General features: G+C 34.2%; 11 protein-coding genes and 1 long non-coding RNA gene across 13 annotated transcripts; 1 reads left to right on the forward strand and 11 right to left on the reverse strand.

Annotated features, from left to right (window-relative positions):
- Positions 1-1,258: 1,258 nt before the first annotated feature.
- LOC110715772 (germin-like protein subfamily 3 member 3) lies at positions 1,259-2,328 on the reverse strand. Its single transcript, XM_021894384.1, has one exon. The coding sequence runs from the start codon at positions 2,247-2,249 to the stop codon at positions 1,623-1,625; it is 627 nt and encodes a 208-aa protein (XP_021750076.1). The 5' UTR covers positions 2,250-2,328; the 3' UTR covers positions 1,259-1,622.
- Positions 2,329-9,792: 7,464 nt separating this feature from the next.
- LOC110715955 (germin-like protein subfamily 3 member 3) lies at positions 9,793-10,779 on the reverse strand. The gene has a single exon (XM_021894568.1). It carries the CDS (start codon positions 10,624-10,626, stop codon positions 10,000-10,002), a length of 627 nt encoding a protein of 208 aa, XP_021750260.1. The 5' UTR covers positions 10,627-10,779; the 3' UTR covers positions 9,793-9,999.
- Positions 10,780-14,683: 3,904 nt separating this feature from the next.
- On the reverse strand, positions 14,684-15,536 carry LOC110715773 (germin-like protein subfamily 3 member 3). The gene has a single exon (XM_021894385.1). It carries the CDS (start codon positions 15,455-15,457, stop codon positions 14,831-14,833), a length of 627 nt encoding a protein of 208 aa, XP_021750077.1. The 5' UTR covers positions 15,458-15,536; the 3' UTR covers positions 14,684-14,830.
- Positions 15,537-18,403: 2,867 nt separating this feature from the next.
- LOC110715750 (auxin-binding protein ABP19a-like) lies at positions 18,404-19,311 on the reverse strand. Its single transcript, XM_021894358.1, has one exon. It carries the CDS (start codon positions 19,178-19,180, stop codon positions 18,554-18,556), a length of 627 nt encoding a protein of 208 aa, XP_021750050.1. The 5' UTR covers positions 19,181-19,311; the 3' UTR covers positions 18,404-18,553.
- Positions 19,312-20,435: 1,124 nt separating this feature from the next.
- LOC110715880 lies at positions 20,436-21,713 on the reverse strand. The gene is made up of 3 exons (XM_021894500.1): positions 21,669-21,713; positions 20,770-20,926; positions 20,436-20,722 (listed from the first exon to the last, which is right to left on the reverse strand). The coding sequence occupies exons 1-3, from the start codon at positions 21,711-21,713 to the stop codon at positions 20,436-20,438; spliced, it is 489 nt and encodes a 162-aa protein (XP_021750192.1).
- Positions 21,714-38,153: 16,440 nt separating this feature from the next.
- LOC110715820 (auxin-binding protein ABP19a-like) lies at positions 38,154-39,037 on the reverse strand. Its single transcript, XM_021894434.1, has one exon. It carries the CDS (start codon positions 38,936-38,938, stop codon positions 38,312-38,314), a length of 627 nt encoding a protein of 208 aa, XP_021750126.1. The 5' UTR covers positions 38,939-39,037; the 3' UTR covers positions 38,154-38,311.
- Positions 39,038-40,832: 1,795 nt separating this feature from the next.
- LOC110715951 lies at positions 40,833-41,765 on the reverse strand. The gene is made up of 2 exons (XR_002510355.1): positions 41,393-41,765; positions 40,833-41,012 (listed from the first exon to the last, which is right to left on the reverse strand). It is a non-coding gene; the product is annotated as an uncharacterized LOC110715951 (long non-coding RNA).
- Positions 41,766-43,576: 1,811 nt separating this feature from the next.
- Positions 43,577-44,513, reverse strand: LOC110715759 (auxin-binding protein ABP19a-like). The gene has a single exon (XM_021894368.1). It carries the CDS (start codon positions 44,388-44,390, stop codon positions 43,764-43,766), a length of 627 nt encoding a protein of 208 aa, XP_021750060.1. The 5' UTR covers positions 44,391-44,513; the 3' UTR covers positions 43,577-43,763.
- Positions 44,514-48,192: 3,679 nt separating this feature from the next.
- Positions 48,193-49,935, reverse strand: LOC110715774 (auxin-binding protein ABP19a-like). Its single transcript, XM_021894386.1, has one exon. It carries the CDS (start codon positions 49,601-49,603, stop codon positions 48,977-48,979), a length of 627 nt encoding a protein of 208 aa, XP_021750078.1. The 5' UTR covers positions 49,604-49,935; the 3' UTR covers positions 48,193-48,976.
- Positions 49,936-52,500: 2,565 nt separating this feature from the next.
- LOC110715801 lies at positions 52,501-57,363 on the forward strand. 2 transcript variants are annotated; one of them, XM_021894416.1, is made up of 4 exons: positions 52,501-52,689; positions 52,790-52,854; positions 53,636-54,726; positions 56,607-57,363. In XM_021894416.1, the coding sequence occupies exons 3-4, from the start codon at positions 53,797-53,799 to the stop codon at positions 57,063-57,065; spliced, it is 1,389 nt and encodes a 462-aa protein (XP_021750108.1). In that variant the 5' UTR covers positions 52,501-52,689; positions 52,790-52,854; positions 53,636-53,796; the 3' UTR covers positions 57,066-57,363. The 2 variants fall into 2 exon arrangements, with proteins under 2 accessions (XP_021750108.1, XP_021750107.1); XM_021894415.1 differs by having other exon boundaries at positions 53,655-54,726.
- A 775-nt stretch (positions 57,364-58,138) lies between these two features.
- Positions 58,139-59,259, reverse strand: LOC110715959 (germin-like protein subfamily 1 member 15). Its single transcript, XM_021894574.1, has 2 exons — positions 58,992-59,259; positions 58,139-58,888 (listed from the first exon to the last, which is right to left on the reverse strand). Exons 1-2 carry the CDS (start codon positions 59,113-59,115, stop codon positions 58,332-58,334), a joined length of 681 nt encoding a protein of 226 aa, XP_021750266.1. The 5' UTR covers positions 59,116-59,259; the 3' UTR covers positions 58,139-58,331.
- A 7,416-nt stretch (positions 59,260-66,675) lies between these two features.
- Positions 66,676-67,308, reverse strand: LOC110715881 (auxin-binding protein ABP19a-like). The gene has a single exon (XM_021894502.1). The coding sequence runs from the start codon at positions 67,306-67,308 to the stop codon at positions 66,676-66,678; it is 633 nt and encodes a 210-aa protein (XP_021750194.1).
- Between the last annotated feature and the right edge of the window lie 3,486 nt (positions 67,309-70,794).

A 70,794-nucleotide genomic window follows, 5' to 3' on the forward strand; every position in this document is an offset into this window, starting at 1 on the left:
TATGATATTAGTATACTTTAGGGAGTCTCGCAATTGAAGAATTAGACTTTACATGAGTTGCTAAATTGAGAAGTGGGTTGGGTATTATCTTTGGAGGAAAAAAAAAAAAAAAAAAAAAAAAAAAAAAAAAAAAAAAAAAAAAACTCATTTTGTATTTCAATACTCAAAGTTGAGTTTGATCATGGAGATGGTCTATCCTCAACAACTATATTATTGTTCCATTTTCATTCAAAAAATAAATAAATAAAAATAGTGTTGTTCTTGCGTAACAAAAGGGCAATGCAATAGGTTTTTAAGATGAAATACTTATATAGTTATATTACAAGAGGCCATAAGCTAGGGTAAATGGTAAGAGGAAAAAGGTATTCTATATTTGTATCCGGAAATTAAACGTTAAGAAAAGGAACTAGTAAAAGACTAAAAGCAAAGGAAATTAAACGATAATTAGGTGAAAACTTCAATTAATCCTTACACACAAAAGAAGAAAAACCGCGATCCATTTACGTTTTGTTTGGATAGCAAAGAAGGAAGGAAAAGAAGGGGAGGGAAAATGGAGGAAGGGAAGGGAAAAGAAAGGGAGGGGGAGGTGAGCTCCATTTTCCCTCCAAATCTCTCCAATTTTGAAGAGATTATGCTTATTAAAGAAAGAAGGAAAATGGATCACTCCCTCTCCTTTCCCTTCCTTCCCCCAATCTTTTACCCAAACAAGAGAATTTGACCCCCCCCCCCCCCCCCAATTTCTCTTCTCTTCTTTTCCTTTCATTTCTTCCTATCCAAACAAAGTGTCAGGATTTTAACTCAAACTTAGACTTCAATAAAGAATAGGGTAACACCTTTGTTACAACTTACAACTATTTTGGTCAATTAAATCCCCCACAACGTAATTTAGTAATTTACTAATCACAATGGTTGTTTGTTTCGTTTATGAAACTGCTTCTTGTTAACCCTTTTCTTTATCTTAGGAACTTTACTAATTAATCTTCCATGATTTGTTTTAAGCTAAGTAATGTAAAACGTTCCCATCGCATCTCAACGCAAAAATTAGTTGATTATCATAACAACACACAATGTTTTAGGGGATAAGTTCTTGAATTGTATCAGCTTATAATCAAAAAAATTTTGTCATCATCATTAGTTTATTGATACAAATCATAATGATACTTCTTACAAATATGATTAAAATAATTCCGTCAGTACATGCATCAAATGTGTATCAAATTTTTAATATACAGTGCAAGTAATAATGTTGATGAGATCCACAAAGCAACAAGCTATAAACGAAGTATATTTGTATGCTATTGGTGTATAGCAAGTTACAAATGACAAATGACAAATGACAAATGGCAGTACACAGCACATTTACATAATGCACCTGGACTTGGGTCTCACATTCATTAATGCAATTTGCAAATCACGTCTAAATATAAATCTTTTGTATATAGACAAAGAGATTTTTATCTAAACAAAAAGATTAATTTCTAAGTATATGTAAGGGTATTTATTAATACAAAAAGATGAAGGAATACAAAGGACATAGATTGAACATACATTTTTATCAAAAAAAAAAAAAAAATCTTAATTTATTACATTTGAATTTGGAATGATTCGGGAACGAAATTTTGTTAAGCTGTGCCGAATATACGCTTCATCCGCATAACTTCACTTCTACTCACAAGTGTAATTTTCTGGGCAATGTCAGCAGGTAAGTTCCCAGCAAATAAGGCAGTAGGAGTAAGTTGCAGTGCAGGATTTGCTCCATTCAAACTAACATACGCAGTAGCCGGAGTTTTGCCAACGTTGATTTGGAAGTGAAGCATGGCTTGTGGAAATACCATGACATCACCAACCTCTAATCTTTTATAGTATGCGGTGTTGTTGGTATCAATAAAACCTGCAATGATTGAACCTTTAACCAAAATAAGAACTTCAGATGTACGATGGGAGTGTACTGGGATTACTCCTCCAACGGCAAAGTCTAACCTGGCCATAGATATGCCTAAACCATTAAATGCTGGGAACACATCTGAAAATGCCAATGTCACATTATTCCCGAAAACATTATTGGGAGTTTTCTCACCACGAAAACCTGTATAAACAAAATCATCAATTGTGACTTTAGTAGGATCTTTGCAAGCATATCCTTGAGGTCCTCTAGGAAGACTGGGATCCCCAACACAGAAGTCGAGCTCTATGGCATAAGACAAAGTAGCGAAGAAACAGAAGACAAAGAAAATTGAAAGATTGCTCATTGTGCAAGCTTGTTTTAGCTAGAAAGGTTGTGTTGGGTCGTTAAATAAAGCTAGTATAAGTGGTTATTGCAGATTGGTTTCTTGCATTTTCTTAGCGGCAATTGGTACCCTTTATATAGAGGAAACATTTTTCGTTTGTATGGCTTGACTTGTTCAATTGTTCAAAAAGGGTATGATATTGTTTTTTTGTATATATGAAAGTCAAAGGAAAAATTTGATATTTTGAGTCATTTAATCCAATAAGTTGATATCACCGTCATTGTTTTATTGACTTGAATATAATTTTAAATTAATGTTTCTCAAAATAAATACGTAGTATCTAAAATTGTTTACGTGGGTTGAATTTATATAGGTTATACTCATTGAAGAATATGATTATATTTTTTTCGTGTGTCTAGAACCATAAAATTCCAAATTCAAGCTTCTGGTGCTCCGAAAATCTTGCCTGCATTTCACGTAATTTTTAATAATATGCTTGGCTAGAAATTATTATTTCTACTTCGTATAAGGCTACTCGAGTAGCCAAACCCTAGACTAACAAGTTGCATGATAACTTGTGGTTTTGCGTATAGAGTCGTGGATTGAATGTGAGAGATATAATACAAAATGTTGTAGTACCTCCGTTAAATATTACTCCGTAGTTATAATTCAAATATTCAATAATTTTTGGGTGTGATTTTATTGACTCGATGATTGAATTTTTAACATTATACAATATTGAATTTATGTATACGAGTATTTATGTATTCTAGAGAGGATATTGAATGTATTTCGTTGAATTTTGAATAAAATTTATTTAATTACTTAAAATATTAAGTTGCAAACTGTGGTTTAATAACATATATATATAAACTTTCAATTTTCGTTGACAATTTTAATGGCCAAAAATTTTCTTTGGCACTATGTTATTTCTTGTATTGTTCGTATGTGCTTAAATTATATATTTGTAGTACAGTTATTGCTTAAAGCTTGGCTTTCCTCGATCTTCAAAACAAAGATATTTTATTTTTTGTATTATGGAAATTTAATATCTCCTCACAACCTTGACTAAATGCATGAGGCTAGACTATTTTTGTGTAGTATTCACGTAGTCGTCAACTTGTCATATAAACTTATAAAGTTCAATATAAACGTATTGGTATCAAGGATAACACATTTGTTGTGTTGTATATGGACGAAAAACTCCTTAGAAATTGACTTATACTTTATACTCCCTCCGTTTCATAATGTTAGTCCCATATACTATTTTGGGCGTTTCAAAATAATCTACCCTTATTGAATCTATTCCTTTTTAAATTTTATTTTATTTTCCTAATTTCGTCTTATAATTTCTAATCCCATTAGTGGATTGATGACATGACAGTAATTAAATATTATGATTGGTCATCAATCCCATTAAACAAGCATTGTAATTGATGCTTTCCAAATAAAAAAATCACAACATTTAATAAGATAGATTTAATTAAGCAATTTTTGTACTAAAATGTAATATTCCAAAGGAAAAATGGAATCTAAAAATCCAACCTTTGCAAGGTCTGACAAAAAAAATCCAACCTTTAATTAATCTCACAAAAATCCAACCTTTGCATCCCACCTTCTTTCACAGATCCATTACCTGTTGATGACCGATTTTTGTAAGTTGTGTGTTATATGTCAGTCATTAATTGGTCAATTATTTTTTTAATTATTAAAAAACAAAAAAAAAAATTAAAGAAAAAAAACAGATAAAAAAAAAAAAACCCAACACCAGCCACCCACCCACCTCCCTCACCCCACCGAAACTTCCCCCCAACCAACACCAGCCACCTCCCCCATCCCTCGCACCACCCCAGCCACCTCCCCCACTCCCCGGAAACTTCCCCCCACCCCCAACCAGCCCCACCATTGGGGTCGTCGGATTCCGACGATCTCCCCCCACCCCCCACCCCTTGCCGCAACCTCCCAACCACCAAAACCCCCTACGATCTAAACCCTAACCACCACACCAAACACCCTATTCGACCCCCCTAACCAGCCCAACCCCTCCCCGAACCTCCCCACCGCCGCCCTGACCCTCCCCGACCCATTTCCACCCCTCCCCACCCTAAACCCGACCCAAATTAGCCCCCTTAGCTTCCACCCAAATCCAACAACCCCCGGTTTTGTGGGTCGAGTTTCGTGGGTGGCTGGGGTTCTGGGGTGGTCGGGGTTTAGCCGTTTAGGGTGGTTAGTGTTAGGGTTGCGTTCTGGGGTGTTCGGCCGTTTAGGGTGGTTGGTGTTAGGGTGGCGAATTGGTGGTGGTGTCTTGGTGGGTTGTTGGAGAGAGGAGAGAGAAAGAGGAGTGAGAAGGGAAATTAAAGAGAATTAAAAAAAAAAAACTTTTTTACCTGTTTAATAGGTTAAAGGTCAAATGGATCTGTAGGAGAAGGTGGGGTGCAAAGGTTGGATTTTTGTGAGATTAATTAAAGGTTGGATTTTTTTTGTCAGACCTCGAAAAGGTTAGATTTTTATATTCCATTTTATCTATTCCAAATATTATTCATTCTCTTAATTTTTTTTTGTGATTAATTCTATATGGGACTAACAAAGTAAAACAAAGGGAGTATATTAGAAATAATATGATTAATATCCAGTCAAAAATAGTTTGTCTAGTCTATAACATTTAATTGCTCGGATCGGGTTGATTATGGATTCATAAACTAAATATGTTTCTCAATAGAAAAATTTGTTAATTAATGCATCTTTTTTTCCATAGTTTATAAATATAATTGCTATTTCAAGTGATTTAGGGCCTATTCTCATTGACTGAACTGAACTGAGCTGAACTGAACTTAACTGAACTGAACTGGATTGAATATTTTATAAGAGAAGGAAATTAGTAGCTAAACTGAACTGAACTGAATATTTTATAAGAGAAGGAAATTAGTAGCTGAACTGAACTGAACTGAACTAAGCTGAATTTCAACGTAAGAGAACAGACCCTTAGCTTGTGATATTATAAGTTTCACCCTTTTATAAACGAAGTTTGTTCATCAAAAACAGAAACAAGGCTCCCTCGACAATTATTCGGTAGTAATCAATTATTGTAATAAAAAAAAAGAGGAAAAAATATGTCAGTCATACGGTGCTCTATCAAAAAAAAATAAATAAATAACTCCCTCCATTTTATATTATAATTTCTATATTTTTTTTTTGAAGCAATTTCTATATTTATTTAAGCAATCTTTAAGATGTAAAAGACAATTCAATGACTCTCAAAAAATTGTTGCTATTCTAATTAATTTCAATCTCAACCTTTTACTTTATGCACCAATCTTGTCCATCCATCTAATAAATTCTAATTGACTTAAAAAAATTTAAATATAAAAAACAGAAAAAAAAAAAAAAAAGTTGAAAAAATTATTTAATAATAACTTTGAATACAAAAATTATTTTTAAAAAATTGAGTTACTAGTTGGGTGGAGGGATGGGTAGCGGTAAGCACCAGCTAGGGAGGTTGTAGGTTCGATCGGCTAAGGTAGGGGCAGGGTGGTGGTTCACCGGCGAGGGGCAAGGTAGGGCTGGTTGGGGTTCGCGAGCAGGGTTGATAGGGTTCGCAAGAGGGTGGGCGTTTGCGAGGGTCTGAGGTGGGACTAGGAGAGGTTGTTGTTAATGTTTGGGTCTGGGTTGGCGAATAGGGTAGGGGCTGGGTTGGTGGATTAGGTGGGGTTTCGTGGGAGAGGCCGCATCAGGTAAGGGGTTTCATGACTCATGAGTAAGGGAGGAGGTGGGGTTTGTTGCCGGTAGGGTTAAGACTAGGAGAGGTTCACAGGGAAAGGGGGGTTGGTGGGGTTTGTCCGACAATTGGAGTTGGCTGTGTTTTCTCTTTATTTTTATTTCTTTTTTAGGAATGTTATTTTATTTTTCTTAATTATTTTTAAGAGTTTTTATTACTCCGTATTATTTTTTTTATTATAAAGTGGTTAGATTAGTTAATTGAGTTTATAAGCTGTTAACAGGGATTTAGTTAAACTTTTTTTAAAAAAAATATTTAAAACAAGTATCAACAATAACGTTTTAACACGTGACACATCAACCGATTATATATAACCCATGCAACAGGTTATGACTTTATTGGAAGAGTGACCATAAAGTTGTGTTATTTTTGAATTGATTAAAGTTAAACTTAATATTGAAAGAGTTCCCAAATTTCAACTTATTGCTGTTATTTTTTCCAAAAATTTAAAATTATTGTTAGATTGTTGAACAATTTAAAAAATTTCTACTTTCACTCACTTTAGCGGAAAAAAGTTGAAGTAAAAAGGTTTTGAAAATTTTGATTATTTCGTTTATTGAATGATATATTAATTGTTTTGATAATATGATTAATTGTTTATTAGATATTATTAATAATCATGGATGATAGTATGTCTATATATATATAGGGCTTGATGATACAACACATTGTTTTAATATCGATGATATGATTAGTTGGTTAGGTGTGATCATTTATTGTTTGGATGATATATAATTAATTGTATGGATGATACCATTCACTGTTTCAATTATATCATCCGATCCATTGGTTAGATGATACTGAAAAGTGACTTTTACATCACTTTTAGGGGATAACTAGGCTCGTTTTTAGGTTTATTAGTTTTTAATAATCTTCCTTATCAAATTCTGACATGGGTTTAGGTACTACCTCATTTTCACTAGTAGTTTTGGTGATTTTGAAATCACCAACTTCAATAACTCTCCAAACTTGGTAGTTGTCAGCTTTGATAAAAATCTTCATCCTGTTCTTCCAATAGGTGTAGAACTTCCCATTGAACATAGGAGGACGCTGCGTAGAGTAACCTTCTTCCAGTTTCTCGTGATTGTTCATCTTGCTTCCAGGAACTTAACTCGTCAGAGTTTTCTGATTTCTTCGAGTAACTAGCTCTGATACCAGTTGTTGACTCGAATGAACAATACAAAAGGGGGGTGAATTGTATTGTAGAGGAAACAGGGTAATTTTGCGGAATTAATAAAGAGACTCAAACAAAAACTGAAAGTGCAAAGAGAGATTTTACGTGGAAACTTCTTGGCCCTAATCAAGAAGAAAAACCACGACCACAAGGGATTTTAAACTCAACTCTTAATAATAATAGGGCAAACAACCTATTACAAATTAAGACTCTAACTTAAGTTACTCAACGAACTCAAGTTCCCCTTCAACTGATCCCTCAACCGGTTGAACGCTCTAACTCTCTCTTTCTCCTTGCTTCACTCAAAACAATAAACACTTTTAGAGTTTCCCCAAACTCTATCCCAAAACAATTCAAGATTAAACTCTAAATGCTAAGTAGTAAGACACTCAAGGACTTAAGTGGATTATGACTCTTTTTAAAAGCTAAAAGATTCTAATGCTCAAGTGTGTTTTTCTCAACAGAAAACCGAGTCTAATTATAGAAGAATTAGGAAGTTAAAATTGTCGTTGCCTTAATCACAACTCCCTTAGAATTAGGAAGTGTAAGGAGTGGGATCTTGGGCAGCAAGTAAAACCGTAACTGAAGGAAGTGGTTTTATTGCTTCCTTAATTTTCTCAAAATACTTTTGACAAAGTAAACGCACGTTGAAATAAAGACTTTCCAAAACTGATTTACCAAAAAGATAGGCATGAATAAAACAGAAAATATTTTCATCAAAAAGATATTTTAACTAAAGAATATTTTCGAAAATAAATAAGTAAAAATATGGAAAATAAAATCTTTATCACATAAAATTAAATCCACTTAAATCCTATCAATTATCATTGTACTTAGCATAAATACAAGAAGCTTAAAATTAAATATAAAATAAAAATAGACTCCTTGAAACTTTGAGAAGCTTTGACTCTGGAGCTTCAGTTCCTCACTTAAGGAACTTGCCTTTGAAGCTTCAACTCTGGAACTTCAGTTCCTCACTAAAGGAACATGACTTCTGATTGTCTTCTATATCCTTCCATAGCAGACCTAGACCTTGTCCCATTCTCCATTCTTACTCCAGAATTTCGTAGCATAAACCTGGCATCAATCATAGCTAAAAACGAAAGTTAAACCAATATGAGCTTGTTTAGGTTCCTTGAGTCATCATCAAAACATAAGGTCAACAAAAGGAGAAGAAAGAGGGAGCCCTAGTTGACCTTGAGGATAAATATGAGGCTTTTATGTTATAGGATTACAGTAAACATATTACACTGGGGATCTTGTTAGAGTAATAAAAAATAGGAAAATTTTTGAGGAAGGTCCTTTTAAGTGGTCAACCTTGTGAGAAAGGTCATTTGATAAAAAGAAAGTGGCACAAAAGATCCTTATATCTCATTTGGATTGTGTGGAGAGTCCGTTGACCAAATCCCGGCGTTGACTAAAATTTTCCTCCTGAATTTTTAGCTCTATTCATTTCCTTTCATTAACAAAATATTGGAAAATAAAAACACCTTCGTTTCGCTTCTTTTCCCTTCCATTTCATTCCTTTCTCTTCTTTTCTTTCACTAATATTCAACCAAACAAACCCTAAGTGTATGACGTATGGACTATTAAGCTGATGTGTCAAACATTCTTTTCATCCGCTTACAATAAATAAAAATGGAGGGAAAAAAAAGAATGATTATACATATATAGTTATTGGATAAAAATACTATTCTGATAATATAGTACCTTCATATGAAAAGGAAATATTATAGTTATTGAGGTTTGATCAAAAGAAAAGTCAAAAAAGAAAGAAAAAAAAAACGGGAAATATTTAATCATGAGGTGGCACGTGTCATTTTAGATTCGCCTTTAGTATATAGTTTTTATAAATTTATTTGTATAAATATATAGCTACAGGTAATATTATTGCAAATGATGAATAATAAAAATTTTCCACAACTTTTAAATTTTCAAAAAAAGAATTTATTGGAGCATGCATAACTAGTTATTGGCTCAGACGACGCCCCAATTACTATAAATTTGTGAGTTTGATAAAAAAAAAATTAAAAGGTTAATGTTCAACAATATTTATAAAAGAATTAAAAAATAATAATAAATTTAAGATTAATGGGTATTAGTTTTTTTCACTTTACTTTATAATAGTACCTTTTTGTCAAAAAATAAAATAAAATAAAATTTATGGAGTAATTTGTATAATTGCTTAATTGATATTGAATCTAGATTATTAGCATCCAAAATATCAACAACCATTAGTGTGTGATTAGTGATTTAATATTTTAATAATATTATAGATAAGAATTCACTAATTTGGTGGAATTATGGGCTTTGCATTAAAGTTCCCCTAGTCTTTTCCTTCTCTTTCTCTTTCTATGTTCTTTCCCTTCGAACAAGCTCAACGTTTAGCTTCATCAATGGAGTTTGGTCATCTTCAACTTCTATTATCAACGCAGGGCCGACCAAAAAAGGGGCCGTGAGCCGTCTCTCAGGCTGCTCCCTCTTATAGTACGCCATGTTATGATACATAATGACTTAATAATATGAAAATGTGGTATTGGAAATTAGTGATTGAATAACATTATGCCAAATACGTAGTGTGTAATTAGAGAGCATTAGTGTTATTATCCAAGGAAATGATGAACATTGAGAGAAAGGGGGAATTTATTGACGAAAAGTATGTATCATTATTCAACTTAAAATAAATAACAAAAATACAAGTATGGAGAATACAAAAAGATGAAAGAATACAAATGAAATAAAACAATTATACATTTTTTTTTATTACAAATTATCATAATTTATTATGTCGAAAAAAAGAATAATTCAGGAAAGGAATTTTGTTAAGCTGTGCCGAATATTCGCTTCATCCGCATAACTTCATTTTTACTCAAAAGTGTAATTTTCTGGGCAATGTCAGCAGGTAAGTTCCCAGCAAATAAGGCAGTAGGAGTGAGCTGTAGTGCAGGGTTTGCTCCGTTCAAACTAACAAACGCGGTAGCCGGAGTTTTGCCAACGTTGATTTGGAAGTGAAGCATGGCTTGTGGAAATACCATGACATCACCAACCTCTAATCTTTTATAGTATGCAGTGTTGGTAGTATCAATAAATCCAGCAATAATTGAACCTTTCACCAAAATAAGAACTTCTGATGTACGATGGGAGTGTACTGGAATTACTCCTCCTACGGCGAAGTCTAACCTAGCCATAGATATGCCTAAACCGTTAAACGCTGGGAAGACATCTGAAAATGCTAATGTCACATTGTTCCCAAAAACATTGTTAGGAGTTTTTTCACCACGGAAACCTGTGTAAACAAAATCATCAGTTGTGACTTTAGCAGGATCTTTACAAGCATACCCTTGAGGTCCTCTAGGAAGACTAGGATCCCCAACACAAAAGTCGAGCTCTATGGCATGAGACAGAGTGGCTAGGAGACAAAAGACGAAGAAAAATGAAAGATTGTTCATCGCGTAAGGTTTGAATAGCTAGAAGGTGTTGTAACTTGTAAGGTGGTGTTTGATCGTAAACTTAATACCAATGTAAGTATTGAAGTCTAGATATAATAATGTTGTAGATTGGTTTGTTGTATATTCTGAGAGGCAATTGGAACCCTTTATATAGAAAACACATTTGGTTAGTATGGCACTTTGCCTTGTTTTGTTCAATTCGTTAAGGGTGTGATATTCTTTATTTGATATGAAAGTCAAAGAAATACTACCAGTTTTGCATTTAATTAAGAAGTGACTCGATGCGGCTGAAAATCTGTTTTTATTTTTTTTAGTTAATTTTTGTCAGCATTGTTGTTTTATTGACTTGAATACTTCTTCAATTCAACTTTCTCCAAATGGTATGTATGAGTTTAATAATATAATATTATTTCCAATTCAATTAATTTTTTCATGGTGTTATTAGGAATTTAGATATTATCTTCAAGTACCACATTATTGAAGCTTCTAGGGCTCCGGAAATCTTGCCTGCATTTCGCATTTTATTTCTTAATAATTACTTGTATATAAGATCAAGTCAAGGTTGACCAGACTACCAAATTGCATGATGACTTATTTTGGGTTATAGAGAGTTAGAAAGGGTGGCCGGCTATGAAACAAAATGTAGAGAGTCTATTATGTATACCTATGTGTATCGTATCCTCGGGATTATTATTTGCCCTTTTAATCAACAAATGTGTAAAAATATTATTTGCACATTTGTTGATTAAATAAGCAAATGACTTCGGGTATACGGTACACCGGAGTATATATATATATATCAAATTCTACAAAATATATAGGATTCCGTATCGATACGTAGGTGTTTTATCTAAATACTTTGTAGTTAAATAATTAAACTATCCTGTATTAAAAAAAAATAATAAACTAGCTAGCAAGTTAACAATAATAGTTTTAGGAGATCTTATTATATTATAACTAGATGAATCCCGTGCGATGCACGGTTAGTTTTTTTTTTTTAAATAACGTTTTTTTTTGTATTTATGAGCCTAAAATTTGTTATATATTTAGATAAAATTCCTAATATTAAAAGATAATATATAATATTTAATTAATTTAAACTTAAAAATCTCATTCGACAATTTTTCTTACATGGCATTTAAATTATTTAATTCTACAAGAAATTAATAATCTCTTATTTAATTGGCTACTACTAAGATTTATAATCCTACATGGCGCGCTGAAAAAATTAGATCCTACGTGGCTCTCTAAAAACTCGGGAAAAAACTCCCCTTTATATATATAATTAGATTATGAATTATTTTTATTGCACAATATTTCGATATATAATTATACTATGGTAAATATCTAACAATTAGAATTGCACTTTATACTTCCTAAGCCATGCTCAGTTTTTAAAATTAATTTTATTTGAAATATAAAAGTTTCTTTTGATATGTAACTCAATAGTCAAGCATAATAGTTTATAAATATACGAATCAAAAAATGCTTAAGCAATTTAATTATTCTTTGGAACAAAAAAAGTATATTGTAGAGTGTAATTTTTTTTTTTTTTTTTTAGTTTTAATAATAATAGTGTACATGATTGGAGCACATTCATCTCACCAATCAATTGGGATCGACAACATAGCCCAATGCCAATTTACCTTTACCAAGCTAAACTTAGGGAACTAATACCTAATCACATTTATCTTTGTTACTTGTATAAGAATAGTGAAGCTGCTAAGAGTTAGCTATTAGCCAAAAAATGGCTACCTCTTCTTCATAAAAAAATTGGCTACCTCTTCTTCATAAAAAAAATGGCTTCCTCTTATATAATTTTTGTTTTCTCAAACCTCTTATAAATATAAATGAAGTAGCTCCAACCAAATTAGAGTGGTTGATGTGGTCTGCTAAATGACAATTGCTACTTTGCTAGCAATTTTTCCTCCTTCTTCAATTCTTTTTATTACAAAAAGGTTTAATAAAATCTACAAATAAAATACTTCCACAAAGTTATTAAGTAATACTCCCTTCGTTTTTGTTATTTGCATCACTTGTAAATGCACGGAGTTTTAAAAGAATTAATTTGGTATAATATAATAATTTGAGTGGATGAATATTTATTATGGTAAGAGTAATATGAAAACCATAAAAGTAAAAGTATGTAAAATAGAGTAGAGGGGACCATGAGAGAAAGAAATGATAAATTAATTTGTGTGGAATTTAAGTAAGAGAGAAAAATAATAAAATATAGTATAAATCACCATATATAAAAGTGATGCAAATTAAAGGGAAAGTGATATGCAATTTTTTTTTTATTTTTTTTTAAAAAAAAAAATGAAGGGAGGTTTTCCTAAGCATAAGACCATCTCCAGTGGTCAGATTTGAAGGGGTTATTTAGGAGAGAGTGTATTTTTTGCAAAAAAATACCAATAATAATACGTAAGTTGGTATTTAAACTTAGAAACTCCAAAAGAAAGTTGCTAAGTTTAGATATTCAACTTAGAGTCTCAATTGACAAAGAATATGGGTCCTTTATCAATATTATACTTTTTTTTTATTTTGAAAAATATGAATCTGATGGGCCATAAATTATATGAATGTGATATGATATTAGTATACTTTAGGGAGTCTCGCAATTGAAGAATTAGACTTTACATGAGTTGCTAAATTGAGAAGTGGGTTGGGTATTATCTTTGGAGGAAAAAAAAAAAAAAAAAAAAAAAAAAAAAAAAAAAAACTCATTTTGTATTTCAATACTCAAAGTTGAGTTTGATCATGGAGATGGTCTATCCTCAACAACTATATTATTGTTCCATTTTCATTCAAAAAATAAATAAATAAAAATAGTGTTGTTCTTGCGTAACAAAAGGGCAATGCAATAGGTTTTTAAGATGAAATACTTATATAGTTATATTACAAGAGGCCATAAGCTAGGGTAAATGGTAAGAGGAAAAAGGTATTCTATATTTGTATCCGGAAATTAAACGTTAAGAAAAGGAACTAGTAAAAGACTAAAAGCAAAGGAAATTAAACGATAATTAGGTGAAAACTTCAATTAATCCTTACACACAAAAGAAGAAAAACCGCGATCCATTTACGTTTTGTTTGGATAGCAAAGAAGGAAGGAAAAGAAGGGGAGGGAAAATGGAGGAAGGGAAGGGAAAAGAAAGGGAGGGGGAGGTGAGCTCCATTTTCCCTCCAAATCTCTCCAATTTTGAAGAGATTATGCTTATTAAAGAAAGAAGGAAAATGGATCACTCCCTCTCCTTTCCCTTCCTTCCCCCAATCTTTTACCCAAACAAGAGAATTTGACCCCCCCCCCCCCCCCCCAATTTCTCTTCTCTTCTTTTCCTTTCATTTCTTCCTATCCAAACAAAGTGTCAGGATTTTAACTCAAACTTAGACTTCAATAAAGAATAGGGTAACACCTTTGTTACAACTTACAACTATTTTGGTCAATTAAATCCCCCACAACGTAATTTAGTAATTTACTAATCACAATGGTTGTTTGTTTCGTTTATGAAACTGCTTCTTGTTAACCCTTTTCTTTATCTTAGGAACTTTACTAATTAATCTTCCATGATTTGTTTTAAGCTAAGTAATGTAAAACGTTCCCATCGCATCTCAACGCAAAAATTAGTTGATTATCATAACAACACACAATGTTTTAGGGGATAAGTTCTTGAATTGTATCAGCTTATAATCAAAAAAATTTTGTCATCATCATTAGTTTATTGATACAAATCATAATGATACTTCTTACAAATATGATTAAAATAATTCCGTCAGTACATGCATCAAATGTGTATCAAATTTTTAATATACAGTGCAAGTAATAATGTTGATGAGATCCACAAAGCAACAAGCTATAAACGAAGTATATTTGTATGCTATTGGTGTATAGCAAGTTACAAATGACAAATGACAAATGACAAATGGCAGTACACAGCACATTTACATAATGCACCTGGACTTGGGTCTCACATTCATTAATGCAATTTGCAAATCACGTCTAAATATAAATCTTTTGTATATAGACAAAGAGATTTTTATCTAAACAAAAAGATTAATTTCTAAGTATATGTAAGGGTATTTATTAATACAAAAAGATGAAGGAATACAAAGGACATAGATTGAACATACATTTTTATCAAAAAAAAAAAAAAAAAATCTTAATTTATTACATTTGAATTTGGAATGATTCGGGAACGAAATTTTGTTAAGCTGTGCCGAATATACGCTTCATCCGCATAACTTCACTTCTACTCACAAGTGTAATTTTCTGGGCAATGTCAGCAGGTAAGTTCCCAGCAAATAAGGCAGTAGGAGTAAGTTGCAGTGCAGGATTTGCTCCATTCAAACTAACATACGCAGTAGCCGGAGTTTTGCCAACGTTGATTTGGAAGTGAAGCATGGCTTGTGGAAATACCATGACATCACCAACCTCTAATCTTTTATAGTATGCGGTGTTGTTGGTATCAATAAAACCTGCAATGATTGAACCTTTAACCAAAATAAGAACTTCAGATGTACGATGGGAGTGTACTGGGATTACTCCTCCAACGGCAAAGTCTAACCTGGCCATAGATATGCCTAAACCATTAAATGCTGGGAACACATCTGAAAATGCCAATGTCACATTATTCCCGAAAACATTATTGGGAGTTTTCTCACCACGAAAACCTGTATAAACAAAATCATCAATTGTGACTTTAGTAGGATCTTTGCAAGCATATCCTTGAGGTCCTCTAGGAAGACTGGGATCCCCAACACAGAAGTCGAGCTCTATGGCATAAGACAAAGTAGCGAAGAAACAGAAGACAAAGAAAATTGAAAGATTGCTCATTGTGCAAGCTTGTTTTAGCTAGAAAGGTTGTGTTGGGTCGTTAAATAAAGCTAGTATAAGTGGTTATTGCAGATTGGTTTCTTGCATTTTCTTAGCGGCAATTGGTACCCTTTATATAGAGGAAACATTTTTCGTTTGTATGGCTTGACTTGTTCAATTGTTCAAAAAGGGTATGATATTGTTTTTTTGTATATATGAAAGTCAAAGGAAAAATTTGATATTTTGAGTCATTTAATCCAATAAGTTGATATCACCGTCATTGTTTTATTGACTTGAATATAATTTTAAATTAATGTTTCTCAAAATAAATACGTAGTATCTAAAATTGTTTACGTGGGTTGAATTTATATAGGTTATACTCATTGAAGAATATGATTATATTTTTTTCGTGTGTCTAGAACCATAAAATTCCAAATTCAAGCTTCTGGTGCTCCGAAAATCTTGCCTGCATTTCACGTAATTTTTAATAATATGCTTGGCTAGAAATTATTATTTCTACTTCGTATAAGGCTACTCGAGTAGCCAAACCCTAGACTAACAAGTTGCATGATAACTTGTGGTTTTGCGTATAGAGTCGTGGATTGAATGTGAGAGATATAATACAAAATGTTGTAGTACCTCCGTTAAATATTACTCCGTAGTTATAATTATAGGGTATTATCTATAAAATATTATTTGTAAAATATAAAATATTGCAAAATTACAATTAATATTTAATGGAGGAAGTATTTAATATTTGAGTTATTCCTCTAAATATTTTAATTTTTAAGCCCGCGCTATAAGCTCTATCACATGGTTGGGGTTTAGGTGGGGGGGGGGAGGTAGGTATGATTTATATCATACCTTTAGGTATGTATCAAAACAAAAATCTATTACTAATAATAACAATTGTTTTAATAAAGGGTATTAAGAATCAAGTTTGCAACTACATCCATATCACTATGTGAACCAAATGTCTCCTAATATTTATTCTATATGTAGTACTGAACTTCATTACTTCTTAGGTGCAACATATGCATTTACCTAAAATGAAAATGTTATAAAAATTTCACCATTATCTTATATACACAATAGAGATTCGACGTTATGAAATACATAAAATATTGAATCAACTAAAATTTTCTTTTATAAAAACTACGATCGTCGAGTAAATATTGGACTATAAAACATCTCCCACTTATATCACTGGAAAATACAGTCTTATTGGAGAGACAATATAGAGATCCTTTGTAGCTAAGAGGATGTTTTTCTTCTAATTCATTAGTCTGTTTTGATAACTTTTTCACCAATGAAATAATTTCACAACAATCCATTAGATCTAATATCATGGATTCAAAACAAAAAAATTTCTCCCTCGAAAAGAGGAGATAAACCTTTTCTTTCAAAAAGGATTAAAAAATCCTTATCTTTCGAAGGAGATCGAAAACCCTTTTTTTCGAGAGAGAAAAGTTTCTCCCAAAAGAAGGAAACATTATTATAAACCTTAAACAACCCAAATTCTCCTTGCCTCCCCGCCTAAAACGCCTCCCCCAATATCCCTTCCACCTTAGCCGAAAAACTCCTTGCCAAAACCCCAATGTGGGCGGCCCAGATCTCCCTCCCTCATGTCGACACCGCCCAATTTAGCTGCAAACACTTTTAATTTTGGGGTTTTGGGGTGGTGGCCTGGTTCATTGGGAGGGGGAGATGGGGGGGGAGTTGGAAAAAGGATAGGTGACATAGGTTCGACAGTGCAAGGGAGGTGGGTTTGATCGCCAACGAGGCAACGAGTGGATTTGGGAGCGTATAGAGGGTTTTTTTAGTTTTAGGGTTGGAGGATGGTGTAAAATTCGTAAATATTTTGTATTCAATGTACAAAGTATATTTTTTAGTTAATCTTTGTTATCCTATACTCCCTCTTATCATTTTTAACTAAATCTTAGATTTTTTTTGTTTCACATTTATGACTATACATTTTAAATAAGGAAAATTTTTAAATTACCACCCAAAAATGTAACCATTTTTAAACTAACCACCCGTTTAATTTTTTATTTTAAATTACCATCCCTTAAATTAAATAAATGCTCATATTACCATCCATTTCAAAAATCCGGTGGATTTTCCGTCTGTGGACCCAATCTAACGTTTATTTGACCCTTTTGACTGATTTTTCCCCCCTAATTTTCTCTTTAAAAACGCTCACTTAGCTTCAATTCACATTTTTCTCTTTGAAATTTGTTAGAATTTGGTGAAAGAAATGTGAATTAAAGTTTAGAGAGCATTTTTAAAGTGAAAAATCGGGGGGGGGGGGATCGAGCAAAAGGGTCAAACTTAGTGTTAGATGGGGCCTACAGATAGAAAATCCACCGGATTTTGTAAATGGGTGGTAATCTGAGCAATTATTTAATTTAAGGGGTGTTAATTTAAAATAAAAAATTAAACGGGTGGTTAGTTCGAAAATGGGTACATTTTTGGGTGATAATTGAAAAATTAACCTTTGAATTATTTATTTCTTTAATTTTGTTAAAGCCTTTCGATCTACATTTCATTTCCCACGTACACTAATTGCAGAGATGTGAGGCACCATCCATTTTGTATAAAGGTTTTCAGCGGGAAGGGCATGTAAAGGTCTAACACCTGAATATTGCCCGATAAATGGGTTGAAGTTGTATTGGGGTGGTGGACTGGTGGTGCCTCGGATCGCATGGTTGTACGTGAACTTAATGTTGCTAAAAAAAAAGCTTATTCTTGCATCAAGTTAATTAATATTGCTTTAAATTATAAAAAAATTTAATTAAAAATACTCATTAGATGTAAGTTTATAAATTTTTTTTTTTGAATTAGTACGTATGAACAAAAACAAAAAAAAGCCACAGAGTTTGTTCAAAGTTTTTTTTTTCTTAAAAGAAAAAAACAAAAAAGCCAGAGAGTATCAAGTAAAGGAATGAAATTTTATTGATCACAAGATTTTAAGTAACTTCTATGTCTCATGGACTCATGGTACATGTTAACATATATAATACATACAACAAGTAATACACTTAGCTTGTTTATTACAATTTTTTAGAATTTATTATAGTAAAATTAAATTTGAAATAATTTGAAAAAGAAATTTTGTTAGGCTGTGCCGAAGATTCTCTTCATTCGCATTACTTCTCCAGGACTCAAGAGTGTAATTTGTTGGGCTATATCAGCAGGTAAGTTCCCCGCAAATAAAGCGGTAGGAGTGAGTTGCAGTGCGGGATTTGCTCCATTCAAACTAACATACGCGGTAGCCGAAGTTTTGCCAACATTGATTTGAAAGTGAAGCATGGCTTGTGGAAATACCATCACATCACCAACCTCTAATCTTTTATAATATGCGGTGTTGTTGGTATCAATAAATCCTGCAATAATTGAACCTTTAACCAAAATAAGAACTTCAGATGTACGATGGGAGTGTACTGGGATTACTCCTCCAACAGCGAAGTCTAACCTGGCCATAGATATGCCTAAACCATTAAATGCTGGGAACACATCTGAAAATGCCAATGTCACATTATTCCCGAAAACATTATTGGGAGTTTTTTCACCACGGAAACCTGTGTAAACAAAATCATCAGTTGTGACTTTAGCAGGATCTTTGCAAGCATATCCTTGAGGTCCTCTAGGAAGACTAGGATCCCCAACACAAAAGTCGAGCTCTATGGCATGAGATAGAGTGGCTAGGAGACAAAAGACGACGATATATGAAAGATTGTTCATCGTGTAAGCTTTTAATAGCTAGAAAGGTGGTGTATGGTGGTGTTAGATCGTTAACTTAATACTAATGTAAGTATTGAATTGTAGATATAACTAATGTTGTAGATGAGTTTGTTGTATGTTCTTAGAGGCAATTGGTACCCTTTATATAGAGGTAACATTTGGTCAATTAGTCACTATGGCTAGTTTTGTTCAATTCGTAAAGGGTGTGATATTCTTTATTTGGTATGAAAGTCAAAGAAATACGTATTTTGCATTTAAGAGGTGATTAGATGCGGTTGAATATCTGTTTTTTTAGTCTAATTTTTAATTTGTCAGCGTTGTTGTTTTATTGACTTGAAAATTTCTTCAATTAAATTTTCTTGAAATGGTATGTATGAGTTGTATAAAATGATATTATCAATTTATTTGTATTGATTTGATTATAAATTTAGGATACTTTGAAGGAAACTACTTTGAATCAAAAAATAAATTTAGGATACTCTTATAAATTAAATTAAATTAAGTATTATCTTCAAATACCAGTTTTATACCACATTCAATGCTCCGGAAATATTGCCTGCATTTCGTATTTTATTAGTTAAATTACATGTAAAAAAGACCAAGTCAAGTTGACAAGACTAACAAATTGCAAGATGATTTATTTTGGGTTTTAGAGAGTTAGATATGGTCCATCTTCTACGACTCTACATATGGTGTAGTAATCTGCATCACATTTGTAAGAATTATTTTCTAAAATCTGCATAGTTAACTATAAAAAAAATTATGATAGCTTGTTACATTATTACTATGAGCCCACTGTGGCGTTATTTTTTTACGGAGTATTTACTAGTAAAATACTTCCTCCGTCCCTAAATTAGAAGCCTATTTCTCTTTATTATGTGAGTAATAAATATTAAAATTAGGCTTCTAATTAAGGGAGGGAGAAAGTAGTAAAATTTGGAATAAATATTCTCTCAAACAAGAGGTATGTAGCTCCAACCAAATTAAAGCGGTTGATGCATGTGGTCTGTTAAATGACAATTGCTTGCAATATTTTCTTGTGAAACTGCATCTTGTTCAACCTTTATTTTTTGTTCAACATTGGAGAGAATGTAATACAACAAAGTTCCTCAACCACACCACATCCAGATGTTTACAACGTTTAACTGTGTTTGGATAAAAAAAAAAGGGGGGGAGGGAGGAGAAGAGGAGGGGAGGGAAAGGGAGGGAAGGGAAGAATGCTGAATTTTTCCAAATCTCTCCAATGTTGGAGGGATCAATTTCTAACAGGGTACCATCCCAGGGTCATGTTCATGGCATACTGTGCCAGCTTGTGAGCCACCTTGTTCCTTTCCCTAGGGATATGGACTACGTAAACTGTCCAGCTCTTCAGGCAAAGCAAATGAGCAACATCTAGCAGAACAGCTGCGGCTTCATGATGAGGATTAGTTGTGGCAGAGAATAGCATGCGAGTTAACACTTCTGCATCAGTTTCGACTTCCATGAACTTTATCTTGAATTCTTTTTCCATCTCCAGACCTTCTCTTATAGCATAGAGCTCAGCTGCCAAAGGAGTAATTGCATTGTATTTGCTCGAAAATCCAATGTACCATCCCCCGAAGGGGTTCTAATGACTCCCCTTCCTGCTGCCTCTGAAGAGCTCTTCCATGCTCCATCCACATTGAGCTTCACAAAACCTGGAGGTGGCCGGATCCATCTTGGAGGCTTATCAACAGCAATTGCTTTTCCCTTCCCTTGGACAACATCCTGCAAAATATGATTAGTAATCTGATGATCAATAATGAAGCCATTAAAAACAGAAATCTTTGAATAAGATGCTTCTTCAAAGATTGTTCTGTTTCTCGCCTTCTAAAGGTGCCAAAGTGCTAGGATGAAAGTTGTCACCCATTTGCTAGACTGAGTTAGGTTCCCAGCAATCCAGCAATTCCAAGATTCTTCAAAAAAGGCACTTATATCAAAGTTCTTGGGTCTTTTAATGTGTTTGAAAAGCACTTGCCAAAATTCAGAAGCTCTAGGGCAATCCCTAAATAAGTGGATAAGACTTTCCTCATCTTGTTTACAACAAGCACAAATGGGATCACTACAAGAATTATGACTTTGGGCAACGACATAGCTATGAATGGGCGACGAGAATTAAACTCGTCGCCCTTATCTTTAAGTTTTGGCAACCAATAAAAAATTGTTTCCCATTATAACAGGTTGGGCAAGAACTAGTTGGTTTCATTGCACAAAGGCTATAATAGGCAACGAGTGTATATTTTGTTGCCCAAAATATTATATATTGTGCGACAAGATTATTAAGTCGTTGCCCGTAACAAAGACAAAGGACAACAAATAACCAAATTTGTTGCCCAAAATACTAAAAATTAAGGAGTAATTTTTTGGTTCTAAAAATTCACATCAAAATTTTGAAATTTGAAAAAACACTGTAAAAACTTAATTGTTAAATTTGACTCAATATATCTCTCATTACTTTCAGATCCCTTACCTTTTCAATTCTTATCAGGTTCTCTCTTCTATCTCCCTCATCCATCTCCAATTCTCCATGTACTTATCAGATTTTATTTACTACGACAAGGAATGGTCGAGTGTTGTTCTTTAATTCGATTCATCTGTTTTCTTTGGTATCTCAAGAGGAGAGACATCAAAATATTGTTCTAGGTCGAGATGATAAGACTGAGGTACTGAGCTTTGCAACACAGTCTTCAAATTCCCCTGCACCCACCACCCCTCGTTTTGCACCAAATCCTAACCAGCCCCTATCCTGTACCCATTGCAATAAACTTGGTCATGACTATGACCACTGCTATCAGCGTCTGGGCTATCCTAATGGGGGTCGGGGTCGTGGTAAAGGTCGTCCAAGCCGTGGTCGAGGAGCTGGAACTCAGGGCCGCGGGCAGTCCACTCCTACACCTACAGCAACTGCAACACAGTCTGCCCTAACAAGTGATGGCTTAGCACAGCAACAACAAGCATCCTCTTCTATTCCAGGTTTAACCACTGAGCAAGTGCAGCGTCTTTTGAGTCTTCTTGACTCTTCTCCGTCATCCGAAAAGTTGTATGGTAAGCATGTGTTTGAGACAAGCGTCTGGTTGCTTGATAGTGGTGCCTCACATCATATGACAGGCACACTTGAGCATTTTTTTTATTGCACTGACCTTTCTCCCAGACCCGCGAGTCTTCCTGATGGTGTACAAACCTCTGCTACAAAGCAGGGCAGTGTTTGTTTGAGTTCTAAATTAACACTTCACAATGTGTTATATGTTCCAAACTTAAAATGCAATCTGATTTCCATTGGTCAGTTGATTTTGGATTCAAATACTATTGTCATGTTTACTGACAAATTACGTATTATACAGGACCGCATGTCAAGGATCCCGATTGGACTGGGTGAGTTTCGGAATGGGGTGTACTTTTTCAAGCCGGTGGCTAAGCAAGTCTTCTCTCATGCTACAACTGTAGACACGACTCTTTTGTTGCATCGATCAGCGTCTTGGACATCCTTCAAGTCAGCATTTGTCTTTTATTTCTAGTGCTAGTAAGAATAGCAAAATAAAGAAATTGTTAGATCGTTGTGATGTTTGTCCCCGAGCTAAACAAACTCGTACTGTTTTTCCAATTAGTGAGAATAAAGCAGAAGATTTGTTTGATTTGATACACTGTGATTTATGGGGTCCCTATACAAAAACCTCTTTTACTGGTGCTCATTATTTTCTTACGATTGTTGATGATTGCTCGCGTAGTGTATGGATGTATTTGTTGAAAGACAAAAGTGAAGTACAGGGTTGTCTTAGAATTTTTTTTGCTGTAGTTAAGAAGCAATTTGGCAGGGATGTGAAGGTTGTTCGTTCTGACAACGGCACTGAGTTCACTACTACACCACTACAACAATTTTTTCATGATATTGGAGTCCTATTTCAATCTTCTTGTGTTGCCACGCCACAACAAAATGGTCATGTTGAGCGAAAATACAGGAATATTTTGGAGGTGGATCGTGCCCTTAGATTTCAAGCTTCTCTTCCGATAAGATTTTGGGGTGAATGTGTCCAAGCAGCAGTTTATCTTCTCAATCGTACTCCTACTAAAATCCTTGATGGTAAGACACCTTATGAGGTATTATTTGGTTCTGCCCCACAATATGCTCTATTGAAGGTGTTTGGTTGTTTATGCTATGCTCACAATAAACCGAGACAAAAAGACAAATTCGCCTCTCGTAGTCGGAAGTGTATATTCCTAGGATACCCATTTGGTCAGAAGGGATGGAAAGTCTACGATCTTGAAACTCAGGAATTATTTGTTTCACGTGATGTTCGGTTCTTAGAAGATGTGTTTCCATTTTCTCATAATTCTGAAGAAACTAGTGCTCCACTATCAGCTCATGATGGTGCTGCATTCTTTGACTTAGATTTCCTTTCCCCAAATCATATGGAGAGGCAAAATAGTGCCAGCAATTCACAAGACAGGGGGAGTGATGCTACTGAGCACCTTGCACCTGATCATGTGCAACCTCTTGATCCTTCACGTCTGCAATCTTCTTCGGCAGCAACTGAGTCCTCCTTGCAAGGTTCGACATCCATGGACTTGTCTCATGACAGACCTACTACTTCTACAGATGAAGCTCCTTTTCTTGAGCGTGGTGATCGATCACGCCGAGCTCCTGCTCATCTTATTGACTATATTTGTCACTCGGCTCGTACATCCCATTCTACTTCATCAACACCCATGTCTTCGGTTTCCTCAGGTATGCGTTTTCCTATAGCCAATTATGTTCAGTATAATAATTTTTCTGATAATCATCGGGAATTTGTTGCTGCTGTTACTGCTAATACTGAACCCAGGTCTTATAAAGCGGTTGTTTATCAATCAAGATGGCGTAAGGCTATGCAGATTGAAATTGATGCTTTAGAAAGAAATTCCACATGGGAGATTACAGATCTTCCTCCAAGGAAGAAACCCATTGGCTGTAAATGGGTATACAAGACTAAGTATCGGTCAGATGGTACTATTGAGAGAGATAAGGCCCGGCTGGTAGTATTTGGGAATCATCAGAAGGAGGGTGAAGATTTCAATGATACTTTTGCCCCCGTGGCAAAAATGGTTAGTGTCAGAACGTTTTTAGCTGTGGCAGTAGCTAAAAATTGGGAGGTTCACCAACTTGATGTAAACAATGCGTTCTTGCACGGAGATCTTCACGAGGAGGTCTACATGAAGCTTCCCCCTGGTTTTTCTCCTTCATCTCCTACTAAGGTGTGTCGTCTGCGGAAATCTCTTTATGGCCTTCGTCAGTCACCAAGAAATTGGTTTTCCAAGCTTTCTTCAGCTCTACGAAAATATGTGTTTCATCAGTCCCATGCTAATCATACACTCTTTATTTTCGGGAAGGCTGGTGACATTCTTTCTATTTTGGTATATGTTGACGATATTTTAGTGGCTGGTAATAATCCTACATTATGTGCATCATTTAAGAAATATTTGGATACATGTTTCCAACTTAAAGATTTGGGACCTCTGAAATATTTTCTTGGCATCGAATGTGCACGTTCTGATGAAGGAACGTTTCTTTGTCAGCGTTAGTATACCCTTGACATTTTACAGGAGGCAGGTTTGTTGGCCTCAAAGCCAGTTGATACACCTTTGCATCAAAATCATAAGCTCGCTTCCGCCACAGGCCCTCTATATGCTGATCCTGCACAATATCGACGTATAGTGGGTCGTTTAATCTATCTCACTATTACACGCCCAGACATATCTTATCCTGTTCATATATTATCCCAGTTTATGCAGGCTCCTCTTCAAGAGCACTTTGATGCAGCTATGCGTATGCTGCGATATATTAAGTCTCATCCTGGACAAGGTATATGTTGTGCGACAGCGGAAGCAAAGGTCGTAAACAAACAAGAAAACAATAAAGAAATTCAATGCAAACAATAAGAACAACACCAAGAATTTACGTGGTTCACTATCGATGTGATAGCTACGTCCACGGGCACCGAGATCGAATGATTTCACTATAAACTGCAAAGATTACAAAGATGATTCTTGTATTTCTCAAGAACGGCTTTCACTCTGTCTCTCTTAACCCTAATACTGATATTAGGGAGGTTTTATATTAATCCCTAATTAAAAGATACTTGGGCAAAAAGATAATAAAATAAGATAACCTAAAACCGCAAAATCCGCGTTCCGTATTTTTCCTTCTCCGCCCGGTCAGACCGGGCAAGGTCTGCCCGATCGGGCGCGAGAAGAAAACTCCATACGAATGCTTCAACGTATCCAACCCCCACCGCCCGGTCAGACCGGGCAAGGTCTGCCCGATCGGGCGAAGGCTCGCCCGGTCGGGCGAAGGCTCGCCCGGTCGGGCGCGAGAGCAGCTTCTTCAACGAATTTGCCAGGCACCTCTTCTTCTTCCGCCCGGTCAGACCGGGCAATGTCCGCCCGATCGGGCGGACAAAGCTACGAAGTACGAGTCACCTAATATACTTATCAACAATCTCCACCTTGACGAGAACTCGTAGTCAGCAAACGACCCCATCAAGACATAGTGAAAAAACATCTCAAGCCAAACCCGATGCAGGACTCATGCATAAGCCATACATCCCGATAAGTCTTCAACCAAGACCCATCACATACTCGTCTCCAAGTATAACAACTCATAATGCTCCACCTGCATCACAAGCCCCGGGCAAGCTCCACCTTAAGGCCAACACACCTACACCAGGAGCTCCCCAACTTCGCCCCTCAGGGCCTACTACATCACGTAGTAATCAATATTTAGCAAGTCTAAGCAATGTTTAAACTTGCTAAACGGAACAGGCTTAGTGAAGAAATCAGCCGGGTTGTCAGCAGTCCCAATCTTCTTCACCTTAATCCTCTTGTCAGTACGTAAGAAATGATACCTGACATCAATGTGCTTCGTCCGATCATGGTGTACTTGATCTTTAGCTAAGCAAATCGCACTTAGACTATCACAATACACTGTAGCAAAATCCTGTGCAATACCCAGTTCACCTACTAGGCCTTTGAGCCAAATAGACTCCTTAGCTGCAGAAGTTAGAGCCATATACTCAGCTTCAGTAGTTGACAACGTAACTGATGACTGCAATGTAGACTTCCAACTAACCACAGAACCACCCAAAGTGAACACATAACCAGTCACAGACCTCCTGGTATCCACATCAGCTGCATAATCAGAATCACTGTACCCAGTGACCAAGCATTCCTTACCATTCCCGTACACAAGACCAATATCAGCTGTCCCTCTCAGGTAGCGAAAAATCCTTTTCACCCCTTGCCAGTGTTCCCTCCCAGGTCGAGCCATAAACCTGCTTACAACACTAACAGCATGCGCAATATCCGGCCTAGTACAGACCATAGCATACATCAAACAACCAACCGCGTTTGCATATGGAACTCTAGACATATAAGACAACTCCTCCTCTGATTGAGGTGACATAGACAAAGACAACTTACAACTAACAGTAGTTGGCGTACTTATAGGCTTCGATTTTTCCATCCCAAAACGAGACAGAATCTTTTCAATGTAGCTTTTCTGAGTCAAGAAAAGCTTACCTCTAGCCCGATCCCTGTAGATCTCCATACCCAAAATCTTCCTAGCTGCACCCAAGTCTTTCATGTCAAACTCCGAGTTAAGCATCTCCTTTAATCTAGCAATATCAGATTTATTCTTTGTGGCAACCAACATGTCATCAACATATAACAAAAGATAAATCATGGAACCATTATCCAGCTTACTATGATACACACAGCAATCATATGAATTCCTGTCAAAACCTTGTGAAACCATAAAAGAATCAAACCTTTTGTACCACTGTCGGGGGGATTGCTTAAGTCCATACAATGACTTTAGCAATCTGCAGGCATAGTGTTCCTTTCCAGGAGCTTCGAATCCTTCGGGCTGCTTCATCAGAATCTCCTCCTCCAAATCGCCATGAAGGAAGGCCGTTTTAACATCCAACTGCTCCAGCTCAAGATCAAAATGTGCTACAATTGACAATAACACACGGATAGAAGTATGTCGAACCACAGGTGAGAATATCTCAACAAAGTCAACCCCTTCTACCTGACTGAACCCCTTAGCAACTAGCCTAGCCTTAAAACGTATTTGCTCAGTTTCCGACAACCCTTCTTTCTTCTTGTAAATCCATTTACAACCCACAAGCTTCCTCCCTTCCGGTACCTTTACCAGTTCCCACACTCTGTTCTTGTAAAGGGACTGCATCTCTTCACCCATTGCGGCAAGCCATTGCGCAGACTCACTACAACTAATTGCTTGTTTATATGTGGCAGGTTCAAATGACTCTACATCATCAGCTACACTCAATGCATAACCTGTCATCGCATCAACACAGCAATTTCTTCCCTCCATCTCTTCAATCAATCTAACAGGCTTCTTGATAACTCGTTTAGGCATCTCAAGAATGGTGTCAGGTTGACTAGATGACCCCTGATTAGATTGCTCCACCTCATCCCCAGAGTTAGAATGAGTAGGAGTAATCTCAGGTTCAGGAGTACCCGGCACTGGAACATCAGCATCATCATCAATATATTGTACCCGAGGTAAATCAGCAATGGTAGACTGATGTACCTCAAGTACCCCATCTGTCTGTAATAAATTGTCTCCTTCCCTTCTCAAATCTGAAATCTCTGCATTTTTAATTGAATACATGGTGTTTTCATCGAAAGTAACATCCCTACTAAGAATGACCCGACCCTCCGAAGGTGAAAAAATTCTAAACCCCTTCACACCATCCCCGTACCCAACAAAACACCCCTTCTTGGCTCGTGGATCCAGCTTACCCTCAATAACATGATAATAAGCAACACAACCAAAAATCTTCAAATTCGAAAAATTAGGCAACTTACCACTCCAGATCTCAAACGGAATCTTGGAATCAATTCCAGAATGAGGACCCCTATTAATGACATAACAAGCTGTTAACACAGCTTCACTCCAGTACCTCCTCCCAAGCCCTGCATTAGAGAGCATGCATCGGACTCTCTCTAGCAGTGTCTGATTTACCCGTTCTGCTACACCGTTCTGCTGTGGTGTCTTCCTGACAGTATGATGCCGACCTATACCCTCATCTGCACAGAACTGATTAAACTCGTCTTTGCAAAACTCTAGCCCATTGTCCGTTCGTAGCTTCTTGATCTTCCTTCCTTGTCGATTTTCCACCAAAGCTTTCCATTGCTTGAAAACTTTGAAGGCCTCATCCTTTGACTTAAGCAACCTAAGCCATGTGTATCGGGACTTGTCATCAACAAATGACACAAAATAGTGGTAACCTCCCATACCTTCAACTCTAGATGGACCCCAGCAATCTGAATGGATGTAATCGAGCACTGCATCAGTAATGTGAGCACTCTTGCTGAACTTTGACCTGTGTTTCTTACCAAACACACAATGCTCACAAAATTCAAGGTTGGCAACCTTGACCCCGGATAGAAGACCCCTCTTGGACAATAGCTGCATCCCCTTCTCCCCCATATGACCAAGCCTCATGTGCCAAATCTTAGTCATCTCCTGGTGAGATACAGATGCGCAAACCGCAGAACTAGGCAGTGTAACACCCTCAAAAACATAGAGGGTGTTCCTTTTGATACCCTTAAGTACCAACTCAGAACCTCTGAAAATACACAACTCCCCATCTGAAAACACACCATTGTACCCCAATTCATCCAGGGTACCCAATGAAATCAGATTCTTTCCTAAAGCAGGAACATGCCGTACATTAGTCAAAGTTAACCTCCGCCCATCAACAGTCCTCAACCTCATGGAACCAATACCTGTGACCTTACATGGAGCATTGTTACCGACTATAACCATACCCCCATTGCGAGGTTCATATGTATCAAACCAATCTCGACGTGGACACATATGGAACGAACACCCCGAATCTAGAACCCAGTTATCAGATAAATCATCAGACCTAGCAGAACTGACTAATGCTAAATCTTCCTCTGAATTATAGCTCTCATTCGGTTTCTCTTCAACTACAGCAGCCTGGGACTTGTTTTTCCTCACCGGACAATTATTCCTAAAGTGACCCGGTTCTTTACAGTAATAACATGTTTTAGTAGTAGTTTTACTAGATCCATCCTTGCCGTTTCCAGCACCCGACCCAGCATTGTTCCCCTTGTTAAACCCCTTATTCTTTTTAGACTTTCCGGACTTAACAAATAACCCACTACCATTATCCCCATTATCACTCGTAGCTTTCATTCTGAGTTCCCTAGTATGAAGTGCTGCCTTCACTTCTTCTAAGGTTATAGAATCCTTACCAACAACAAAAGACTCTACAAAATTCTCAAAGCTAGACGGTAGAGATACAAGTAAAATCAACGCAGCATCCTCATCATCAATTTTAACATCTAAATTACGTAAATCAAGCAAAATAGAGTTAAGTTTTTCTAGATGTTCCCGTAAGGAAGTACCTGACTGCATCCGGAGGCTAAACAACCGCTGTTTCAGTAATAATTTGTTGGTCAACGACTTAGTCATATACAATGACTCCAGCTTCAGCCACAATCCAGCCGCCGTTTCCTGATCAGCAACCTCCGTGATGATTTGATCATCAAGACTAAGTAATATGGTAGAGTGTGCCTTCTCTTCCATAACTTCTAACTGCGAGTCAGTCGGTCCGTCTCCTGACTCCGAAGTAGTACTCTTTGGAGCCAACGGACGCCATATCTGCTGTTGTTTTAACAGAGCCTTCATCTTAATTTGCCATAGCCCGAAACTATTTTTCCCGGTAAACTTCTCAATTCTTATTGTTGAATCTCCTGCCATTGTTATCTTCAAGAAACTCTCCAAGGATTGAACCTGAGCTCTTGATACCAATTGTTGTGCGACAGCGGAAGCAAAGGTCGTAAACAAACAAGAAAACAATAAAGAAATTCAATGCAAACAATAAGAACAACACCAAGAATTTACGTGGTTCACTATCGATGTGATAGCTACGTCCACGGGCACCGAGATCGAATGATTTCACTATAAACTGCAAAGATTACAAAGATGATTCTTGTATTTCTCAAGAACGGCTTTCACTCTGTCTCTCTTAACCCTAATACTGATATTAGGGAGGTTTTATATTAATCCCTAATTAAAAGATACTTGGGCAAAAAGATAATAAAATAAGATAACCTAAAACCGCAAAATCCGCGTTCCGTATTTTTCCTTCTCCGCCCGGTCAGACCGGGCAAGGTCTGCCCGATCGGGCGCGAGAAGAAAACTCCATACGAATGCTTCAACGTATCCATACGAATTCTTCGCTCTGATAGTGATCTGCAACTTTATGCATACTGCGACTCTGATTGGGAAAGCTTCCCTCTAACTCGACGCTCGATATCTGGTTATTTTATTATGCTTGGGTCGTCTCCCATTTCGTGGAAAACGAAGAAGCAACACACTGTATCTCGCTCTTCGGCAGAAGCCGAATATCGATCAATGGCATTTACTTGTGCGGAGATTAAGTGGTTACAGAGTTTTCTTGCAGCGCTTGGGGTTTATCATCATCATCCTGTTCGTTTATTCTGTGATAATCAGGCCGCCCTTCATATTGCTGCAAATCCAGTCTTTCACGAACGTACCAAACACATCGAGATTGATTGTCATTTCGTTCGTGAGCTCCTAATGGCTGGTGTTATTTCTTGTGCTCATGTCCGTACCACCTTACAGCCAGCAGATATCTTCACTAAGGCATTAGGCGCCTCACAATTCTATTTCTTACTGTCCAAGTTGGGCGTTGGTGACCCTCACGCTCCTACTTGAGGGGGAGTATTGGAGATATTTTATTTTAGGGAATTAATGTTTTTGTATATACAGTCTTTTCAGTTTAATCTTTTTGTATATGTAGTCTTTTAAGTTCCCTAGTTGTTTGGTTTTCCTAATTTAATAGGAACCTAGAGTTTAGTTTGTATATAAACTCATTTCTGCACAGTAGAATAGACATACTACCTTTATCCCAATTTCTACAATCTAGCAGGTAGCATAATTTTACATCTGAAATTTTCACGGACAGTATTTACATCTTTTAATTAAGAGTATATTATTTAGTTATAAATTTGTGCCTTTTAATTGATAAATTTCTACTTTAATCCTGTGCAGATACTAGGCATGATTAGGATGATATGCAATTTAATTAAAGGTTTATATCCATTATCTAACATGCTTTAATTTTTTTTCTTGTAACTGCTAAATATATCTTATTGAACATTTGTCATTTTCAGACTTATAAATATATTCATTTAAGCAAAATTCCCAAGTAATTGAATTGTTTCTTTAACTTTTTAACATGTAAGTATTAATTGACAATTGCTCAATTTCGTTTAATCTTGGATGCTAGTTCTTTTGTTAAATTATTAATTTTTGGCATTTTTTCTCCTAGAATAATTATCATTTTTTATGATGATTGTTTACAATACTCAACAATGGTTTTATTACTTTCCGATCGAGATTCGATGAGTTAAATCTGTTACAATATGTGTGTTGGGTGACAATTGGGCTCACATGTTGTTTTAATTACTTAATATTAGACTTTTAACAATAGATTTCACAACAGTTTATTCTATGTTCTATACTATGCATTTTTTAACCCTAATGTGGTTATTGAGTCAAAACTGGTTGTGTATAAAGGCATGGCCTGAACTTATTAGTTTCTGTATAAAATAAGTACTCTATATATTTTAACTAGTACATTGCTTTTGATTTTGTAGCTAATTAACCTTTTTTTATTCTTGATTTTAATTGTTTTCATAATGTCTTATAGGTTGGTTGATTGGTTGTTATGCTCTATTACTTCAACTGAGTACGGATCAAGTAGTACAAGGAATGGTGATATGGAGATTTTTTTTTTTTTTTTTTTTTTTTTTGTACGTAGTAAAAAAAATTTGGTTTAGGTTTAAGATTTCCAATAAGGAATATGAACATATGTAATGTTTTGTAAAAATAGATTTATACTTTACATTTCGTATTATGTAAAGTTCATTTTATACTTTTAGTTTGAATATTTGATCTCATGTAATTATTTGCACCTTAATTGATATATCATGAATTACTCGTGTGATGGCGAGACAAGTGCAATGTAAGCATACGACTATTGGTAGCATTTTCTATATATATATATTTTAGGGAACGAATGTGAAACTTATTGTAAATTAGTAATGAATACGCCCAAACAAAAGTAGAAGGTTAAATATCATAGGCTAAGTGCGACAAAATAAAATGTTTGTTGTACAAAATTGATTGGGCAACGAAAATTTTAGACACCAAAACTAGTTTTGGGCAACAAGTGATTATTAACTCGTCGCACAAAAACGGAATTAGGGCAACGAAATTATCCGACTCCCAAAATAGGTCATGGGCAACGATTACACATTTTGTCGCACAAAATAGCAAGGGCATCGACCCTTGTGCGACGAGCCCACGACAAGTTCATCTTCGTTGCACAAAGGATTGGGCGACAAATTTGTGTCTTTGGGCAACGAAATCTTTCGTCGCCCAAACCTTTTTTTTCTTGTAGTGGATCAAAATCAGGAATTAGGAATTTGATTTTGCTAACTATGGGAGGATGGACAAAACACAATTCCAAATGAAAATTTTCTATTTATGAGGAACTTTTCTTTTCCAGAGATTTTTCCAATTGAAAACAAAAGGAATACCCATCTTAACAGGGTTATGTATAGCATGATAGGCACTCTTAATAGTGAAAACTCCTGTTTTATCATGGACCCATCTGATACTATCATGAGAATTTGAAAGAGAAGGGGAGGAAATAGGGATGGCTTGAATTTGTTGTAGAATGGAAGAGGGGAGAAGATAACCTATATCTGAAAGATACCACTTTCCATTTTTGATTATATTGTCCACACTCCAATGGGCTTTTCTATCAGGCAATATCCCCTGGGGTTGAGTAAGGTATAGAGGACCATGCCCAACCCAGTGGTCATACCAAAGAGGTATAAGGCTTCCATCTCCAATCCTTACAATGGTTCTCTTCTTAAGTAAATCTCTCCCTTTCAAAATATCCCTCCACATTGCTGAATGATTAGAAGAAGATTTGCAATCCCAGAAACTATCCCTTCTGAAATACTTATCCTTCATAATTTTCACCCATAACTTGTTAGGATAAGTAAGAATACACCAACCTAACTTGGCCATAAAACAAATGTTCCATTCCCTCAGGTTTCTAAACCCCAATCCTCCTAACCCAATAGGATTCTGAATTTTAGCCCAGCTCAACCTAGGACTATAATGCTTTTTATTATCTACCCTGTTCCACAAAAACTTTTTACATTTCTTTTCCAAGGTATCAGTGATTGAAAAAGGAAAGAGATTGGTTTGCATGGCATGAAGAGGATGAGAATTAAGAACTGATTTGATCAAAGTTGATCTGCCAGCCATATTCAACAGTTTAGCTTGCCAGCCTTTGATTCTCTCTGAGGTTTTATTTATCAAATTCCAATAATCAGAATCTTTCAGTTTGTTAGCATTGATTTGAACTCCTAGATATTTCCCAAAGGAGATACTAGATTTGAACCATGTAGTTTGAGCTAATTGGGATCTAATTTGGAAATCCATTTTATGAGGGAAGATGATACTTGATTTTAACTCACTAACTCTAAGGCCTGACATGTTCCCAAAAGTAGAAAGAGATTGAAGAATGACCTCTAGATTCCAAAGGTTGGCAGAACCAAAGAGAAAGACATCATCATCATAAAAGAGGTGAGATAGAGAAATTTTTTTGACACTTTCAAAGCCTTCCAGTTCCCTTTATGAACTTCATCCTCAATTAATAAAGAAAGTCTTTCCATGCAAAGGATGAAGAGGTAACTAGAGAGAGGATCATCCTGCCTAATCCCTTTGCTAGGTTTAAAGGACTCAGTTATTTCCCCATTCCACAAAACAGAAATTGAACTTGTGGAAACACAATGCATAATTAGCCTAATGAGCTTACTTGGGAAATGAAAGTGGATTAAAGTTTGATGAATTAAATCCCACTCAAGACTGTTATAGGCTTTTGTTAAGTCCAACTTAAGGGACATGATGTTTCCCCCCCCCCCTACTCTTTTTAAACTGATGGGCAACTTCCTTGATCAAAATGATATTGTCTTCCATATCTCTACCCTTAATAAAACTAGATTGCAGGGGGCTGATAATGGAGGATAAGTAAAATATGTCATCACTTGGGAAAAGTATGGGGTGTATCATTGTATGGGTGTTACAACCCAAACCACATGACTATACTTTTAAATTATTTATAAGTCGCAAAATATATACAATTAAAGAAAAGTGTGTGAATAGTATCAATGTCAAAAAAAAATATAAACTAAAAACGTGCAAATGGAGGAAGTATTGTCCTAAGAAGTGATGAACATCGAAAAAAAGGGAGAATATTTTGTATGTAAATGTTACAAAAATATTTATTAGTACAAAATAGCTTAAGGAATACAATGGACATAATTTAATTATACACTCTTTTATTACAATATTTCTTTTTTGTTTTATTTTTGGACTTAAAATAAAAACTCATAAAGGAGTTTTGTTAAGCTATGCCGAATATTTGCTTCATGTGCATAACTTCCTTACATCTCAAGAGTGTGATTTTCGGACAATGTCATCTGGTAAATTTCCAGCAAATAAAGCGGTAGGAGTGAGTTGTAATGCAGGGTTTGCACAATTCAGACTGACATAGGCAGTAGCCGTAGTTTTACCAACGTTGATTTGGAAATGAAGCATGGCTTGTGGAAACACCATCACATCACCAACCTCTAATCTTTTCTAGTATGTAGTGTTATTTGTATCAATAAATCCTGCAATGATTGAACCTTTAACCAAAATAAGAACTTCTGACGTACGATGAGAGTGTACTGGAACAACTCCATCCTCCTACGGAAAAATCTAACCTAGCCATAGATATACCTAAACCATTAAAGGCTGGGAACACATCTGAAAATGCTAATGTTGTAATGTTCCCAAAAACATTATTAGGATTTTTTTCACCACGGAAACCCGTGTAAAAAAAGGCTCTGTTTGGGAGAAAGCTGAAAGCTGAAGCTGATTAAGTTAGCTGATTATGACTAGCTGATTTTATTAACTGATTTGACTAACTTATTGTATTAACTGATTATATAAAAGTGTTTGGTAAATAGCTGATAGCTTAAAGGAGATTGAGTATGTAAAATGACCTATAAGCTAATTGTGGGGTTGGTAGTTTAGATAGGATTTTAAATTAAATGAGGTTATAAATCTCAATTCACAATAATTTATGAATGAGCTAATTGAAAAACCTCCTAAAATGAGTTTTTTCAAAAAGAGCTTACTTAGTGGAATAAGCTCTTTCAATAAGCTTACTACCAAACACTTGTATTAGCTTGTTTGACTAGTCAATCAGCTAAAGTTAGTCAAATAAGCTAACATACCCCCAATAAGCTTACTACCAAACAGGGCCAAAATTATTAGTTGTGACTTTAGCAGGATCTTTGCAAGCATATCCTTGAGGTCCTCTAGGATGACTAGGATCACCAATACAGAAGTCGAGCTCTATGGCATGAGACAAAGTAGCTATGAAACAAAAGACAAAGATGTGAACGGTGAGCGGTTTTTTTTTTTTTTATTATTATTGCGCCTTTTTTTAATAATTAGCTAACCCATTCTTCTCTTGTCAAGATGTTCTTGTTATGCACGATTTTCCAAAGATTGATTGGGAGACCCAATTGAGCATGGAGCGCACTTGTAAGAAGTGTGTCAATTTATTAGATGCTTTTATTAAGAAGAATTTTTATTTGTTAATATATCAGTTTGTTTATGTAAATCAAAATATATTTTTATATCATTTCTAACTTATACTACGTACGTGTATGATATATTTATTTATCTAATTATTTGCAAATGATATAATTATTTATATTCTAATATTGCTCTTTTTTTTCATTGTCAGATATGTTAATATTATCATTATTTAATTAGATGATGCTAATCAATTATTATCCATCCAAAGAGCACAAAGCTAAGAGTAACAGCTTAATTTTACTTTGGTTGTACTAAAATCCTTCGACATTAATTGTAAAGGCCCCAAACTTTTGCTTGGTCATCACTCTTTGACAAATTAGGGAGAAGAAAAAGAATAGAATGGCTTGTTTCTTATTCATCGATAGGTAGAGTATTTATACAAAACCTACGCCCATAAGATAGGAAACAATATTCCTAAAAGATATAACATATATCCTAATGATATATTCTCTAAATAATATCTTAACATAAGATAATACTAAATATATTATTCTCTTAAATGATATCTACGGAAAATATATCACACATATATTTTCCGATATCTCTAACACCCTCCCGCAATCGTAACGGCAGTAACACGAACGTTGCGATTGGAAATTCTTCACTTTGTTGAAGTCGAGATGCACAATCTTGTGATGTCGCCTTCAATTTTTGTTTCTTCTTTTTCAACAATGAGAACATTCATCTTTTCGAACTCGTCAGTCATCAATCAAACGGGATGCCATTCTTTTCGAACCTGCAAATATAACAATTTTTGGTTTTTCTAGAGCAAAACCGAGCTCCAAACAAATATTGGTTTTTCCGAGTAAACCACACTAAAATCTTTTATTGGTCTTTCAGAGTAAACCACACTCAAATCTCTTGGTCTTTTAGAGTAAACCACACTCAAATCTTTTATTGATTTTTCAGAGTAAACCACACTCATATCCAAAGGAGCTAAATCATGCTCGAATCAACTCACAAACCTTGTCTCACGGCACAAGGAGAACCAATTATATCTTGTCTCACGACACAAGAGAGCCGAAAACATTTTATTTTTTTTATTAAATCATGGGTCAAAGCTTAGACCCTTGTTTTCACTTCGTCAACAAACTCGATTATATTGGAGCAAGCATCACAAACCACATCACGCATAATTATAGCTTTGGCTAAAGTTTTATCCCACCGGTGGGTTAAATTTTTTTTAACCCGCCGGCAGGGAGGAAATTTTTGTGAAACCCTCCCAAGATCTAACCTGCTCTTGATACCATGACAAATTAGGGAGAAGAAAAAGAATAGAATGGCTTGTTTCTTATTCATCGATAGGTAGATTATTTATACAAAACCTACGCCCATAAGATAGGAAACAATATTCCTAAAAGATATACCATATATCCTAATGATATATTCTCTAAATAATATCTTAATATAAGATAATACTAAATATATTATTCTCTTAAATGATATCTACGAAAAATATATCACACATATATTTTCCGATATCTCTAACACTCTTAATCCTTAAACTTTGCTTAGTCATCACTCCCAGTCCCTAAACTTTGCTAGTCCCTGAACTTTGGCTTAGTTGGAAGCAGAAATTCTTAAACTTTGCTAACTCAGAAGTTCCTCCACCAGAAGGCACGGGTGGTAGAGAGACCAATTTGCCTCATTTGAAAGATGAGGGACTAAATGTGCAACTAATGGCAAAGTTCACCGTATTTTAGCTTATCTCATTTTTTCACATTTATCAATACACATTTTAAATCATTTATTTCTTTAATTATATTTATGTTAAAGCCTTTCCATCTTCCATTTCTCGAGTATACTAATTGCAGAGATGTGAGGTACCATCCATTTTGTATAAAGGTTTCCAGCGGGAAGGGCATGTTAAGGTCTAACACCTGAATATTGCCCGTTAAATGGGTTGAAGTTGGTCTTGGGGTGGTGGTGCATGGATTGCATGTGAAAGTAATATTGCTAAAAAGGGCTTATTCTTGCATCAAGTTAAATAATATTGCTTAAAATTATAAAAATTCAATTAAAAAAAACTCAATTGACGTAAGTTTATATTTTGTTTGAATTAGTACGTATAAGAGATGAGATGAACCAAGCCAGAGATCGTGAAAATTATTTTGTAAGAAAAAAAATTATAACAAAGTAAGAGAGTATGAAGTAAAAGGAGGAAATTTTATTGATCACAAGATTTTAAGGAACTTTTACATCTCATGGTACATATTAACGTATACAATAGATACAACAAATAATACACTTGTTTTTACAATCTTTTAGAATTTTTATAGTAAAAATTAATTTGAAATAATTTGTAAAAAAAAAAAAAATTGTTAGGCTGTGCCGAAGATTCTCTTCATTCGCATTACTTCTCCACGACTCAAGAGTGTGATTTGTTGGGCTATATCAGCAGGTAAGTTCCCCGCAAATAAGGCGGTAGGAGTGAGTTGTAGTGCAGGATTTGCTCCATTCAAACTAACATACGCGGTAGCCGGAGTTTTGCCAACGTTGATTTGAAAGTGAAGCATGGCTTGTGGAAATACCATCACATCACCAACCTCTAATCTTTTATAATATGCGGTGTTGTTGGTATCAATAAAACCTGCAATAATTGAACCTTTAACCAAAATAAGAACTTCAGATGTACGATGGGAGTGTACTGGGATTACTCCTCCAACAGCAAAGTCTAACCTGGCCATAGATATGCCTAAACCATTAAATGCTGGGAACACATTTGAAAATGCCAATGTCACATTATTCCCGAAGACATTATTGGGAGTTTTTTCACCACGAAAACCTGTATAAACAAAATCATCGATTGTGACTTTAGCAGGATCTTTGCAAGCATATCCTTGAGGTCCTCTAGGAAGACTGGGATCCCCAACACAGAAGTCGAGCTCTATGGCATGAGACAAAGTAGCGAAGAAACTGAAGACAAAGAAAATTGAAAGATTGCCCATTGTGCAAGCTTGTTTTAGCTAGAAAGGTTGTGTTGGGTCGTTAAATAAAGATAGTATAAGTGGTTAAGAAGCTTGTTTAAATAAGTTATTGCAGATTGGTTTCTTGCATTTTCTTAGCGGCAATTGGTACCCTTTATATAGAGGAAACATTTTTGGTTTGTATGGCTTGACTTGTTCAATTGTTCAGAAAGGGTATGATATTGTTTATTTTGTATATATGAAAGTCAAAGGAATAATTTGATATTTTCAGTCAATTAATCCAATAATTTGATATCACCGTCATTGTTTTATTGACTTGAATATAATTTTAAATTAATGTTTCTCAAAATAAATACGTAGTATCAAAAATTGTTTACGTGGGTTGAATTTATATAGGTTATACTCATTGAAGAATATGATTATATTTTTTCGTGTGTCTAGATCCATAAAATTCCAAATTCAAACTTCTGGTGCTCCGAAAATCTTGCCTGCATTTCACTTAATTTTTAATAATATGCTTGGCTAGAAATTATTATTTCTACTTCGTATAAGGCTACTCGAGTAGCCAAACCCTAGACTAACAAGTTGCATGATAACTTGTGGTTTTGCGTATAGAGTCGTGGATTGAATATGAGAGATATGATACAAAATGTTGTAGTACTATTACTTTTATATATATATATATATATATATATATATATATATATATATATATATATATATATATATATATATATATATATATATATATATATATTCAGTGTTAAGAATACAATTTTCCTTTATAAAAACTACGATCGTCGAGTAGATCTTAAACTGTGAAACATCTCTCACTTATATCACTGGAAAATACAGTCTTATTGGAGAAACAATATAGATATCCTTTGTAAGTAAGAGTATGTTTTTCTTCTAATTCATTAGTCTGTATTCGAAAACTTGCTAACTTTTTCACCAACGAAATAATTTCACAACAATCCATTAGATCTAATATCATGGATTCAAAACTAAGAAAATTCTCCCTCGAAACGAGGAGATAAACCTTGTCTTTCGAAGGAGATCGAAAACCCTTTCTTTCGAGAGAGAAAAGTTTCTCCCAAAAGTAGGAAACATTATTATAAACCTTAAAGAAAACTTTAAAGAAACAAGAATTAGAGATTTCTATCGATTAAAACCAATGGAACTCTCTTCAAAATTCAACAATGAAGGATAGGGTTTTGGAAAGAGGAAGGAGGAGAGAAAATGTCGTTTTTTTATACCAAATATATTGGGTGCAACTGTAATTGAAAATATAAGAAAGAAAATGGAACGATTTTCCATAATATTGTTGAAATAAAAATCAATTACCATAATACATTGATTTTAAAATAAATTCCCTACATAGTGTCCAAGTAGGATCGTTTTTTGGCTTTTGGTTCAACTTAAAACCGCTAATGGTAATTGCGGTTGTAGTTTAAAAGCCGCTATTATCATTAGCGGTTTTAAAAAAGAGACTGCCTCTAACAATAACAGGTCTCTTTGCTCCTTGGTGAATTCACACGGCTTAGTGTGCAGGAAGATTATTTCAAAGAGATCGCCTTTCAATAAGACATAGGGCTGGCAAACAGGTCGGGTCGGGTCGGGTTCAGGTCGACCTGTTTACATAAACAGGTCAGGACCCCCCAACCTGAACCTGACCTGTTTACTTAAACAGGTCAAAAAATTCAACCCGAACCCGACCTGATTTTAAGCGGGTTGACCTGAACCCGACCCGTCTTAACCTGTTTTTTTATTTTTAAAAAAAAAATTGATTAACCTTGTTATTTTTTTTAACCTGTAATCTTTTTAACTAATCTTGTAATTTTTAAAAATAAAAATATAATTCTTTTTCAAAAATTAACCTGAAATATTGAACAACATAAAAAATGTAAAATGAAAATTCAAAGCCACTTGCTGCATAGTTTATAGTACAATTATACAACACTAAAAAGTTCCAAGAGTTCTAAAATACATATAACAAAAATTCAATATTTGCCAATTAGTAACTTCATCATCTGATTCTTCATAATCAGCAAGTTCAACGGGTTATGGAGGAAGAGGACAATCAAGTATCAACCATCTGTTAATTAAGAATAAACTAGTTAATTAGATAAATAATTAGGCTAACTTTATCAAAATACTAAATGCCAAATGCAGACTTAGCATCATATAATCAGATGAAAAGATCAAACAAAATCGCTTAATCTCACTCATAAACTCATAAAAAACAGTTGTAAAAACAAGTAATCTCACTCATAATCAGATGGTGAAAAAAACCGCTTGCACAAAACACACTCATAACAAACGAGCTTAAATCAGATTAAAAAAGTTAATCGAAGAAATTAAATCGCAAACAAGTAAACACATAAAAACAAACTAATGTTGAGATGAAATTGAAGAACTAAAATGCATAAAAAACAGAACATTTAAGTAAAGAGAATTAATTAGCAAGCAAATTACCTTTGACAATGTTGAGATGAAGATTCACAAGCTTTAATAAACAATTTTCATGGAAAAAAATATGAAAACAAGAGAGAAGAAAGATGAAAGAGAGAGAGAAAGAGAGAGGAGAGAGAATGAGTGAAAGAGGGGAATTGGGGAAGCGGCGTGAATAAAGAAAAAAGCTTAGGGTTTTTCATTTTTGTGGTTAGATATTTGGGCTTAGCCCATATTAAAAAGTTAGGGTGTAAATAACTAAAATTAGGGCTGGTTAACAGGTTTAGGTGGGTTAGGTTCGGGTTGACCCGACCTGAAACCAACCCAATTAATTAAATGGGTTTAGGCGGGCTGGTTTCGGGTTGGGATTTCCAACCTGTACCCGACCCATTTAACTTTAGGTCGGGTTCGGGTTGACCCAATTACATAAACGGGTTGAAAATCTCTTTCAAAACCCATTTATTTTGGGTTGGGTTCGGGTCGGGTTGTCGGGTCGGGTCAGCTTTTGCCAGCCCTAATAAGACATGTCTCTTTGTGTCCTTGTTAATTCTTAGCCTATAGTAAGAAAAGAGAGCGCTGACAATTACTCTTATAAGTTCAAAGAGACCGCCTTTCAATAAAAACAAGTCTCTTTAACTTTATTTTAAAAAAATTGCAAAACCGCTAATACCGTTAGCGGTTTTAAGTTGAATCAAAAACCAATTCTACGTGGACACTACTTTGGGAATATGTTTTTAAAACGAAGCATAATGGGAATTTATTTTTGTTCAAACAATATTAAGGGAAATCGGTCAAAGAAAATGAAATGTCCTCCTAAATTAAAGTAATTTACCAAATGTGAAAATGAATAGAAGAAAATATTTAGCACATATGTTACACTGTATATTAGTCTTATTTTTATACTTGTGTTTTCAAAACACAATTTAGCGAAAAACTTATTCTTCTTGATGAATTAAGAAAAAAATTAGAGAAATATAAAATTCTTGATTGATATAGAACAATAAACTATAAGTGTCTTGTTTAAAGTACGAGTAATAAAGAAAGAAAGAAATTAAAAACAATAGAAAAATAAATTGAATTGTGGGCCTTCAACCCGTGGCATCAAGGAACTAAGCTGCACAAAGTTCTTATCACCAGGTTTACACAAACATGTGTTATCACAATTGGATATAATTTATTTATAACTATTTAAAGGCCTCAGTTCATGGGCCTGGCAGCCGCTCCGGTTGCTGTGGCTCACCTAGCCTTGCACCTGTGCCGATGTCCCTCCTTTGAACCACCATAAACAACCTAAATTCTCCCTGCTCCCCGCCTAAAACGCCTCCCCAAGTATCCCTTCCACCTTAGCCGAAAAACTCCATGCCCAAAACCCCAATGTCGGCGGCCCATCCCCTCCCTCATGTCGACACCGCCCAATTTAGCTGCAAACAACCAACCCAAAATTAAAACCCTAGATTTTAATTTTGGGGTGGTGCGCGTGGCCTGGTTCAATGGGAGGGGGAGAGGGGGGGGGGAGTTGGAAAAGGGAGAGGTTACTTGGGTTCGACAGTGCAAGGGAGGTGGGTTTGATCACCAGCGAGTGGATTTGGGCGCGGATAGAGGGTTTTTCGAGTTTTAGGGTTGGAGGATGGTGAAAAATCCGTAAATATTTTGTATTCAATGTACAAAGTATAATTTTTAGTTAATCTTTGTTATCCTATACTCCCTCTTATCATTTTTAACTAAATTTTATTTTTTTTTTGTTTCACATTTATCACTATACATTTTAAATTATTTATTTTTTTTAATTTTGTTAAAGCCTTTCGATCTACATTCCATTTCTCGCGTACACTAATTGCAGAGATGTGAGGCACCATCCATTTTGTATAAAGGTTTTCAGCGGGAAGGGCATGTAAAGGTCTAACACCTGAATATTGCCCGACAAATGGGTTGAAGTTGTATTGGGGTGGTGGACTGGTGGTGCCTGGGATTGCATGGTTGTACGCGAACTTAATATTGCTAAAAAAAAACTTATTCTTGCATCAAGTTAATTAATATTGCTTTAAATTATAAAAAATATTAATTAAAAAAAACTCATTTGATGTAAGTTCATACTCCGTATATTTTTTTTGAATTAGTACGTATAAGATGAGATGAACAAAAACAAAAAAAGCCACAGAGTTTGTTCAATTCTTTTTTTCTTTAAAGAAAAAAAAAAAAGCAAGAGAGTATCAAGTAAAGGGAGGAAATTTTATTGATCACAAGATTTTAAGTAACTTCTATGTCTCATGGACTCATGGTACATGTTAACATATATAATACATACAACAAGTAATACACTTAGCTTGTTTATTACAATTTTTTAGAATTTATTATAGTAAAATTAAATTTGAAATAATTTGAAAAAGAAATTTTGTTAGGCTGTGCCGAAGATTCTCTTCATTCGCATTACTTCTCCACGACTCAAGAGTGTGATTTGTTGGGCTATATCAGCAGGTAAGTTCCCCGCAAATAAAGCGGTAGGAGTGAGTTGCAGTGCAGGATTTGCTCCATTCAAACTAACATACGCGGTAGCCGAAGTTTTGCCAACATTGATTTGAAAGTGAAGCATGGCTTGTGGAAATACCATCACATCACCAACCTCTAATCTTTTATAGTATGCGGTGTTATTGGTATCAATAAAACCTGCAATAATTGAACCTTTAACCAAAATAAGAACTTCAGATGTACGATGGGAGTGTACTGGGATTACTCCTCCAACGGCAAAGTCTAACCTAGCCATAGATATGCCTAAACCATTAAATGCTGGGAACACATCTGAAAATGCCAATGTCACATTATTCCCGAAAACATTATTGGGAGTTTTTTCACCACGGAAACCTGTGTAAACAAAATCATCAGTTGTGACTTTAGCAGGATCTTTGCAAGCATATCCTTGAGGTCCTTTAGGAAGACTAGGATCCCCAACACAAAAGTCGAGCTCTATGGCATGAGATAGAGTGGCTAGGAGACAAAAGACGACGATATATGAAAGATTGTTCATCGTGTAAGCTTTAAATAGCCAGAAAGGTGGTGTATGGTGGTGTTAGATCGTTAACTTAATACTAATGTAAGTATTGAAGTGTAGATATAACTAATGTTGTAGATGAGTTTGTTGTATGTTCTTAGAGGCAATTGGTACCCTTTATATAGAGGTAACATTTGGTCAATTAGTCACTATGGCTAGTTTTGTTCAATTCGTAAAGGGTGTGATATTCTTTATTTGGTATGAAAGTCAAAGAAATACGTATCTTGCATTTAAGAGGTGATTAGATGCGGCTGAATATCTGTTTTTTTTTTAAAGTCTAATTTTAATTTGTCAGCGTTGTTGTTTTATTGACTTGAAAATTTCTTCAATTAAACTTTGTTGAAATGGTATGTATGAGTTTAATAAAATGATACAGTATTATCATCAATTAATTTGTACTGGTTTGATTATAAATTTAGGATACTCATTATAAATTAAATTAAGTATTATCTTCAAATACCACATTCAATGCTCCGGAAATATTGCCTACAATTCGTATTTTATTACTTAAATTACATGTATTAAAGACCAAGTCAAGTTGACAAGACTAACAAATTGCAACACGACTTATTTTGGGTTTTAGAGAGTTAGATATGGTCCATCTTCTACGACTCTACATATGGTGAAGTGCTCTGCATCAATATGTAGGAATTATATCCTAAAATCTCTATAGTTAACCAATTAAACTAGTTAATATTAAAAATATTAGGATAACTTGTTACATTATTACTATATGAGCCAGCTGTGGCCTGTGGGGATATTTTTTTATTCACTACTCCCTCTGTTCCTAAAAGGACGACGACCTATTTGGCATAATTTTAGTCCCAAAAAGAATGACCCATTTGTTTTTCCCAACATCTATTAAAATCACAAAATTACTAATATATCCTCAAATATTTTTGTCATGCAGTTAATTCTCCCTATTTCACGATCTCTCTAGGTATTAATTGCAAATTATTGTTGACTTGTGTTTTCCCATACATTTGCACTTGCAAATTAGGTTTCTTAATACCCGCGAAATCAACCCAAATGGGTCGTTCTTTCGAAGACGGAGGGCCGGGAGTAGTAAATAAAATACTCCTTTCGTCCCTAAATTAAAAATTTATTTCTCTTTTTCATTATGTGAGTAATAAATATTAGAAATAAGCTTTTAATAAAGGGACGGAAGGAGTAGTAAATTATTGAATAAATTTTCTCTCAAAACAAGAGGTATGTAGCTCCAACCAAATTAAAGCGGTTGATGCATGTGGTCTGTTAAATGATAATTGCTTGCAATATTTTCTTGTAGTTTTCTTTACTAGGGCGTATCCGTAGTAAAGCACCGAATATATTAACCAAATATATCACGGAGTAAGGTTTTTTGTTATTATACTATAATTTTATTAATTTATTATAGCAAATAAAATAGTGGGATCGGAATTCTCGAATTTAATTTGTTTGATGGAAGTTATAGAATATGAAGTTATAAAGTTTAGAGCTCGTAAGAGTCCTTCTTGCTGCCCTGGCCTAGAAAGGCTGAGCATCTACTTCCTTCAGCTTCTCTCTTGTAGATGGTCGGTGAATCTCTTCGAGTTAAACTTTTCTTTTGTGTTCCTTAGGAACTTTACTAATGTATTGTATTCGGTCATTTACATGAGGTATTGAGAATAATTAATTAATCTTCCATATAATTTGCTTTAAGCTAAGTAATGTACAACATTCCCATCTTATTGAGCCCTAAATAGAACCTCCTTGGTCTTGTAAAGTGGTGAACTTGGACTCTCCCGTGACGAGTACGGCCCAAACTCGTATTTAACACATCTCAACTCAAAAGTTTATGATTACATCAATACATCACTAATGTTACAATACTACTATTACTATTGTTATACTCTCTCCATCACTAATGTTTGTCACATTTCATATTTGCATAAGGCAAAAGCTAATGAGCGTCCCCGAGGCGTTAGATAATAAGAGAATTAAAGTGCAAATATTAGAGTAAAATTAACATTAATTACACCGAACGACGCGTGATTTTGTCATGAATTCCTAACTTAATATCATTCAACCAATATGATTTATCCTTAACTAACACCCCAAGACCGTTTTCATAATTGTTAAGATATAATTTACACGGGAATTAAGGAGGAAAGAATAAGACAAATAACAATAATTAGATAATGCAATGGGAAGTATAAAAATAGATTAGTTATTACTCATGACATGTCATCAATCCTTTGCAAAAAAAAGGACCAATCACATCCTCCTAATTGAAAATTTTTAACCAATCATATTCATTGTAATTTAGGGATGTTATAAGTGGGGCAGGTCAAGTAGGAGACCCATCTCATCCCCGCCCAATGGGACAGGAATGGGTCCCGGTTTGGCAGGTGGTGGAGTGGGATGGGGATAAAAACCATACCCGCTATGTGTGATGAGGCCGGGATGAATTTTAGGTTGTATCCACCCTATCCCCACTTTATATCTGCCTCTTATATATTATTACATAAATATATATACTTTTATACCATTTTATATAAAAATTAAGTAAAATAATGTAATAAAAGTATAATACTTTGTAATAAAATTATATTATAAATCAAATAAAATTGTATGTATAACAACAGTGATTTTTTAAATCATTATTATGTAGTATTATATAGTTGTCTTTGGAAGGTGAGGATTAGATGAGGATGGATATTCAAGTGGATGATGTAGTGGGATGGTTTTGAGATTGTACCCGCTAGGGCGAGGATGAAAATGATTTTTGGACCCATTGCGGGGAATTTCTGGGGGTGGGGATGACAATGTTTGGTGGGGATGAAAATGGGAAACCCAAAATTTGCCCCGTCCCACTTAATTGAAATCCCTATATATGAGGAGCATCATTTGAGATTGAAAACATTTTTTTTTTTTTTATGTTTATATGTATACAACCTTTTACTTTAGATTTTGATTTTTTAGTATAAATAATAATATAATATTAAGAAATTGTTTTTGGTAATATATTTTATATTAGTTTATTGGTTACTTAAGAGAACTTTTTTTGAAGGAGTGTTTAAGGCGGGTAATGGGACAGAGAGGTGGAGATTAGCCGATTAGGAGTTTATATAACTATAAGGTACTCAAATGGGCTAGAGGGTAGGCGCCTGCATGGGGTCACCATCACTGTCCCGACCAATTGAATACCTTATAGTTATGTAAGAAAAGAGGGTACATGACTCGCACGTGGTTAGGTCAATGCTGGAAAATAGGGTCAAATCTTCTTTTCGGTCAAAGATATATCGTTGTAAAAACAATGTTTATTAAGGTATAACTTTGCAAAAATATAATTTATTAGGAGGTTTCTTGTAAAAAGAGGTTTTTACAAAATTTCCTATAAAATATGGTATTTTAATTTCTATTGTACTATAGAATAACCCATGCACTCCACCGATTGATGATCTACTCAGATGAAGAGCGCCCATGCTAAACAAGCTTAGTTTTGATACTAGGGCATTTGTTCCTTGAGTCCTCGAAAACACATAAAACACCATCAAATCAGGGGCGGCGCAACGAGGGGTTACTTGGTGGAGGCGACCAACACCACATTATATGTACAAAATATCAACCAGTTGCAAATGGAAGTTCTGTTAGTAGAAGTATTGTTTTATTTTATTTTTTTTCAATCTTCATTTGATTGCTAGTTTAACTTGCATTATTATTATTATTATTATTATTATTATTATTATTATTATTATTATTATTATTATTATTATTATTATTATTTTTAATTTAATGTACGGAGTAGAATTTTTTTATTGATCTCTCTTAAACTATGCTTAACTTAGAATATTTCATGTTTGTCAATACACACTTTAAATTATTTATTTCCTTAACTATATTTTTGTTAAATCCTTTTGATCTCCCATTCCCCGCGTAATTGCAGAGAGCCAGAGATGTGAGGTACCGTCTATTTTGTATAAAGGTTTACAGCAGGAATGCCATGTAAAGGTCTAACGCCTGAATAATGCCTTGGGGGTGGTGGTGCATGGTTGTACATGAACTTTTGTTTGTTTTTTTTTTTTTTTTTTTTTTTTTTTTTTTTTTTTTTGACAGCAGCTTTGTACATGAACTTTATATTGCTTAAAAGAGCTTATTCTTGCATTAAGTTAATTAATACGAAGTATTGCTTAGGTTGCATAAAAAATAAAAAAAATAATAAAAATTAATATTGCTAAGAATTAAAAAAAAAATTAAAAGTTACTTAAGTTTATTTTTTGCTTTAATTACTCTACGTATAAGATGAGAGATGAACAAAGCCAGAGAGAGCAAAAAGTAATGGGAGGAAATTTTATTGATCACAAGATTTTAAATACCGAGTACAATATAACTTCTATTTCTCATGGTACATAACTACATACGAAGTGTCGAAGTATATTATAATACGGAGTACAATATAACAAGAAAGAACGAATCAATTCAGGAAATTCACAATTGATAATTTGAAAAAACATGCTTAGTTATACACGTGCTTATTACAATCTTTTAGAATTTATTATACGAAGTAGTAAAATTTGAAATAATTTGAGAAAGAAATTTTGCTACGCTGTGCCGAAAATTCTTTTCATTCGCCTTACTTCTTCATGACTCAAGAGTGTGATTTGCTGGGCTATATCAGCTGGTAAATTTCCAGCGAATAAGGAGGTAGGAGTAAGTTGTAGTGCTGGGTTTGCTCCATTCAAACTAACAAATGCGGTAGCTGGAGTTTTACCTACGTTGATTTGGAAGTGAAGCATGGCTTGTGGAAATACCATGACATCACCAACCTCTAATCTTTTATAATAAGCAGTGTTGTTTGTGTCAATAAATCCTGCAATGATCGTACCTTTCACCAAAAGAAGAACTTCTGATGTACGATGGGAGTGTACTGGGATTACTCCTCCAATGGCAAAGTCTAACCTGGCCATAGATATGCCTAAACCATTAAATGCTGGAAACACATCTGAAAATGCCAATGTCACATTATTCCCGAAAACATTATTGGGAGTTTTTTCTCCACGGAAACCCGTGTAAACAAAATCATCAGTTGTGACTTTAGCAGGATCTTTGCAAGCATATCCTTCAGGTCCTCTAGGAAGACTAGGATCCCCGACACAAAAGTCGAGTTCTATGGCATGTGAAAGAGATGATAGTAGGCAGAAAAGGAAGATAAGTGAAAGGTTTCTCATTTTGAAAGCTAAAGATAGATGGTGTGGGATACTTGATAGAAGGATATAAAAGCTTAACTTTAATAATGTGTATTTGGTTTCTTGTATTTTCTTAGCGGCAATAGGTACCCTTTATATAGGGAAAAATGGATAGCTTGACCTTTTTTTTTTTTTTTTTGGGAGAAACAGCTTGACTTTTTCTTAGTTCAAGTTTAATACGTAGTATTCATATCATGATTGTATTATTTGTATGAAAGTCAAAATTGTACTTCGTATTCAAAGAATAAAGGACCTTAGATGCAGCTTTGCTATTAAAATCTCGATTATATTCAAAATTATACAATAACTATTATTATTATTATAATTAATTAATCAATTAATGCCTTAATTTCATAAGTAGGGTTATTATTCTTATACATGGTAAAATTATCCTTTTTCAGTAATGCATCAAACAATCAAATTATTAAATCTTCAATTTCTAAGTACAAATAAGGCCCTGTTTGATTCACCTTAATTTTGCTGAACTGAAATTATTTTTACTGAACTGAACTTATTTTTACTGAACTGAACTTAAATTATTTTTACAGAACTGAAATTATTTTTACTGATTTTCTATTATAATTATTCTTTAAGAAAATTGAATTTTACTGAACTGAACTTATTTTTACTGAACTGAAATTATTTTTACTGAACTGAACTTATTTTTACTGAACTGAAATTATTTTTACTTAATATTATTTTTTTAAGGTGAAGAGAAAAGAACCTAAGAATGAGTAATGAGTACCACAGTTCAACTGAAATCGAGGAAGTGCAGGATTTTTATTACATGTAAATTTACTAGATATTTCCGAGCAAATGTTCAGATTTTTAAATTATTTACAAATAAAGAAATATCTTTTTTAAAAAAAAAAAAAATTGGATTAGTAGAAGTACAAATTATTATAATAAAATACATCTAAAAGAAATAATAAAGAAAAATTTAACAACTTAAAGTAATATTGGAAGTAAGTATAAATTATTAAGCTTTTTGGGGTTGTTAAACACCACCCTCAAATATCTGAATAACGCCCATAAAATAAAATTAAATTGACAAACTTACCCTTATGTATTAGCAAAATTGTTTTTAATTACTACCATCTATCTCCAATTACTTTCACCAACACCCATTTCACTCCACTTCAAAAACTTTCACCAACACCATCACCACCTCCCTTTACTTACAAATCACCACCACCCACACCACTACGAAAACATCCGAAAGTGTAGACATATGCATCACCACCACCAACCTTTGTTAATACAAAGTATTAGTAAGCACATTTAGTTATTGGTAATAGGACAATCTATATATATCAAAGAGAAGGCATTGTGTCAATCCGAACTAACAAAACATTTCGTCAGTCCAGACTGACAAAATGCGGATTTTTGATATCCTTAATTGGCGGGATAATATCCTCTATTGGCGGGATGATATCCTTTATTAGTTATATGATCTTCTTTATTGGTTAGATGATATTTCTATTGGTTGGATGATATTCTCTACTAATTATATGATATCCTTTACTGGCTATATGATATCCTTTATTGACAGGATGATATTTCTATTGGCTGGATGATATTCTCTACTAACTAGATGATATCCTTTATTGGCTATATGATTTCCTTTATTGAGTGAATGATATTTCTATTAGCTAGATGATATCCTATATTGGAAGGATGATATCTTCTATTAACTGGATGATATCCTTTATTGGCTATATGATATTCTTTATTAGCTGAATGATATTTCTACTAGATAGATGATATCCTCTATTGACTGAATGATATCCTCTATTGGCTATATGGTATCTTGGATGGATAATATCATATAGCCAATAGAGGATATCATCTTGCGAATAAAAAAAATATCATAGACACAATCATAAATGATATCATATAGCCAATAGAGGATATCATCCAACCATGATATTATATAGCCAATAGAGATATTATCAAGCCAATAGAAGATATGTATAATTTGTTTGATGATATGTATAACAATGGCAGAACCTCCATTGAAGATCTCGTACTCAAGGTCATGGGTATAACATAACTTGCTCATTTCTCAACCAAAATACATGCATATGTTATCAAAATGCTCACAATTCAACATACAATCATATGGGACAATCAATTTCAACAATTATACATCGCATAAGAGAGCCCCAATTCGATTTTTTAGGCATCTTTTGAAAAATCCAATAATCTCAAGCAATTAAACTTTCTCTTTCTACCGCCATGGGTGACCTCGTTCCTCTCCTTCGCCGTAACCACCACCAACTTCTCATCGGGTGGAAACTTGTTTTTCATCGTCGTAAGAAGATAATGATGATACTTCTCGACTGAAGAAACATTGGGTGCGACTTGCCGCACCTAATATTTTGTGTATATCAAATCGAGGAGTGAGTTGTAGTAAGGCATCAATATTATCATTTTATTTATTTTTATTAAGTCGTCTGTTAATCATGAGGTTGAGTGGTGTCAATCCAAAAGTTACACATCATTAATCTAATTAGAGTTGGAGTAGAATTAGTAGATTGATAAGATATTATTTTCTAATATTATTGCTGAAGTGTCTTTTTGTATATATTATCGATTATTGATATACAAAGTACATAACATTTATTTTATAGTAAGGAGAAGGACCCTTACCAAACTTAACCCTCACGATTTTTTAGTCTGAAGCTTAACATGATGATATACGGAATACTGTACATAATATGACAAATGAGAACATTATCGTGAGTCTTCAAAAAAGAACATTATCGTGAAACGGAGTGAATTGTTACATTTTTTGTCCCACCAAAAACTTTTCAATTTTCTTGAGGCCTGGCCAAGTAAAGGACTTTCGACTCAAATATGGAGGAGCACTAAAAGAAAAAAAAGAGCTAAATAACGGGTCAACATTTAATCAAATTTAGACATTAATTAATCTTCTTTCGCTCTCTTTGATCATCCATTTACAACTTTCTCTCTCCTCAGTTCAATTCACAACCATTCACCTCTCTTTTCTTTCCAAATTTCATCCGCATTTAGGTTTCATTTTCTGGATTCTCTCTTCGATTTCTGTAAGTTTGGCGATTTAATTTTAATTTCATCTCTGTTACCTATTATATCTTTCAAAATGTGATAATTTTAATTTAATTTTGTTTTTCGAATTTTTTGCAGGAAGAAAGATGAAACAATTTGAAATTATGGTGGAATTATGTTCTTATAACAGATTTAGGTGAAATGTAAGTTTTGATTATTTTCGGTTTGAACTTGCTTAATTTGAATTATTTTTCTGCAATTGAAAATTTTGGTTATTTCAATTGTTTAATCGCTTTGCATTCAATATTTCGGCGTATTATCGAAAATTGTAATGTAATATAGTTGGCATGTATAAAATGTTTGGAAATTGATCAAAGATGATTGTTTCCTATTTGTCAACTTCGATTTGTAATGTAATATTTTATAATATGTTAAGAAATTCATCAATCATTAGAAATTGATGTATGATTTGTAATGTCATTTCTATGTTTTTTTGGCCAATAATCAAAGTTGATGGGTCATATTTGTTGATTAGCTAAGAAGTGGCAGATTGATATGAAAAATTTCGACCTATTGATATGATAGTGTGAGTAATCCTTTTAGTTGTAATCTTCCTTTTCCCGGTGTTTTGATGTCTAATCCTCATCACTCCATATGTATGACATTGGATAATTGAACAATTTTGCCTACAAATGATTGAATTAAGAGCATTGCAAAATTTTGCTCATTAGATGCTTTCGAATGTGTGTGTGTCTATTGAGACTTGTACCAGGATTCTGTCCTCATTGGCTTATACTAGACTCATTTATTGTTGGACCGACTTGTTTTTATTGAACTTAACTTTTTAATGCTCAACTCATTTTGCTTGAAAAAACATAATCTTGGTGAAACTCATTTAAAAAAAAATAATGTAATAGTGACACTGCCTTATGTGGTTTGGTTGTGCGAATACCTTTAAAATCGTTTTATTTCGTATTTTAACAGTTCCCCTGCTTTCCTTTAGATGGTTGGTTTATGATTGGTGTTGAAGACTTGAAGTCCGAAAGGCTGTGAAGCATTTCAGTGTCGAAGTTCTAGCTCAAGATATTCTCTTATATTTTGTTATGTAAGAGGGGGTTTATATTTGTTGAAATTTTGTTTTCAAGATGATGGATCCAGATACAGCTTTCACTGAGGTTGATCTCAAACAAGAGAAATTTGAAGATGTAAAGGAGGAAGGTAAAAAATTTAGTTGTGAACTTTGTGATAAGGAAATGGTTCACAAGATGGCTCTAGTTTTACTTGAAGGTTTATCTACTGCATGTGTTGACAATACAACAGGAGATATATTCAAAAGTCCTGGCACTGTTGCTGCTGAGATAAGAAAGGAGATGTTGGATTATCTTATGGAGAGAAGTGAATCCTTTGTTGCAGAATCTTTCCTCTCAGAAGAGGGTCCTGAGGGAAAATCTGACCAGCCATCAGACATAATTTCTGACCTCATCGAAGATTTTGCTACCCTCAAGAGGAATATATTGACCCGGGTTTCAGGGTGGCTGCTTAGTGACATGAGAGAGGACAAAATCGATGATTTTGTACAAGAAATGGAGTTGAATAGCTTCTGGTTGTTAGATAGAAGGGAAACTATTGCGCAAACTCTCCTTAAGAATGTCGATTTTAAGAATGAATTTCACTGCAATTTGAAGTTTAAGTCTGAGGAAGAACTTAAACAACATCGTCCACGTTGTGGTTTCAGGACTGTGTTGTGTAGAAATGAGGGATGTTGTGCCACTTTCAGTGCTGCTCAAATGGAACTTCATGATTCTGTCTGTCCCTTCAAGATGCTTCCTTGTGAGCAGAAATGCCCTGAAATCCTCATGAGACGGGAAATGGACAGGCATTGCATTACTGTCTGTCCAATGAAGCTTGTAAACTGCCCCTTCTACTCAATTGGATGCCAAGCTACTGTACCTAGTTGTAATGTCAAGGAACACTTTTTGGATGATATTCGTTCTCACTTGCTATATGCTCTTCAATATCTTCACAAGGGAGTTTCAGCTGAGGATTTGGCGCATCGAGCTGACCAGATAGAACAGGTGAGTTCAAAATCTCGATATCTCTAATACTTCCCCCGTTCTTTTATTATTGCACCACTTGCCTTATTAGGAAGTTTCACAAATATTGCACCATTTCCTCTTTAGGAAAAAAATTATTTGTATTCACACTACAAATACCCAACATACCCTTGCCTTTTCACACTTACTTTTTAGTTTATCAATATGTCACATGGGCAGTTTTGTATTTTTACCTTTCTCTCTCTTAGTCTTTTCCACTACCAAAATATTTGTACCCAACCCCTATGGTGCAATAATAAAAAAATGGAGGAAGTATTATTTTTCTCTTCCCTGTAGAGAATCTCCATTGATTGTCATATACTTCACATTTCACAAGCAGCAGCTTTTGTTATGGCAATTTTCCCTTCCTAAAATATAATTCAGGATGCACCCTGATTACTCAAATTACAACTGTCAAAACTATAGCAGCTTGTGATTGTTGACTCTTTTCCAGTTAGAAGTATAATGTTCAAAACAAAGAGTGATTGGTTTTGTCTAAGTTTGAGTTTTCCCTTACTCAATAACTCTGTAACACTGGTTCAGATCTTTACTGTGTTTTTGGCTAAATGGACTTGCTAATGTTAGTACCATTTCAGGATGTATAACTTGATTATCTGTGGAAGCACAATTGTGAATGCTCACAGAGCTTGCTTAGGAAAGCAATGAGAATTGGCAAGATGGTCTTGGCTGCCTAATTGCAGTACTTTTGTGGCAAGCTTTTATCATGAAATTAATCTGCCTTTGCGATATGGTTCTATGTCCCCTCACTTACACTATTGCACATATTTGATCATGCTATAAGGTGGGAAATGGAAAATTAATCACCCCTAAATATGATCTCAACTCCAAATGAACACTTATCACTTTGGCAACACCCGAGAGGTGGGTGTGGATAGGCTACATGCGCTTATGCCAAATGGGTTTTTATCTGATTTGTATAGATTTTAAAAGATGTTGCTTGTGCGACATATGTTACTCATACAGTGGTACGAGTGTTGGGTGCTGGTACAAATCCAAGCATCTAACACATCTAGGTTATCCATGTGTCTTAACACATCAAGTCTAGAAATTTCAGACACAGGGACACTGTTAAATTGGACATGGAAGCATGGACACAGCATAGATGGAATCTCAAGCTTGTATTTGAAGTTATTATCCTTCTATGCATGCATTGAAGTATTAACCAATGCATTGAAGTATTAACCAGTGTCGGATATTTAGGGAAAGTTTGCAGAGGTTTCTGTTATGTTTTAACTTGCTGATTGGTAAACTATGTGGATTTTATGATTGGGAAGGTATGAATTTTTCCCACTGTTGGCCACTAACGTAATTTTCCTTATTAGCTATCTTCAGTCAACCGTGGAGATCAGTATATATTGTATCAAATTCAGTAATTTACAATCACCTAGATCTTCAAGGGTTTTACTTCATGCTCATTGATCATTATAGTAGGCTAAAGATTGCCTAAACGTGCTTGAAAAGATGTACGTTACAGGTTAACAAAGAGTAACCAAGCTACCAAGGTCTGTTGTTAAAGGCTGCCAGCAGCAATCGTTCTGACCTAACCTAAACTATAAACTTCATACCTTTTGTGTGTCTGCTGCTTGTTGGCTTCAATCGTTCTGACCTAACCTAAACTATAAACTTCATACCTTTTGTGTGTCTGCTGCTTGTTGGCTAAATTGTTCTCATGTTTGTTTTCTTTTCACTTGTTACTATGACTGTTTGTGAGCTTAGCTGTTAGGTTCATTGCCTGTGGGAAGAACTTTCTCATGTTCACTGCATTAAATTTAATACAATCCACTTGTTTATTTTTTAAATTTCACTTCCCATGCAAATATAACATTCACCCTCTCTGGCAGGAATCTTCTGGCCGGTTGGCCGGAATGCAAAGTGTGAGATCTTTCACAAATGCTGTTCAGAATCTTGACTCAAAGCTTGAGCCATTTGAGGTTGTAAAGAAGAATGTGGACAATGAGGAAACAAACAAATCAAATTCCGAAGAGCCTACATCAGATGGAAAAAATTATTTGGATTGTGAGGAATTAGGATTTGAACGATCCCCAGCAGGAAATATGAAGGGTTCAGATGCTGAACATACAGAGACAGAATGGAAGAAGAATTCTGTTTCTGAACAGCCTTCACCAAACGGCTATAAGAAACATGAACTTGGGACCGAAGAACTAACGAAACCAGATACTGATCAATCTGCAGTAGAAGACATGAAGAAATCAGAGTTTAAACTAGCTCCAGCAGGAGATTCTAAGAAATTAGATTCTGAACATCTTGTGATAGAAGACATGGAAAATATCAGGATTTAGACAATCTCCAGCATGTAACCCTGGAAACCTGATTCCATTCATACTTCAGCTCATGATATGAAGAAAGTAGGTTTTGAATTGGCTCTGATAGAGGACTTTGGGAAATAAGACCCGCAAATACGTATCACTGAGTCATTGGTGGTAATACTTAGAAGTTGATACAGGAGTGACTTCTTTTTTCCAAGATCTGTCACACTTTATATTACTTTTGTACACATAGGTTACATTTTTAAGCCCTGTATCTTGTCCATATCACATTGTTAAGAATAGCAACAGTTCAGCTTAGAGCTTTTTTTCCCCCATCTTTTTTGTTTTCTGCAGAAGCATGGCTGTAACCAAAAGAAGACATCTGTTTGAAGTTTCATCTGTTTGTATAAGTCTAGAAACTTGGGTATGTGTCTTCCCCTTCTCTTCTACTTTAATATACAAGATAAATTATAAAAAAAATTATATTCTTTCTACTTATAATATTTTACTCAACAAAGTATACCTAAATGGTATTGGATTGGTGATTTATATAGATGGCACTAGCACAAAAATAAATAAATAATACAGGACATGGTACATTGTTCATGGTTGTACATGCTGGGCCGTGGCCGCCTTTTTTGAGAGAAACACTAGGCCTGGCCTGATAAGGCTTGACATGGTAAATTGACGTATGGGCTTCAGGGATTGGGTCGTGCATGGGTTGATCTTTTGAAAATTTTTGACACAGCATGTAGTTTATGGGTTGGGCCTATCCCACCCAAAGCAAGTGGGCTTAGCACAAGGCATGACCCAAAACCATCTAAAGTGATTTGTGTTTGATATAAATAAAAAACAAAAGTTGAGTAGGAAAACTTTTAAAGGGGTGTGTTTCCATAATCCATATAAACAAAACACCAGTAAATATTTTAGATGATTAAAATTTATTTCTTATACAGTTCTATATACTACCTTAACTTTTAGTTGCAACATAAAAGTATTATTTGTGAGACATAAACAATTCGAAAGTTCTTGAATTATACTGTATTATTTGTGAGAAAATTTTCCATTATAATTCAATAAAACAATACAAATAAAATAGGAAATCATTGTAGAAATATCTCGTGCAATAGCACATGTAAAATATATTAAGATACATTCAGAACACAATTAAATTGATAAACCAAGACCATATCGATCACTTATTCACTTGGTTATGATACACAAATACTGATTTTTGTAGTTCTACATTTGAAATATCAAATCAACGGTTTGTATTAATACTCCAAAATCATGGAAGAATTAAGGGCTCATCCAAAACTGAGACTGAAGCTTCTTTACTATGTGATCATCTAGCTGAAAGGCCTTGCTTAGAACATCAACCGAGATAGGTGGCTCAGCCCCAAACACCGCCTTAGCAATGGTGACCGTGCCAGGGTTTTGGCTGCTTAATCCAGCAATAGCAATAGCAGGAACTTTTCCAGCGTTAAATTGAAAATGAATGAGGCCTTGTGGAAAAACAAAAACATCTCCTTTGTTAAGCACCTTTGCGAACAACTTGTTGTCTCCATTCGGAAGGTTAGAAGTTACGAATCCAACATAGAGGGTTCCTTCAATGACTGTAAGGATTTCACTTGCACGAGGATGAGTGTGAGGAGGATTAAGGCCGTAAGGTGCATAGTCGATCCTAGCCAAAGATATGCCGAGGGTGTTGAGCCCTGCTAGTTGTAATGCGGATACTAGTGTCACATTGGAACGTACCATGTTGTTCGTGTTTCCTGGCTTGTCTAGCCCTTCAAAAAAGAAATCCTCGGGTTTGGCAGCCATTGGATTCTTGCATAGCAATCCGTTCACAAACACTGCAAATTAGTTAAACAATTAACATCAACATGAAGTTTAGTTAAGTACAAACAATTATAAATTCACATCATTAATTTGTGATAGATCAAGATAAAAACATACATTCATTATTTGGATCATTCATCGCGACACAGAAGTCTTGTAACTGAGTAGGATCTGTCGCGTAGGCCACATAGAAAGACATGGCAAAGAAAGTAAGGTAAGCTAGAAAATAACGAGCTTCCATCTTTTCTTTTTTTTTTTCTTATGAAATTGTGTTACACTCAAATGTATGTGAGGATTTAATTTCTAATACAAGTTATAATTCTTGCATGCTGAATTATGCCTTTTATAGTTAATTGAATTTAGGGAAGCTAGGCTATGGATCAAAGACGTACGTAGAATTAGTCATTAATCATGAAACTTTCTTCTCTAATTGAATAGTTTTATAATAAGATTAGTTGGTTAATTTAATCAACTTTTTCACTTAGCAGGTAATGACTTTGTCTATCTTCTTGACACAGTCAAGGAATATGTAATATGTTGTCATATAAATTGAGTTCATCCACTTAATCTATTAATGTCTTACGATTAGGTTAATTTGAGAAAGACATTTTAATGCAATAGAGTAGTTAGAAAAAGTATTACTCGTGTTTTTAGAAATTTCTCAATCTGGTAAGAAACATCTATGTTATTAAACAAGACTTTACTCATAAGAGTATTATCTTAAACACTAGTCTAAATTATTGAAGTTCGAATTGTCTTTTTTTTTTTTATAAAGAAGTTCGAATTGTCTTAATTACTAGACTAAAATAAACTAAGGGGCCGTTTGGTTGGGGGTATTCAGAAAAGGGAATGGGAATCAACTGGCCCGATTCCCTTTGTTGATGTTTGTTTAGCACTTTCTTTCATTCCCTTTACCCCCTCCATTCCCCAAATTCCTTCTAAGTCCATTCCCCACCCCCCCCCCCTAGGTATTTCCATTCCATTCCCTAGCCACCCCAACACCATCACATCACCACCTTTACACCTACCAACACCACCGGAAACCAGCCCACCTACATACCTGACCATCACCGACCCTACCCCGACCACCGCTGCCCCACCCCCGATCCTCGCCGCCCTTCCCTCCCCCGCAAAAACAACCACAACCCTCGCAAAAATAACTACCACCACCCACCCATCCCTCCCTATCGCCGTTAAACCGCCGCCTAGCCCTGCCAAAGCCCCGCCCCGCCCCTTCCCGTCGCTGCCCTTCCCCTCTCCCCGCAAATCTTCCCCTCCCCGCCCCTCGCAAATGAATTTATTTGAATTTGAAATGATTTGCAGTTTGTTTGATATTTGAAAGTTGATTTAGGATGTTTAGTGTACGAAAACATTTTAGATCTGAGGTATTTGGTTGTATTAATATGTTGTGTTCTGATGATTGAAGTTTTGATTGAGTTTGTCTAGATCTAATTATGTTGGTATAGAGTTGAGTATTTTTGGCAGCGACGGAAATACTGGGATCCATTCGTGGCTAGGCTTCATTCGTGGCTGAGGGAGGATTTGCGAGGGGCGGGGACGGCCGGCGAAGGGAGGCGCACGGTGAGGGAGCAGCGGCGAGGGGTTTGGTGGTTGGGTGGTGGCTGGAAACGGTGGAGAGTGAAAGTGTAGGTGGCTGTGTGGTGGTGGTGTGGTGGTGGGGCTCATTCTCTTTGTTATAAAACAAATAACATACACAATTTTAGGTAATTTCATTCCATTCCTTGTCTTTCCCTTTGTTCATTCCATTCCGATTACTCTGTGCGAACCAAACGACCCCTAATTAACCTGAAATGACCTAAACTTAACTGCAATGAACTAAATTATTGTTATTGTTGTTATTAATATTGGTATTGAATTGAAGTGAAAATACATCCAAAAGAACAAGGCCTAAGGGTCTGTTCACAATTTCTGAATTGAACTGAACTAATTGAAGCTTGACTGAATTGATTGGAGCTGGACTAAACTAAACTGAAATAAAATAAATATTTTATGCATGAGAGCGGTAAATTAGGAGCTGAACTAAACTGAACTAATTGGAGCTGGACTGAACTGAATTGATTGGAGCTTAACTGAACTAAAATTAAGCTAAAGTGAACAAGACATAAGTTTAATCTGTAATAAAGGTACGAAAATTTTTATAAACGCATATAAGCATTATGAGTAGGGATGTCAGTGGGGCGGGTCAAGTAGGAGACCTGCCCCATCCTCGCCCCAGTACTGGGCGGGGATAGGTTTTGGTTTGGCGGGTGGTGGGGCGGGGATGGGGATGAAAACCATACCCGCCATGGGTGATGGGGCGGGGGTGGATTACAAGTTGTACCCGCCTCGCCCTATCTGCCCCACTTCGTACCCGCCCCATCCCCACCTTATTCTCACATTTATATATCTCTTAAAACAAATTTTATATTTTTATACTATTTTATAAAATATTTATGTAAAATAAAATATTAATTATAATAATTTGTAATACACTTATATTATAAACAAAAAAATGTGTAATATTTAGAATGTTTATTTTTTTTTAAATGTAATCTATATTAATTATGTAGGATTGTGTATTTGAAAGGTGGAGGTTAGGTGGGTATTGGGTGGGGATTAGGCGGGTCTTTGGCGGGGATTAGGTGGGGGTGGATATCCAAGTAGATGGTGGGGCGGGGATGGTTTTGGAATTGTACCCGTCGGGGCGGGGATGGGGATGAATTTTAGACCCGCCGCGGGGATGGGGATGAAAATGTTAGGTGGGGATGGGGATGGAAATGCGAACATCCGCCCGCCCCGCTCCATTGACATCCCTAATTATGAGATGGGGATGAGGTGGCGATTGGTGGATACATACCTAGATGGGTAATGGCCTGGGCAGGAGTGATTTAATTTTAGACTTTTAGATTTGTACCTGGCAGTTTAAGGGCAAAATTTTTGGGTACTTTTAGACCTCATAACAATGCAATTTTTGTATCAACTTGAGGTTTAAAAGTATCGATAATGATACTCCCTACATTTCGTAATAATATCAACACTTTAAATTTTGCACTATTTATATGTATATTTTCATTAAATATACATATGAATAGTGCAAAATATTGTCAAATCTTGTCATGTAAAATATTTTTTGATTATTTTCTCATTTATATATGTATATTTTCATTAAATCAAGCTTTAATATTTCTTAATTATATTATATATAATTATAAATATTAATGGCCAAAGTTGTGCATTGACATATATGTTGATTAGACCTGTCAATTCGGGTCAACACGTCAGGTTTGGAACAAATTTTGGGTTATTTGGGTCATTTGGTTCAACTGGTTGGATTGCTTGGATCATTACCAATTATGATATATAGGTCAAAACGGGTCTATTCAGATCATTTGGGTCGGTTCGGGTTCTCTCTTAGTAAAATGGGTTTGAAATCAAGTCAAGTCGGGTGACAGATATAGTATTAATCAAAAGTATTGCGATTGATTATTATAACATAGAGGGAGTACTTGTTATGTCATTAAAACACCAATGGGCACTTGTTATTATGATTAATAATAAGTGTAATTAAGCCCTATTCTTTTGAGCTTCTGGGCAGAGCAGAGCAGATTGAAGTAAAGCAAAGACAAGCCGAACCGAGCAGATTTTATTATTATTATTATTATTATTATTATTATTATTATTATTATTATTATTATTATTATTGTTATTGTTATTGTTATTGTTATTATTATTATTATTATTATTATTATTATTATTATTATTATTATTATTATTATTATTATTATTATCTCAAAACAAAAAGTCATATAACCTACAATAAATTAGTGGGAAGCCGAGATACAATCTGGGCCCCCACTCCTCTAGCTATAGCAAATCCTACCCTAGTAAAAATATGAGCTGCAGCACGTGCTCCAATGTCTTGCGTTGTCGAGAACCTCTGAATTCGCTTAATATTATTATTATTATTATTATTATTATTATTATTATTATATTATTATTATTATTATTTTAAATATTTTTATTTTAAATATTATTATTATTTTAAATATTATTATTAATATTAATTACTATTAGGAAAATTGGCTTAAAATAATCCCAACTATTAGCGGTGGGTGCAAAATAATATGATCTCAATTATATGCTTTCAATGGTACCACCTTTTTTAATATATGTGCAAAATGGTACGCCAGCTATCAGAGAGGGTATCTAGAGGAATCTTTCGTCTATATTTATTATATTATTTTATACTATTAATTATTAATTATTTTTTTTTAAAATACATAATTCTTACATTTTTATTTACAATAACACACTATTTTGACATGACACACATTTTAAGAGAGATATTAGTCATGATAAATGGACAAATAAATCAACAAAATTTTACCACCAATTCATATGAAGAAAGTGTCATGTTTAACAAATGAAAAAGAAAGTGTTAATAAGTTGCTATGATTAAAACTTATAGCATAATTTGTACGCTTACATAGTCTAATCATTTTTTCAAATTGCTTAGCATGTAAAAAGGTGTGTTGTAAGTATAAAAACCAAAGGAAATATAATACAAGTATTAAGTTTGGTTTTTAATACATTTGTTGAAACTAATTATATCATAATATGCATTTAAATACCTTATTTACTTTTGTTTGTCAGTTACAAAAATTTCTTTAATTTGGAGAAATTAATTTACTAGCCTAACAAAAGGGGTGGAGTATTATTTATTTGGGTTGGATGAAACTATTAACATAAAATGTATTTTGAAATAAATACTTTTATATTAAAAAAATAATAATAAAATAATAATAATATTGAATATGAACAGTATATTCCTTAAAATGTCTTCTTTGATGGTTGGCGTACCATTTTGCACATATAATACACAAGGTTGTACTGTTGATAGCAAATAGTTGAGGTTGTATTATTTTGCACACACCAGTAATAATTGGTATTATTTTAAGCTAATTTTTCTTATTATTATAATAATAATTATTATTATTAAATTTTATTTAATTATTATTTTTATTATTATTAAAAATTAATAATCATTATTATCTTTAAATATTAGTTATTATCTTTAAATATTAATTTTATCATAAAAAATCAATTATTATTATTATTATTAATTATTATTATTATCATTATTATTATTAGGGTTGTTCATAAATCGGTCCGGACCAAAAAAATGGACCGGACCACCCCGGACCGAACCCGGACCGGACCAGACCGAATTAATCGGTCCGGTCTTCGGGTCTTAAAATTCATTTTTCCGGTCTTCGGTCCGATCCGGTCCAAAACCCTTTAAAACCGGTTTTAGACCGGACCGATTTTTTTATAAAAAATATGTGTGAAACCTTAAATAACGTTTAAAATTATCCTTAATAAGCTTAGAATACTTTAACTTTATAAGTTTTTTTTGCACTAAACATACAAAAAAAGACGCAAAAATGACGTTACAATATCGTTTTTCCAATATTTTTTTGTGTTTTCCTTGACTTTATTAAAAATTAATATTCTTTTTTAAAAAATTCTTAAATCGGTCCAAAACGGTCCGGTTCGGGTTTTGGACCGATTCTTTCGGTCCGGTCCGGGTTCGGTCCTAACTTAATCGGTCCGGTGTTCGGCCCTTAAAATTCTAATTTTCGGTCTTCGGTCTTATCCGGGTTGGTCCGGTCCAGTCTTGGACCGATGAACAACCCTAATTATTATTACTTCTATTATTATTACTATTATTATTATTATTATTAAATATTAATTATTATTAATATTATAATTATTAAATATTAATTATTTATTATTATTATTAATAAATATTTGTTAATATTATTATAAATTCAATATTAATTATTATTATTATTAAATATTTATTTTATTATAATAATTCAATATTAAGTATGAATTTTAAGTAGAGCATAGCAGATTAAAGCAAAGCAGAGCAAATTTCATCAGAGCAGAGCAAGACAGAGCAGGACTCAGTAGATCAGAGTAGCTCTAAAGAGCGGGCCTTGCTGATTTATAACGCCCCTCATCTACATATTTTTCTCTCATTCTCTCTCCTTTGTTAATTATTCATTGAGTCATGTGGTCCCTAATCCTCTCTATTTCAGTTACCCTTTTCCATAAAAAACTACTTTCACAATTTTTTTAATTTAATGCTTTTGTTGTCTTATTAATTTAGTTACTTCGTATAAGCTAAGCATTTCCTTTTTTCAAGGGCTCAATTTTAAAGTTAGAATAGAACACATGTATTGTCATTTCAATTTTCAATCAACATTAAAAGCAATTAAAATTTCCTTAATGTATGCAAAACAGTTTAATTTAAAACCGTAATATGTCATGAAAAAGGATGAGTTGAATTTGACTAGAGTGTGTTGATGTAATGGTGTGTAGCTTCGACTTTATATTAATTTTTGAAAATATGTTAAATTTTCTGATTTTGGTATTACTAGAATTGGCCTTAGTGAATTTTTATATAATTAAGTCACATTATGAAACCAAACAAGTCAAAATAGATTGGGGAGAACACTTCATTCATTAGAAATAATGTTATGTGAAGAATGTTTGGGTATGGGTAGATAATTACCTAGGCATATCTCAATACTTTTAAAAAATTTATGTTATTTTTTCCAATCTCCTCTCTCAATTGATGGATAAATGCATTCAATTTAATACTACCTCCGTTTCGCATTATCTGCAACAAACTCCCTTTCACATTCCCCAAGACAAAATTTCTTAAGCAAAAATTAGTAAAAAAAAGAACATGTGATTAATTGGATGAGAGAGAGTAAACACCACCTTGTAACTCACCCTCTCACCACCACTAAGATCTGAAACACCACCACCCAAAACCCACCCGACCAACTCACGCCACCACCAATTAGCTTGCACCACCACCCAAAAACCCACCCAACCAATCGCACCACCACCCAAAATCCACCCAACCAACCCGACGTCCCGACTAGCCACCAATCAACTCGCATCGTTGCACCACAACCCAACAAAACCACCCAACCAACCTGACTAGCCACCAATCAACTCGCACCACAACCTAACAAACCCGACCAGCCAATGAACCCACCAAACCAACCAACTCGACCACTACTAATTTAGATCTGAAACCACAACTTACCACCATCCAATTTCGATTTTGAAAAGGGGAAAAGAGGCGGCGGCGACGACTTTGATAAGGGGAAAAGAGCCGCCGGCGGCGAACTTGCGAGGTAAAATATTCGGTGGTGCGGTGGATAATAGAGAAGATAGAAGAGAGAGAACAGAGAGAAGATATGGTGTGGTAGGTGGTGGTGCGGTGGAATGGTCAGTGGTGTGGTGGATCTGGGTGGTGGTGGTGGTGCGTTGGTTGTGCGAGAAGAGAGTGAAGAGAGATGAAGGTTGGTGCTGGTGGTGGTTTACAGGGAGGAGAGAGAAAAAATGGTGATGGTGGTGGTGGATATGGTTGTGAGGGAGGAGAGAGAATGTGGGTTAGGGTTTAATTATGGATAAATTAATTTGGGTTAAAGAATTAATATGTTGTTTATTAATGTTAAGTGTAGTTTAGTAAGGGTATGGTGGTAATTTAACACAAAAAAATTTACTAAAAGAGGAAACTTTTTTTTTGTTGCACATAATATGAAGCTTCCCTAAATGGAAATTGTTGCAGATAATGCGAAACGGAGGTAGTATAAAAAATGATTTATTAAAACAAACATAGATTATTATATTATTACAGAAATTGTAACAAACACCTGGCCTAAAAGGTATTTTAATTTAATATTATACTATTCCATTGGTTAAATTGCTAAAACGTTTAATGTTTACCACCAAATGCCTTCTTAAGCTTCTTAACTTGATTATCATCAAGAAGCATGGTTTTCACAGCAAGATCAGTAGGAAAATTCCCAGCAAAGAGAGAATTATCGATGAATTGAAGCCCTGGCTTCGCGCTATTCAAGGTAACGAATGCAACCGCCGGAGTCTTACCAACGTTAAGTTGGAAGTGCAAGAGTGATTGTGGGAAAACCATGATTTCACCAACTTTGAGTTTCTTGTAATAAGCTGTGTTATTGGTGGAAATGAATCCAACAATAATTTCACCTTGAGCCAATACAAGAACCTCGGATGTACGGTGCACATGCAACGCTATAACTCCATCTACGGCGAAGTCTAACCTGGCCATGGCAAGCCCTAGACCGTTAAAGGCCGCAAATTCGGAGGAAAATGCCGGGGTAACGGCTGCCTTGTACACGTTTTTTGTGTCTCCCGGGGCGCTTAGCCCCGTGAAAACAAAATCATCAAATGTGACTCTAGCGGGATTTTTACAAGAGTACCCTGCCGGACCACTAGGGAGAGTGTAATCCGCGACACAAAAGTCTTCGACTATTTGTGCTTGAGAAATGATAGAAAAAAGAGACAAGAGGAGGAAAATTGCAAAAAAATTCATTTTTTTTAGGACTAGAGAATTTTGCAAATTACTTCAAAGAGTATTAGAAGTATGTATTTTTTGGTTTGGTTGATGGAGTCTTAAGAAAAATGTTGGTCCTTTTTATAAATGAATAGTAGGGTGATAAATGACAAGGATAGAGAAAAAGGTTAGGATATGCATGGTTGCTTTCACACTGTAATTATGGTAAGAAATCAAACTTGATTTCTTAAAATTTTTTTTTTAAATAAATGTAATTATGGTAAGAAATCAAACATGATTTTTAAAAAATATAAAAAAAAATTAAAAAAAAAAAATCAAACTTGATTTTCTTTATCTTTGATTTATTAGTTATTACGAATACTTATTACTCCCTTCATTTCATAATATTATTTGACCAACTTAGGCCTTGTTCTTTTGAGCTTCTGGCAGAGCAGAGCAGAGCAGGGATCAGCTGAGCAGAGCAGATTTCAGGATAGCCGAGCCGAGCAGAGCAAATTTCAACATCATTATTAATACTATTATTAATGTTATTATTATTAATGTTGTTGATGTTATTATTATTAATATTATTATTATTATTATTATTATTATTATTATTAATTATTAAAATTATTATTATTAATAATTATTAAAATTGTTATTATTATTATTATTATTATTATTAATTATTAAAATTATTATTAATCATAATTATTATTATTAATTATTAAAATTGTTATTATTATTATTAAATATTAAAATTATTATTATTATTATTAATTATTAATTATTAAAATTATTATTATTAATTATTATTAAAATTATTATTATTTTTATTTATTATTAAAATTATTATTATTTTTAATTATTATTAAAATTATTATTATTTTAATTATTATTAAAATTATTATTATTTTTAATTATTATTTTTAATTATTATTAAAATTATTATTATTTTTAATTATTTTTAAAATTATTATTATTTTTAATTATTATTAAAATTATTATTATTTTTAATTATTATTAAAATTATTATTATTTTTAATTATTATTAAAATTATTATTATTTTTAATTATTAAACTTATTAATTATTATTAGTATTATTATTAATTATTAAAATTATTATTATTAATTATTAAAATTATTTTTAATATTAATAATTATTATAATTATTCAAAATAATAAATTATTTTCATCAATAAAATATTAATTATTATTATTGAATATTAATTATTATTGTTATTATTATTAATTATTATTTGAAAATTAAGCAGAGCAGAGCAGAGCATATTTCTTTTGAGCAGAAAAGATTTGATTTGAGCAGAGCAGCTCTAAAGAATGGGACCTTAGACTTTTTCACTCTTTATATTTTAGCTTTGACCATATTTTTTTGTTTTTTATTTTTACTAATGTATTTTTTAAAAAAAAATCCATGTAAACTATTATACTCTCTCCGTCCCTTTTTTACATTCCTACTTTCCTTTTTGGGTATTCGAAAATTACATTCCTCCTTTCCTTTTTTAGTAAGTATTTTTTTTTCTAAATATCCCAAATTATCCCTCTTTTTCTGGTATTTAATTAATGCTCATTCTTATTTTCCCACTCCTACTTTTCTATTCTCACTCCTAATTTTAGATGAATATGATTGGTTCTTAATTTTCCAATATGAGCATGTTAATGGTCCTTTTTTTTTTTTGCATGTTGATTAGTGTGTAATTAGTCGTAGTTTATGTGTTAATATAATTTAATTTTTCTAATGATCACTTTAGTTATAGTACATAATGATGCAAACATGGAAGCTAGAGTGGACAGCGAAAGAAGGCATATGAGCATGCTTTTAAGGGGAATGATTGTCGAAATATGTAGCATTTTGTTATAACAAAAAGATGGTAAGAAATGAGTTATTAATATAGTTTCAGTATTGTAATGGCTTTTATCATCAACTAATCAAATCATTACAGCTTTTCCCTAATGTTTTCTTGAATACAGTTTTGTTTTTTTTTTTTGTGAACATCCTCGAGTATTCCTTTCTTTCTGTAATCATCAGGCTTTATCTTCATCACCTAAATTGCGCATAACTAAAGCTTGAACTAACACTGGAGTCGCGCGGTCTCCCAACTTGGTGATCTATCCTTGGTGATTAATGTGTAATTATGCGATGATATATGTGCAGATTATTAATAACGTTTTATTTATAACGAAGTTAGGTATAGATGTTGGCGTTGGTCAAAGTTGAAATATGATAGAATAGATTGTGTTGCTAAGGAATTAATGTAATATATGGGTATGTTGATTAAAATAATTTAAAAGTACAAATTACATCAGTGTGAGCCTGTGAGTGGGTGATTAAAGGATTGGTGAATTGGGTGTTGTGATTGGAGGATTGGAAAACTTGGTAATGCGATAAAGGAGATTAGAGGATAAGCAAATTGGATGGTGCGATTAGGGCGATTGGAAGATTGGCAAATTGAGTGGTGCAATCAAGGTGATTGGACTGGGTACGGTGGAGCGATCAAGGTGATGGGAGGATTGGCAAAACGGGTGGTGTGATTAAGGCAATTGGAGGTTTGAGTGGAGGATTGGCAAGCTGGGTGGTGTGATGAAAGCGATGGAAGGATTGACAAACTGGGTGGTGTGATCAAGGCGATTGGGGGATTAGTAAAAGGGAAGTTGCTTGCATCAGTTTAATGTGTTAATACGAACCCTTACTCAAATTAAAATGAACATAGACAAGTGTGGTTAGACTCCTAATTTAAGGATAAGTATTTTGTATATAATACAAATACTTATTGAGATTAGTATATAAAATAAAATTTGAAAGTTACAAGAAAGAGAGGGAGGTCAAAAGAAAGATGATGATAGAGAGAAGCTGGGAGAGATAAAGGGATCAATTTCTTCTTTTTTTTTCTCCTAGACCCTCTCCCCCTCTCCTCAATTAAACACAATGTCTTTGTTAAAAGTGCTTATATATAATTCATGTTAACTACGAGATAATCAATAAATTTATTTCAAATAAATCCATCTCCTCCCAATCTCTCCTTTTAGTTCTTATTTCATTTTAAATAAATTAATTAGTTCAATTTAGCTCAGCTCAGTGCATCTAAATTCAGTAAATGTGAACAGACCCTTATTCTCCTCCTAATATCTCCTTTTAGCACTTATTTCAAATAAATCCATCTCCTTCTTTCTCTTACCTTGAATCTTTTTTTTTTAACCCTTTGAATCATAGATTGACATAGTTTTGAAATTCATATTGTATACAAAACTGTACTATTTCATACTACTACAAGATATCTTCAAAAGATATTTTTGATACTTATTGCAAGCTAATAAATCAGTTCATGACGATGCTAAGTAAATAATTATCTTTAAGGATATTCGTTAATTATAACATGAGTAGTTAGTTGAAACTTAAAACTGATTGATGGCCTACATATGTATTCTTTTCTTCAAAATTTCTATATTTTTTTAAAAAATATCTTCTAATATTAAGAATCTTATCTAAATGTTCAACGAATGAGAAA

This window comes from Chenopodium quinoa, unplaced genomic scaffold, assembly GCF_001683475.1.
Source record: "Chenopodium quinoa cultivar QQ74 unplaced genomic scaffold, ASM168347v1, whole genome shotgun sequence".
In the NCBI taxonomy this organism is placed as follows: Eukaryota; Viridiplantae; Streptophyta; class Magnoliopsida; order Caryophyllales; family Amaranthaceae; genus Chenopodium; species Chenopodium quinoa.

Excerpts from the sequence above, each read along its gene's own strand:
- LOC110715772 (XM_021894384.1), bottom strand. The coding sequence starts at position 2,249 with ATGAGCAATCTTTCAATTTTCTTTGTCTTCTGTTTCTTCGCTACTTTG.
- LOC110715955 (XM_021894568.1), bottom strand. The coding sequence starts at position 10,626 with ATGAACAATCTTTCATTTTTCTTCGTCTTTTGTCTCCTAGCCACTCTG.
- LOC110715773 (XM_021894385.1), bottom strand. The coding sequence starts at position 15,457 with ATGAGCAATCTTTCAATTTTCTTTGTCTTCTGTTTCTTCGCTACTTTG.
- LOC110715750 (XM_021894358.1), bottom strand. The coding sequence starts at position 19,180 with ATGAACAATCTTTCATATATCGTCGTCTTTTGTCTCCTAGCCACTCTA.
- LOC110715880 (XM_021894500.1), bottom strand. The coding sequence starts at position 21,713 with ATGGATGAGGGAGATAGAAGAGAGAACCTGATAAGAATTGAAAAG. Across the intron at positions 20,927-21,668 it reads ACCTGATAAGAATTGAAAAG|GATGTTGTCCAAGGGAAGGG; the intron begins GTAAGGGATCTG and ends CATATTTTGCAG. Across the intron at positions 20,723-20,769 it reads TAGAACCCCTTCGGGGGATG|CTGAGCTCTATGCTATAAGA; the intron begins GTACATTGGATT and ends CTCCTTTGGCAG.
- LOC110715820 (XM_021894434.1), bottom strand. The coding sequence starts at position 38,938 with ATGGGCAATCTTTCAATTTTCTTTGTCTTCAGTTTCTTCGCTACTTTG.
- LOC110715759 (XM_021894368.1), bottom strand. The coding sequence starts at position 44,390 with ATGAACAATCTTTCATATATCGTCGTCTTTTGTCTCCTAGCCACTCTA.
- LOC110715774 (XM_021894386.1), bottom strand. The coding sequence starts at position 49,603 with ATGAGAAACCTTTCACTTATCTTCCTTTTCTGCCTACTATCATCTCTT.
- LOC110715801 (XM_021894416.1), top strand. The coding sequence starts at position 53,797 with ATGATGGATCCAGATACAGCTTTCACTGAGGTTGATCTCAAACAAGAG. Across the intron at positions 54,727-56,606 it reads GAGCTGACCAGATAGAACAG|GAATCTTCTGGCCGGTTGGC; the intron begins GTGAGTTCAAAA and ends CCTCTCTGGCAG.
- LOC110715959 (XM_021894574.1), bottom strand. The coding sequence starts at position 59,115 with ATGGAAGCTCGTTATTTTCTAGCTTACCTTACTTTCTTTGCCATGTCT. Across the intron at positions 58,889-58,991 it reads GAATGATCCAAATAATGAAT|TGTTTGTGAACGGATTGCTA; the intron begins GTATGTTTTTAT and ends ACTAATTTGCAG.
- LOC110715881 (XM_021894502.1), bottom strand. The coding sequence starts at position 67,308 with ATGAATTTTTTTGCAATTTTCCTCCTCTTGTCTCTTTTTTCTATCATT.